The sequence below is a fragment of the Amia ocellicauda genome, unplaced genomic scaffold (genome assembly GCF_036373705.1).
Source record: "Amia ocellicauda isolate fAmiCal2 unplaced genomic scaffold, fAmiCal2.hap1 HAP1_SCAFFOLD_63, whole genome shotgun sequence".
NCBI classification, from domain to species: Eukaryota; Metazoa; Chordata; class Actinopteri; order Amiiformes; family Amiidae; genus Amia; species Amia ocellicauda.
In genome coordinates, this window is record NW_027102993.1 from 423,582 (window position 1) to 495,670 (window position 72,089).

The window sequence follows — 72,089 nt, forward strand, 5'->3', positions numbered from 1 at the left end:
TGAGTCCCCCCGTGATTACTATGAAAAGCTTAGGAAAACCTATTTTGCGGGTCAAGATCGACCCGGGGCCGAGGAAGAGGTGAGCTTTAAAGGGTTGTTTGTTGCTAATTTGTTCCCAACGATTAAGGAAATGATCATATTACATGCAGACGCAACGTATATGAACATAGCTGAAATTCGAAAAAATGGCACAGAAAGCTTGGGAAAGCAAGTACAATAGCACTTCTGATCGTAAAGATTCAAGCACCCAAGTACTGGCAAGGCGCTCTGAGAGCCCTATTTCTCCACTGGAGTTAGAGGGGACAGAGATTCAAAGAAGGAAAGAACCTCCCAAGGATGGAATCCAAGACACCCAGGCTTACAATAAAAAAAAGAAATCTGCTCCTAGCCTAGGTGGGTTAACTCAGTCTCTGAGCAATGTTGCAGTTTCTGAGCTACTGCTACGCTTAGCTCTGCTCCCTTTGCCCCCTCTTCCCAAACTGGAAGTTAGTAGCCAGGGTAAAGGGCCGGACTCGCCACCTAAGGAATGACTAGCTCTGGAACCACCCCCTGTCCCCGCCTCTGTGTTTTTGATTGGATGTGAGGAACAGCAGGGGGGTTTCTCTGACACATCAGCCCACTGGGACCTCCCAGTGGGGGAAGTTGCCTGCAGGCAAGCTGAACCTTTGGTGATGTTACTGGGTGATCTGACACAGAGAGGCAGAGCCAAGCAAGTTTACATAGAAGTGACCATTGAGAATGTGTGGGAGTGAGGAGCCTTGTTGGACACTGGGGCTGAAATTTGTTTAATGTCTGCCACCACAATGGGCAACCTGAAACAAATTATGGAAACCTCAGACCAACGACTGAAAGTGGAAGCTTGTAGTGTGAACATTACAAGTTACACAGAGACTAAGGCACAGCTCACTCAAAAGGCATTGTTAGAGTTCACCTTTGGGAAGATTAAGTTGGTTCATCCAGTTTATATTTCCAAATTTGAAACAGAGAAGTTGATCATTGGTCAGGATCTATTGAACAGGTTGTGGGCTCAAGTTGAATCACCAAAGCCTGTGGAATTGAATGACAGATATGATACAGCCACCAAGGTACAACTTCCCAATGAGACCATTTTTTGTGCATGTCCCTAAAGGGGGCACCGGCTTACCATGTAAGCCAACCATTCGAACCCAGGTCCCTACCAACTATTATAGACATAGTGAAGGTCAGGTGCCTGAATAACACCTGAATTCCCAGTCACCTCCCTCTGTTAATCAACTTCCACCTATTGGTTACCGTCAGTAACCATACTCAATACTGAGTAATACCAATTGTTTTTTTGTTTTAATGTACTTGTGTTTTAATATGTAACCTGTATATGTGCTAGTATAGGATTGTCAATTTGATTGGAATACATTCTGCTTAAATAATGAACTATTAGTTTGTTTTCTTTGATTTCTCGGGGTCATGAATGGTGAAGTCCACTGTTGAATTCTGTTACATAACTTTGAGATAAATGCTTAACGTCTTATTTTGTCTTGAAGGGGATAACGCCCTAGTCGACCTCAGTCCCATTCAAGAAAGGGGGTATGTAGCGTTATGTTGGGTGTATTCTGATAAGAGCATTTTAGCTCTGAGCTGAAGCACTGATCTAAAGAAGACCTCTCCCCCCCAAATTTATCAGATTTCCTTAACTCATCAGCATGTGAACTGGTTTACATCAAAGTGACAGTCTTGGGAGGATGGCACCAAGAATGGGCCAAATAGCTTGGAATCCCTGCTGTGAGATGTCTGGGGAAGGGGGCCTGTAGGAAATAAAAACTCTTTGAAATGGACGAGAGCCGAAATCCCGACACAGAGCTACGAACCCGTGCCAACCGGCATTTCCAAAAGATGGCATGGATTGACATCAGTCATAAATCAAGCCCCCCTCCAATAGGACACTGGGGGCTGAAGCCGAAATCCAATCTCACAAACTAAAGAACCAATCACCTATTGATCTGACAGGCGTATAAAGGGTAACGCACGGCATCTCTCTCTCTCTCTCACCTAAACCAGTAACTCGCTGCCACAGCTCAACTTGTATCTCTGTTGCCAGAACCGGAACCAGAAACCAACTAAGTCTTTACCAGCAACAGAAGGGTTAAACTGGGAGAAGGAGATTGAGCCGTACGAAGAATTCTTTTAAAGGACTTTATTAAATAAAGAACTTTACAGACTGCGCTGCCCGCCTGTGCCCAGCCATCCAGCTGGACAATTGACTAAGTCGACTGAATACGAAAGTCATTTAAATAGCTATTTGAGTCTTAAGAAACTTGACCCTTGGAACGAACAGGGCCCTGCTTTCCTCAAAGACTTTGTCTTCAAGTAACTACGGTGGAACCCTGCTTACAAAGAAGATTTTGTGCACAACCTTGGAGCCTTCAAACCAGTGGAAAATCTGTTTGGAAAAGACTCTACATTCGCGAAACCCCAACTTCCAGGTGCATCGACTGAGTGGAAGTTCTTGGACAAAGCCGAACCGGACTGCCTTTGTTCCAAACCACACGGACCTCGTGCCGTGTGCTGTTATCTGAGCCCGAAGCCAGAGAGGCCTCTCTGCGACGAAGTTCACATAAGTTTAACAGTTTGGAGTTTGTGATTCATGACATTTGAGAAATCAATTAGAAATGTTAATCTGTGATTCATAACTCTAGAATGTGTAATATCATTTAGTTTTCTTAAATATAAATGTGTGTTGCATTCAACTGTTTTGTTGATAATTTTAGAAATAAAATCTGTCAACGCCGAGAAATATCTTCTCATTCCTGTTTAACTGTTTAGTCTGAAATTGACACAAGTTAATAGACACCAGATTATAGGTGGCCCTGCCTATCCTTAATCATTGAATAATAATCAGTTAAGGGAAATTGTGGTAACAAGTAATGATAGGATCTTTCTCTCCACCTAAACGTTAATGAGACTGATATATATATAACGAGAAGTTACCTGACATAAATACTAACCTGCATAGTTATTGAATGTCTGACTAACAATACTAATGAGAGACTCACCTTCGTCTTACTAACCGGTATTGTAGTCAATGTGTTTATAACCTTTTTTGTTTAATGATTTGTGTGTTATCATATGCGATCCCATGGTCTTTGATTTGGTCACGGAAGTGATTTGTCTTTGATTTGTTGATCTAGAGTTGAATTTTAATTAGTTTTTCCCTTTTGTATAATTAGTGTAGTGCTACATTTAGTCTTTGTTTTTGAATAAATTTGACAATTTATATCTTTGGAATTGGTGTCTGCATCCAATTATTACAGAAAATGAGTTCTACAAGATTCCAGGATTCGTGATAAGGTGATACTATAAATTCACTTCTTTAATTGAATTTTATAAGTGTACCTTACGCTACACCTTTGACCACCACGTCTTCCTCCTCCCACTGCTTGACCTCTATTGTGACCTGGATCACCTGCCGGCTCCATGTTATCGCTGTGTTGTTGAGGTGGATAGCACGCATTTCACTCGATACTCGTACCACAATGTGAAATCAATCATCAATAACCTGTTGGCAGTATTGGAAAAGCAATTACAAGGGCCTGCATACATACAGTAATGTCAAATCTGATGTGGAAGAACAATTCCTTTATCCCTCTGTTCTCCACCAGGGTTGTGCTGATCGCCTCGATTGGCAAGTTTGCAGTGTGAGGAGTGGATCCATGTCGTCGTTCCTAGGCACTTCACAGCTGTGTGGGTGGTCAGGAGCACCTGGTAGGGCCCTGTCCACCTGGGCTGTTGGGAGGACTTTCTCTTGTGTGCTTTGATATACACAGTCATCTTGCTGGAAGGGGTGGTAAACCTGCTGGGATGGTTCAGTCTGGGCGGCTTTCATCTGTGAATGGACAGCTTCGAAAGCACGTGTTAGTCCCATACAAAAAGACAACATAGCATCATCCATCAAGTGGATGTCCATTTCCCTTACAGACAATGGAGGAGTGATGGAGAGTCTCATAAGTCATCCCATAATAATCTCACACGGAGAAAGACCTGTTTTTCTCAATTTGCTGACGATTTCATTGTCATTAGGACTATAGGAAGGGGATCTGGACGTTTGAGTCCTGTTTGTTTGCATATATTAGACAGCTTATTCTTTAATATCCCATTTTGTTTCTCCACTGCTCCAGCTGACTGAGCCTGATGGGGCAGTGAAAATGTTGTTTACCTCGCAGGGCTTTGCATAGTTCCTGCACTATTGTCCCAGTGAAGTGAGTGTTCCTATCACTGGAAATTTCCCTGGAATGCGAAATCTACATATAACATCCCTTAACTGTATTTTTGCTACTTTTACTACTTCAGCCTTCCTACGGGATAGGCTTCAACCCATTTAGAACACCTATATATTATTACAAGTATATATTCATATCCACAACATTTAAGCTTTTGAACACAATCTATTTGCATATTGCAGGATTATGAGCTTGACAAATGTGGCAAGTTCTACAAAATTGCTAAGCTGTTACTATAAAACCTGGGGCAAACCAATTTAAAAGACTGATGCACACATCCCCCCTTTGCCCGTGTGGCCAACACCATGCGCCACATGGGCAAACCAGGGAAAGAGTGCCTGTGAGGCAACCAATGCATTAGCAAATGTTTGAGCTCTCTTATGGAAGGTGCAGTGGCCAGTTGCAATTTCCTGGAGCTTTTACAGTGCATCTCAAATTAAATTTCATCCAGCCCCAGGTCATAAAAGTCAAACCCTAGTTACGACATACATAACACATACATTTTGTTGCTTCAAAGAGAATACAAAAGTCAGCAAAACATTCTTTTTTACAAATTCAGTTTGTAAACTGTATTGTACATATATTTGTTGCGTTTTGATTTATAAACATTATACATTGTACAAATCTTAAGTGAAGGGCAATGGACTGATTCTGACTTCATGGCTGTCATTCTATTCATTTGAATAATGTGACATCTCCACTAATAGTACATTATAAATTAAACTATCAATAGAAGAATATGTGCTACTGCGGACGTCATCTGAGCAGTTTCACAATATATTGTAGATTCCTATAATCTGGAAAACCTTTAATTATAGTATTTTAACTTATTTCTCCACTGAGTCAAGCATCACTTCAGCGTAGTGGACCTCAGCATTGGTCTGTTCAAGTTGCTGTGAGGCTGTCTTTAAAGCCGCGCCCTTGGCCTACTGTGTCTCAACAAGAACACCAGCATCTTCTCCATATGGGTCAGACATCGGTTCCTTCAGGACACGATTCATAATATGCATATCTGCCATGTGGAATAAATCAGTCTGAAGACACAATGTGTGGTTCACACAACATCAGAGATCGTCCTTATAAAAGGCATCTCTATCACATTAGTTGACATTCGCACAATCTATAAGGTTTCTAGTAAAGGGACAATTCAAAATAATAATAATCTTGATTCCAATTTATCTCATTTATCAAATTATTTCAGTACAGCACTCAGCTGTCGTCAGCAGCATCATATCTTCTGTGTTTATTGAATCAGCTTTACTTCCTAGTGTAGATACTCTTTTTGTGTGGAGTTTTCAAAGTTTCAAAACAATGTGCTTATCTTTGTCCTTTTATCTAACTTAAATACCTGAGACCATTACAATAACTATTACAGCAGCTCCTTCAACACCATAGTTAATAGTAGTTGGGTAAATGATGGCAGTTATTAATCTTTGTTTCTCAATTCATTTTTTACCAATAAACCATAATTTGAAATTATTTCCATACTCCTATTATTCCTATTTTCATTATTATTAGTTTTATGCGGTTGTCATCTAGTATGTGACGTATTCGTCTGTATCAACATCAATATTATTATCATTATTAATACAAGCAGTGTAAATTACCATTCATTACACTCTTGCTCTGTTTGTAATAAGTTATGAACCCTTACACGTACTTACAGTCTCTGCCTTGTCTCTGACTTCTCTCTCTCTCTCTCTCTCTCTCTCTCTCTCTCTCTCTCTCTCTCTCTCTCTCTCTCATCTCAGGCTGCTTGTCTGCTCAGGCGAACAGGGGGAGCAGAGGAGCACATACGGTCCTTGCCCCCTGCCCCCCTCTTCCTAATTGATAGGGTATTTCTGTTTGTGAAAGGACTATTTCCAAACAGTTTTATAACTTGCCATGACTATGTTTCATTAAATTAGTTATGTTACACCTTTAGTTATACCTGTAGTAACTTCATTATTTTCCCTCATATTCCACTCAATCACCATCAGAGTCTCTCGTGGCAGTACATTTGTCTCACACAGAACAAACTCTCCTTTCTCAACCGCTTTCAATTTTGGATAACATCGCACTGCATCCCAACAGCTGTTCTTTCTCCTATTCCTAATTTCTTACAAGAAAATGCAAGTTATATTTGATCGATTTGTATTATTACTATTTATATACATTTCACTACATTATTGTAGTTAATGAATGTATTTAATCTTTGGAAAATAAGCCTTTTCATTGATCTCAATAATGATGTCCAGGTACTTCAGGAAAGCACATTTTCAAAAAATGTGTCCAGTCAATGATTTCCCCAACTAAGAACCTGCGTGGGCACTAAGACTGTCCTCCTGCGCGGCTCATGTCTTTATTGTGACACTTCCTCCTATTGAAGTCCAATCTACACCAGTACAGGTTCAGAAGAACTGTTCCCGAATCCAGATTGAACTGATCAATAGTTAATTTCTTACCTACACATTGTATTTAGGGATCTATTACTAGGGATTTAAAAACTCTTCATTGTGGAACTCATAGCTTCCAAATGAGCACATCGTTAATTTCCTGGAGTATCTGGTTATCTATTTATCAATATGTAAGAAACCTTCACCGAATGTTTGTGGTTGCCTCGGATTCCTATTTCTAAATTTGGCTCTAATTCCATTTCTAACATGTTACTTTTAACTTCTGTATTCGTAAGACCTATTTAAATAACTTAATTTTGTATTATTATTTCTGTTTGCAATAGCATTCTGTGTACAGTTAAATGCTGACTTTCTTGTAGGTCTGTTATTACAACATATTTAACTGGCGTTTTTTAGCTATCATTCTGTAACTATTTGTGACTTATGACTCTCTTAGTCATATTCTGGACTATACAGTACATGAAAAAGTCAAAATATGGACATTTACCTTGCGCAAACTGAAAACGTACAAACATACAAAGAGACACATATTAATTTGTATCCATAGTAAATTCAGATACCATGGTTTTGGTTGGCATGTTATATTGACCTGCAGTGTCTCAAACTACCCTTATTTATTACTTATCTAGTAATTTTCCTTCAGTATCTTGAGGACTGTCATTTATACTGAAAAACATATATATATATTTTTAATTTGTCTTCGGGGCATTCAGATTGAATTATGCCTGTTGTCTTTTCTTTCTTTTCTCTAACAAATGTTTTAAGATAGCTAGCTTTGGTTTCTCATTTCTTAATGCTTTGTATTCCTATTTTGCAAAACCGTTTTTAGGTGCTCAAGTCTATCTGAATCAAAAGTCCCATCTTCTGGAAACCTTAATTTTCTGTCACCTATTGTCCAGTCAAACGCACCGCTTCACTCCATAGTTATCATACATGTACCTTACATGTGTACCTTTAAGTGGCGGGTCGCCCGTCTTACTAGAGCTGTTCCCACACAGTAACACGTTTTCCCATTTTCTATGTATCGTTTTGTACACAACAACCAAGGCGTGCAAGCCCGCAAAATAACAATAAACGACAGGGGAGAAAACATAGCAAAAAACAAGAAAACACAAATAATACTAAATCCTATATAGGAATAACAACAAACATGCTTTTCAATGTTTGCATTTATAGAAAACTAAACTAAACTATAAACACGTTATTTTATATTATCACCGGCGTATCAGATATTGAACAATTAATTAGCGCTCCTTTTTTTTTTTTTTTCTAATAGTAGGTCAAACCCACTTAAGCCTGCGGGAACCCAGACAGGAAAACACAGTCCTGTTCCTTCACAAACAAGAAGACACAGTCAAGTCTATGGTAACCCTAAGAAACCATGCTCCTCGGTTATTGGTGTCAATGGATCTCATTATCCTGAAACTTTCATGATCGAAACATGGAATACTGTTTGTCAGTTTCCATAAAACTATGCATTAAGAGTAATGCAACAGTCACTTATCATTTTGAGCAGCTGTATCAATTGATAGTTAGATCTTTGTAATGAAATGAATAGACAGTGATCTCAGATGTAATGTGTGAATTGCATTTTGAAATGGTAATACTTTGATGTTAAGTTGTGTCATTTTAGTTCAATGAACAAATGATCTGAGGTTGATGTGTATTGTATCCAAGCAATTGTAAAAAAGTGTTAGAGTTTTGAAAAATGTGCATTTTGATCATCGGGTGTGAGTTTAGTGTCTAGAGTTTTGAAAAATGACATCAAGGTTCTGAAATGAGTGCCAAAGTGATTGTAAAAAAGTGTAATATCAGGGGACAGTGGCTATTAGTGATCTGGCCTTCCGTGGCCTCTGTATTAATGTAACAGGTCACATTGTATGTGTACACTGATACTTGATAGTATAATATAGTACAAGTAAAAAACATACATAGGTATCATAGAAGTATTTTGCAGAAATGATTATGGATAGTTATCAAAATGGAGAGGAAATGCTAAATCCAGTCTCCCCAGGCTGAGCTTCTATTGCTACACCTGCTAAGTGGCTGCTGGCCCCACTATATGGATAGAGCCACACCAAGTACAAGAGTCTCCCCATTGCTATTTATATCTCCCTATCCAATCTTATATACGTGTCAGGGTGGGGTGCCTATTCCCCTGCATGCTTTGAAACCTATAGCACCTGGGACGCACACTTGGGATCCGGTTCCTCTGCCCCTCACATACACATGAGGAATCCCAGGTGCTCAATACGTCATACTGTCTCTTTCATCTCATGTGTAAACTATGGACAAATACATGACTAAACGTGTTTAGTTGCTTTTCCCAGAATGCTTTGCGCCACGATATGCAAATAACGGGGACTATGATTGGCTCCCTGACATTACCCACACTGCGACTGATGCTACCCATTTCACTACCCAACAAAGACCCATAATATGCGTGTGTCTGTCTGTCTGTCTGTCTGTCAAAGTATGTGTCTGTGTCTGTTTGTGTGTGTTTGTGTGTCTGTCTCTGTGTGAAAATGTGCCTGTCTCTGTGTGAAAGTGAGTGTGTCTGTGTCTGTGTCTGTCTGTCTGTGAAAGTGAGTGTGTGAAAGTGTGTGTGAGTGTCTGTCTGTCTGTCTGTCTTTGAAAGTGTGTGTGAGTGTCTGTCTGTCATGTAACTTGCACATCTGTTAGGGCACCATATGCAGAGATGTACACATATTGTTCCTTTTCCATATACACTCACCTAAAGGATTATTAGGAACACCATACTAATACTGTGTTTGACCCCCTTTCGCCTTCAGAACTGCCTTAATTCTACGTGGCATTGATTCAACAAGGTGCTGAAAGCATTCTTTAGAAATGTTGGCCCATATTGATAGGATAGCATCTTGCAGTTGATGGAGATTTGTGGGATGCACATCCAGGGCACGAAGCTCCCGTTCCACCTGTAGCGTAAGGTACACTTATAAATTTCAATTAAAGAAGTGAATTTATAGTATCACCTTATCACGAATCCTGGAATCTTGTAGAACTCAATTTCTGTAATAATTGGACGCAGACACCAATTCCAAAGATATAAATTGTCAAATTTATTCAAAACAAAGACTAAATGTAGCACTACACTAATTATACAAAAGGGAAAAACTAATTAAAATTCAACTCTATATCAACAAATCAAAGACAAATCACTTCCGTGACCAAATCAAAGACCATGGGATCGCATATGATAACACAAATCGTTAAACAAAAGAGGTTATAAACACATTGACTACAATACCAGTTAGTAAGATGAAGGTGAGTCTCTTGTTAGTATTATTAGTCAGACATTAAATAACTACGCAGGTTAGTATTTATGTCAGGTAACTTCTCGTTATATATATGTATCAGTCTCATTAACGTTTAGGTGGAGAGAAAGATCCTATCATTACTTGTTACCACAATTTCCCTTAACTGATTATTATTCAATGATTAAGGATAGGCAGGGCCACCTATAATCTGGTGTCTATTAACTTGTGTCAATTTCAGACTAAACAGTTAAACAGGAATGAGAAGATATTTCTCGGCGTAGACAGATTTTATTTCTAAAATTATCAACAAAACAGTTTAATGCAACACACATTTATATTTAAGAAAACTAAATGATATTACACATTCTAGAGTTATGAATCACAGATTAACATTTCTAATTGATTTCTCAAATGTCATGAATCATGAACTCCAAACTGTTAAACTTATCTGAACTTCGTCGCAGAGAGGCCTCTCTGCCTTCGGGCTCAGATAACAGCACACGGCACGAGGTCCGTGTGGTTTGGAACAAAGGCAGTCCGGTTCGGCTTTGTCCAAGAACTTCCACTCAGTCGATGCACCTGGAAGTTGGGGTTTCGCGAAAGTAGAGTCGTTTCCAAACAGATTTTCCACTGGTTTGAAGGCTCCAAGGTTGTGCACAAAATCTTCTTTGTAAGCAGGTTTCCACCGTAGTTACTTGAAGACAAAGTCTTTGAGGAAAGCAGGGCCCTGTTTGTTCCAAGGGTCAAGTTTCTTAAAACTCAAATAGCTATTTAAATGACTGACACTTTCGTATTCAGTCGACTTAGTCATTTGTCCAGCTGTAAAACTCCACTGATCAGGTGGGCACAGGCGGGCAGCGCAGTCTGTAAAGTTCTTTATTTAATAAAGTCCTTTAAAAGAATTCTTTGTACGGCTCAATCTCCTTCTCCCAGTTTAACTCTTCTGTTGCCGGCAAAGACTTGGTTGGTTTCTGGTTCCGGTTCGGGCAACAGAGCTACAGGTTGAGCTGTGGCAGCGAGTTACTGGTTCAGGTGAGAGAGAGAGAGAAAGAAAGGCCGTGTTTGTCCTTTATAGTCTATCAGATCAATAGGTGATTGGTTCCTGAGTTCTTGAGATTGGATTTCGGTTTCAGCCCCCAGTGTCCTATTGCAGGGGGGCTTGATTTATGACTGATGTCAATCCATGCCATCTTTTGGAAATGCCGGTTGGCACGGGTTCGTAGCTCTGTGTCGGGATTTCGGCTCTCGTCCATTTCAAAGAGTTTTTATTTCCTACAGGCCCCCTTCCCCAGACATCTCACAGCAGGGATTCCAAGCTATTTGGCCCATTCTCGGTGCCATCCTCCCAAGACTGTCACTTTGATGTAAACCAGTTCACATGCTGATGAGTTAAGGAAATCTGATAAATTTGGGGGGGAGAGGTCTTCTTTAGATCAGTGCTTCAGCTCAGAGCTAAAATGCTCTTATCAGAATACACCCAACATAACGCTACACTGGTTAATTCTGTTCTGGGAAAACCACAATCCTGCAGGTTTAATAAGTCTCTCTACACATCAGTCCCTGAGTACCTTCAACCAATGGTCATTTTGACCAATTAAGCCCAAGAATTGAGTCAATTAAGTTGTCATGGACTACCCAGTGAAGACGTGAACTCACGACTAGGTCACACTGTGAGCTCACCAGAGCAGACATTACACTGAGCTCACTGTGAGCTCACTTAGCGCTTTTCCAGCGACATGGTGCCGGTGCTGGAGCCGGAGCTGCTGCTCGGCCTGGGATCCAGCTGATCTTTTTTGAACCGGCCCGCTTTTCCACCGGTTTTGACGTCACTGGATGTGGGCGTTCCCAAGCATGGAGTAGAAGTGGAGAAACACAGCAATAGTAATCAGCACCGAGGCGACTGCGTCTTTAAACCCCATTTAACATCACAATCAAACTCATTCCGCGTCTATGGCAAATCGTAACCCTAATGTTACAAATGTTCCCTAAACACCTATTTTGCAGGATCAATAAAAAATTATTAGGATTTTTTAAACTTTTACTGACACACATAGTTAATAGCAATGTGTTATAACTTTACCGAAAATAATAATCTGTATATCTTTAATTGTTTAGACGTTATTAAGATATAATGCATCTTTCACATAGGGAACATTTGTAACATGTTAGGAAAAACAAACAAATGATTTGAAAATATTCATAATTACAGCATACAATTTGTCAGGCTTCATAAGAATGGTATTTATAACATACTCTGTAAAAATCAAGCAAATAGCATTTGTGGTTCACGAGAAAATATATATATATAATCAAAGCTATCAGACTATAGCAGCCGGTGTATGAAGACACATACGATTATACAGCATTATTTGGCAGCTTCGCAAGACCTAATTTGAAACGTTGTTGGTAAGTTAGATAATTAGTGGGGACCCGCTATTTGCAGTTCTTCCCCTCCATAATTGCTAAAATAAAGTTTTACTGACATTTTATTGACCCTACCACTGCATAGGGCACATCTGTGACATTAACGCTACTGAATGGCACATACATTGAAAACTACGGAGAACTGAGACAAATCCACTTTACACTTCATAAATAATCTTAAAACGTTTCCAACCAAGGCAACACCCACTTGAAATACGTTCATTCTCATTTTTGGTAAACAAAAAGAGAGATTGTTACATATGTTCCCTATGATGCATCTACAGAGAGAGAGAGACAGACAGACACTAACTCTCTCTCTCTCAGCTGGGAGTGTGTGGGAGGGGTCTGCAGTGAGCGGGAGTGCTGCTGAGAGCTCTGTCCTTTGGCTGCGTTTTTTTGTTGCTTTACTTTTTTCAGTTTGTTTATTTTGTCTTCTGTTTTCAGTGCTTTTCTTATTGTGGGGGAACAGGGGAGGGGAGGGGGGAGTACCGGTAGTTCTTCCCGGGTCGGGGGGTCGGACCCCCTGAATGCGTCTTTTGAAAAACTGACCCGACGCCATGGAGTCAAGATCGCTCCGGTGCAGTTCTGCCCCCTAGAGCAGTGTGTGTTAGCGGTTGGGGAGGTAGCAGGGTGTGAAAATATCAAGTCTGCTGCCATTGTTATCTTCTTAAAAACCACTGATCTGCTCAATCAGCTAGTGGCTAATGGCACAGTGTTAGACGACACTTTCACCCCGGTGTTGCCGCTCGCTGCTCCTGCCCGGAAGGTAACGCTGTCTAACGTCCCTCCGTTCATCCGCACCGGCTCGGGCAGCTGATGTCCGGCATTAAGAGGGTCCCGCTGGGCTGCAAAGCCCCGCAACTGAAACACGTCGTGTCCTTCCGAAGGCAGCTGTATATGATCCTCAATAACATCAATGAGGATCTTAATGTCTCCGAAGTTGGATCTCTCTTGCTGCCACCACCACGAAGATTGCTCTTTAGTAATGTTGGAAAGTCAAAGACAGCAACCGTCAGGGTTCTTGCATATGACGTATTCGTGCTGCACCTCTCTGCAAGGATCCAGGACAGTTTGTCAATGTAAACTCCAGTGCCTGGGAATATTTCCACCTAAAAGACAATGGTAAATAAAAAACAAGTTTATCCCCAAACTATTCTTATATTATGTTAAGTGGAATACATTATCAGTAAGGCTGTGATTTTGTTACAGAAATGTGTTATTAAAGACCACAGTATGTCTCAATTCTAAGTTTATTAATTTACAGACATAATAAAGTCAGTGAATCTGTGACACCCATAATTCAATTACATTCTTATTATTAACTTTAACTATGAATATAACTGATAATGTAGCATCATTAGATTGTTTACAACCAATATTTGTTTTCAATATATATATTTTTACCTTGTCTTTGTAATATTGTAGACCAAGAGTGTTATACCTGTTTTGGTGATTCTTTGTCAGATTCAGAACAATTTGCTGTGGGGCTGTCAGAACCACTTGATGGTGACACACTTTTGTCTTCATTGCTGATAAATGTGGCTTTTGTTACAATTTTTTTCAGATTGTCCAAAAGGTCTGGAATCTCTGGAGAAAAAAACCTTAGTATTAAATGATAATCATTTCTAGTAATATATTTAATACAAAGTGAAAACAAAACCATCAATGCCTGCAATTATACTTGAGAGACTTGCTCTATGTTATTGGCAAACTGACCTTTTTGTGGGTCATTAACATTAGCTACGAAAAAAATAAAAAAGATAAAATACAAGAATTACCAGGTCTAATGTAATGCATATAGTCATTAATGTAGGATTATGAAGTTATGTTGAAAAACTTTATTTAATAATCAGTATTATTAAACTATTAGACAGTGCACATTAAGAGTCTGTATTGTGGTTCTAGATTACTTCAGTATGATCAACTATAATACATTACTCTGGAATCTAAATTACTGAAGAATAACATTTATCAAGGTAAGGAATTATTTGCTATAAATAAAAAAACTTACCATCAACCATACGGTTTCGAAGACATTGGTTTTCATTTTTAAGTCTTGTGTTTTCCTTTTCGAGCTGCTTAACTTTTTGCTGTAGCTCAACTTCACTGGACTCTTTAAATGTCTGTAGAATATGACGGGATCTAATTCTTGAAGCTCCATCGGTTTTCTTTCTTATTTTGTGCTGTATTCAGAGAGGAAGAGAGTTTAAAATGAAAAAATATATATATATATGAATATGATTAAAAAAAAACAATCCTGCAATACATTTATTTAATATTTGCAGTAATTATCTCACCGGTAACTGTGGTTCATCAAGGTCACTATCATCTGAAATTTGAAGTTTTTTGTTTGGTTTAGGTACTCTCTTCATTTTAGGACAGGGCATTTTTGTTAGGTCATTAAGTTTTCTTCTTAGTTCGCCTTCTTTTCCTAAAATAAAAATAAAATAAATAAAACCCTGCATTATGTCCACAGATATTTGGGGATTATATTTATTTGTCATAAAAATACTGTGCTTTGACCATACAAATTAAGATGAACAGCCAACACTGAATCAAAACTGAAGTTAAATTATATCTGGTTTAATTTATTTTGTGATTTGGGGGATTTTATTGTAAAGCACAACACACAATAAATCGTTCTTACAAATGCCAGTCAAATATGACGAGTTTTTAGCGCCCTCACCACCACCTACCATGTTATAAGAGTATGTTAGAAGTACAACACATTAATAACTTAAACATTCATTTCAAATATACTGTGATTGTATATATCAAATAGCATGTAAAGACTTTAATGTTTTTTTTTTTTAAATAAACATTGTTACCAGTCATAATGATCTGCGCTTCATGGACAGGCCATCCACCTTTTGGAGGTTTGTTCGTGTCTCTCCACTCTGCTCTGAAGTTTCGAGTCGTCTCTTCGTCATCATCAGCAATGCTGAATAAATCAAAATTGCGAAAGCAAGCAGTGGGAATCACGCTGTAAGAGTCTTTGTCGACCCCGCTTTCCCACTTCACCAACGCGTGCATCACCGCCATACTACCTTCACCTTCTCGTCCGTTTTTTCTGCGCGTTTTTCCCCCGACAAGTCACGGCACAAAAAACAGTCCCGCTCTGCATTCTGGTACTTGGCGTTCTTAATAACACCGGCAGGGTGTAATCGCATAGACCACTCGAGTATAAAGTACTACATATCCCATCTGTTACAGTTTTTTTTCTTCTTCTGAAACTGCAAGCGCACTACATAAAGTTTGGCAAATGAAGAAATTTGGATGATGAGTTTACAATCTTATAAACAGTATTTAAGTAAACCTAGATATGCAATTCCAAAAAGAACAGCATCGAGATGGAGAAACAGGATACAAAAATAATAATACAATGTTTATACTTTTTGTATTTTAATTACAGTATGTAATTATTGCCTTTTGATTTACATTTACAGAAAAAGAACGGCGGCAAACGTGGACTACCCAACAAGAAGCAACAAAGTTACTAAAATATCAGATTCTCAGGTAAGCTTCATGCAGCCATACATGTATAATTATAAAATCAATCCAAAAAATAGACCTTGTTTACCCTACAACTGATTTGAGTGTTAATTCTATTTAAGATATAAAAAAATATTTTGTTTTCTGAACTAATAATCTGTGAACATTCTATTATCTCTATAATTTTAATTAATACATTTATTTTATTATTGGTGGAACATTATATTTTTCAGCTCAGATGATTTCACGTACCATCAATTTTTCTGTTAATAAATGTGCAAAAACAAATCAGATGGATAGGCCCCTACATATGAACATTAAGTTAAAGGCCTAGAGTGAGTGTTCTTCACTTCCAGTCATGGCGGGCCACAATCCAGCTCTTTGTAACTCATCAACAACCAAAGACCTGGGAAAAGGGTTAAATGGCTTCAGTTAAGCCAATTAGGTAATTAAGAGCTCAACTGGAAAAAAAACAGCAGGCATAGGGGTACTTTAGGACCACAGTCACTGATATAACCTACAATGTTGTTGTAATGAAAATCAGCAGACAGTGGGCCTCCTCCAGGACTAAGGTTGAGAAGCACTGGTCTTGAAGACCACAATAACAATCGACCTCAAGGGCTAGGGATATTCGAGGTGATGCTAAACCAGTCCTGAATGTTTAAATATAATGTTATTTTCTTGTAGTGTGCCGTTGCTGTTAATGCAACCAGTTATATTGAGCCATCAAATACAGAAGCTGACGAAAGACATCAACATGTAAATTTAGTTGTAAATTTAAAGTGTGTGTGAAAAGTATTTTGTATATGGAGATTAACCCATAGTTTCACAGATAAATTGTGGACCAGTGATATTCAGGATCTTCAAAACAAGTCCTGAATGCTCAAACTTAACACTTCTTTTTTTAGAGTGTCGTTGCTGTCAATCCAGCCAGTGATGTGGAGCCATCAGATACAGAAGCTGATGAAAAACAACATGTAAATTTCCTAAATTAATATGGTGCATCAAAATACTTATTTAACACTTTCAACTGTTTCTTTGTGATTCCTAAAATTACTTTACAGGCTGGGGCTGGGGGAAGACACTGCGCCCGCCTGGAGAAGCCTGTACAAGCCCCCCTCAATAAGAGAGCTGGCAATCTGCAGTGGAGGGTGTTACACACCATTATTGCTGTCAATTCTTTTATTACTGTTCTTAACCCTGCTGTGTCCGACGCCTGCCCATTCTGTGCTCAGAGAGAGACCGTGTTTCACTGTTTCAGCACTTGTTCTCGGTTGTCACCCATTTTTAGTCTTTTAACTCGTCTTTTTACTGATCTTAACCTGATTTTTAACACAAAGGTTTTTATTTTAGGGGCGCGATACACCAGAAGGACCAAACATGTGGACCAGCTGGTAAACTTCTTGCTGGGCCAGGCTAAAATGGCCGTCTATAAGACTAGGAAGAACAGAGTGTGTGGGGAGGGCAGTGAGGATGCAGTGAGAGTGTTTGCCATGCTGGTCAAGTGCAGAGTCAGACTAGAGTTTAACTATTACAGGCTGATGAATGATTTGGAGAGTTTTGAACAGGTCTGGTGTATTAATGATGCCCTTTGTGAATTGTATGACGGGGAGTTGGTTTTTATTATGTAATTCATTTATAGGGTTTAGTATTTGATGGTTGTTTTGTTGTGTGTATTGGGTTGCTTTCTTTAAAAGTGTACAGATCAGTGGCGGAGTTAATGCTTGTTGGGGGGAGACAAACAAAGGGGAACACTATTTTTTATTTATTTATTTATTTTCTTTTGTATGAATTATTGCGTGTTGCAAACAGGCAATGAAGTCTGATAAAAGTCAAAAAGTCTCTCTCTCTCTCACACACACACACACAGCCAGCAAGACACACAGAGCCAGCCAGCTCAGCGATGACATCACAAACATCTCTCTCAGGTGACTCCTATGACATCACAGAGCACGTACATTCCGTTGCTTGCCGTCTGTCAACCACTCAGTCACTGCCAGCCAGACTGGCTGGCTGACTGGATGGTGGGGCTGCTTGCTGCTGCTGCGTACCTTAGCAAGCTTATTTGCTTGACCGGCCTTCCTCCTCCGCCCACATGCCCACCTATGTCCGATCTGCTGTTCACCTGGATCACAGCTCCGCCCCAACAAGGCAGAGCCTCCCAAGAATGGTACAAACTCACCCACGATCCCCTCCACGGAAAGCTATAGCAAAAGGCAAAAGCATTATACGTAATGAAGAGGAACCCGAGTCCAAGACGCATCCGACCAGCCATACATATTTGTGTGTATTAAAGATCACATTTTATTACATTTAGATTTTCTGTACTTTATTACATCTTTTTGTGATTTTTAAATGTATTGTTTCTTTTCCTTATATATGTATGTATGTATGTATGTATGTGTGTGTGTGTCTGTGTGAAAGTGTATGTGTTTGTGTGTCTCTGTGTGAAAGTGAGTGTGTGTGTGTCTGTCTCTGTGTTTGTGTGTCTGTCTCTGTGTGAAAGTGAGTGTGTGTGCGTGTGTCTGTCTGTGAAAGTGTGTGTGTGTGTGTGGGTGTGACAGTGTGTATGAGTGTCTGTCTGTCATGTAACTCGCACATCTGTGAGGGCACCATTTTTGCAGAAAGAGATGTACACATTTTGGAGCAACATATGCTGCCATCCAGACATCGTCTTTTCCAGGGACATCCCTGCATTTTTCAGCAGGATAACGCCAAACCACATTCTGCCCAGATTTCAAGCGCATGGTTGCATAGGCAGAGAGTGCGGGTGCTAGCATGGCCTGCCTGCAGTCCTGACCTGTCTCCGAATTGAGAATGTGTGGCGCACTATGAAGTGCAAATTAAGACAACGAAGGCCCTGTGCAGTTGCGCAGCTGAGGAAATGCATAATGGATGAATGGGGGGAAATCCCACTTGCTAAACTTAACCAAGTGGTGTCTTCAGTGCCCAAGTGCTTAATAAGTGTTATTAAAAGAAAAGGTGATGTTACATAGTGGTAAACAGTCGACTGTCCCAACTTTCTTGGTTTCTTTTCACTGCTAATGAGATGCTGTAGAGTGAGTTAGTTATATTGCTTTCAGGAGCTCTAATCGTATTGATGAGTTCATGCAGCATTTGTAATTGAATTTCAAAAAGAAATCCTTGCTGTCTGGCCTGTGTGTATGAGATGTACTCTGTCAATCTTTGGCTAACAACTGAAACATTGGTAGAACAGAAATGGCAACATAAAAAAGAAAAGTACATTTTAAAAGAGCACATTAAATAGGATGAATATACAGTTTTTTACAATCACTTTGTCACTAATTTCAGAACCTTGATGTCATTTTTCAAAACTCTAGACACAAAACTCAAAACGGTCATCACTTGTAACACAGGCTGTCCAATGTTCAAAACATTGCATTGTGCATTCATATCTTTAAAGAAACCTTGCACTTGCAGACTTGTTGGTTCAAATAATTCATTTATCATGAAATACCATAGTAACATTTATTTAGATCACCCACACAGAAGATACCGATAGTTTCACTGTGTAGTTGTTCGTACAATCATTAAATATTGTAGTACAAAATATGTGATACATGTTTCATTATGGTACTACATATAAATACATCACTGTAAAAGGACTAGTAGAGAGAATACTACAGACACAGTGGAATCATTGAACAAAATCTGAAATGTATTGATGCAATACAATCAAATCACACCATAGGTTTCTTTGAAGCCATGCAACAATAATTAGCTACAAAAAAGAACAAAACTACAGTAAAATGTCAACTGCAGTGTTCCTCACCTGGCTTAGTGTAAAACAAAGGATTGATTACTGTACTTCTGAATTTCCATCAGCCCTGTGTTCAGGTTCAGGTTCTCACAACCATTTTTCACAAGAGGCATCTTGAAACTGAACATACCTGAACATACTCAGTCATCAGCTGCTTCACTCTGTCTGCATTTCTTTCAAAAGGCACACTATACTCTGTGCTACACATTGGTATGCAGTATACAGTCATTTGACAATTGAGAGTAGCCTAATGTTTAGTGCATGCTGAAGACTTGCCGCTTCTCAGTACGGAAATTTCTGATGATTGAGGCCACAGTTGATCCTGAGTTGATTCTGAGGTTTGATTGAATCATTGTAGCTGCCTCAGTCATGGTCATGCCATGATTTACAACATGCTCTACAACTATTTCTCGGATTTCACTGGACACTATTTGCTGTTGCTGCCGCTGTCTGGTCCGTGGCCTTGTCCTCTACCACGTTCCCCCAACACCTCTCAAATGAGGCCCATGGCTGCCTCTCTGGTGAGGCCTAAGCCCTCCTCTATGACGAGGCCCACGACCACCTCTCAGAAGGGGTGCATGTCCCCTTCCATTCCTTTGACCACCACGTCTTCCTCCTCCCACTGCTTGACCTCTATTGTGACCTGGATGACTTGCCGGCTCCATGTTATCACTGTGTTGCTGGGGTGGATAGCACTCATTTCACTCGATACTCGTACCACAATGTGAAATCAATCATCAATAACCAGTTGGCAGTATTGGAAAAGCAATTACAAGGGCCTGCATACATACAGTAATGTCAAATCTGATGTGGAAGAACAATCATCTTCAACCAGGTTGGAGCGTTAGTTGCAATGCCTTTAATACACGCAGCGTGGAGAGGAACAGTGACTCAAGTAGATCCCAAAGTCGCTCTGCCTTCATTTTAACAGTCAGAGCTTTTATACACAAAAATCAAAGAGCTGGTTATAATCAGAAAGTCATTACTATGTTATCTTAAAAGTTAGCTAAGCAGAATTTATATCATTATAGGACAGAGTTCATAGATCAACACATGGATTAGGGAGCAGGCACTTCAATCATACTGTTTGACATTGTCTCCAAGATTCTCATCGTAAATAACAAACAGAAATCAAACTACCTTCTGGCCTGACCTTCTAGCTTGACCTTATCTTTCTTAAGTATACAAGAGAGAAAAACAGGTATTAGAGAAAAAATTTCTAACTTTCCTTCCACACTGCAAACATGGTGTGGAAAAGTGCTACATGATGATGAATGATGATGAAATATTACATCCATAGATAATGTAGTCCAACTGGTTCATGCTCCTCGTTTATTGATGTCAATGGATCTCATTATCCTGAAACTTTCATGATCGAAACATGGAATATTGTTTGTCAGTTTCCATAAAACTATGCATTAAGAGTAATGCAACAGTCACTTATCATTTTGAGCAGCTGTATCAATTGATAGTTAGATCTTTGTAATGAAATGAATAGACAGTGATCTCAGATGTAATGTGTGAATTGCATTTTGAAATGGTAATACTTTGATGTTAAGTTGTGTCATTTTAGTTCAATGAACAAATGATCTGAGGTTGATGTGTATTGTATCCAAGCAATTGTAAAAAAGTGTTAGAGTTTTGAAAAATGTGCATTTTGATCATCGGGTGTGAGTTTAGTGTCTAGAGTTTTGAAAAATGACATCAAGGTTCTGAAATGAGTGCCAAAGTGATTGTAAAAAAGTGTAATATCAGGGGACAGTGGCTATTAGTGATCTGGCCTTCCGTGGCCTCTGTATTAATGTAACAGGTCACATTGTATGTGTACACTGATACTTGATAGTATAATATAGTACAAGTAAAAAACATACATAGGTATCATAGAAGTATTTTGCAGAAATGATTATGGATAGTTATCAAAATGGAGAGGAAATGCTAAATCCATCTCCCCAGGCTGAGCTTCTATTGCTGCACCTGCTGGCCCCACTATATGGATAGAGCCACACCAAGTACAAGAGTCTCCCCATTGCTATTTATATCTCCCTATCCAGTCTTCTTTGTGTCAGGGTGGGGTGCCTATTCCCCTGCATGCTTTGAAACCTATAGCACCTGGGACGCACACTTGGGATCCGGTTCCTCTGCCCCTCACATACACATGAGGAATCCCAGGTGCTCAATACGTCATACTGTCTCGTTCATCTCATGTGTAAACTATGGACAAATACATGACTAAACGTGTTTAGTTGCTTTTCCCAGAATGCTTTGCGCCACGATATGCAAATAACGGGGACTATGATTGGCTCCCTGACATTACCCACACTGCGACTGATGCTACCCATTTCACTACCCAACAAAGACCCATAATATGCGTGTGTCTGTCTGTCTGTCTGTCAAAGTATGTGTGTGTGTGTCTGTGTGTGTCTGTGTCTGTCTGTCTGTGTGTGAAAGTGTGTGTTTGTCTGTCTGTCTGTCTGTCATGTAACTTGCACATCTGTGAGGGCACCACTAATGCAGAAAGAGATGTACACATATTGTTTATTTTCCATATATATGTATGTATGTATGTATGCATGTCCAATTGCTTTGACAATACAAATGAATTGAATTGAGAGGGAGAGAGAGAGAGTAAGAGAGAGAGAGACAGACAGACAGACAGACAGACAGAGAGACACACACACACACACACACACACACACACAGAGAGCCAGCCAGCCAGCTCAGCGATGACATGACGAGCCTCTCTCAGCTTACTGCTATGACATCACAGAGCACGTACATTCCGTTTAACAAATCGTTAAACAAAAAAGGTTATAAACACATTGACTACAATACCGGTTAGTAAGACGAAGGTGAGTCTCTCGTTAGTATTATTAGTCAGACATTAAATAACTACGCAGGTTAGTATTTATGTCAGGTAACTTCTCGTTATATATATATCAGTCTCATTTACGTTTAGGTGCCGAGAAAGATCCTATTTGTTACCACAATTTCCCTTAACTGATTATTATTCAATGATTAAGGATAGGCAGGGCCACCAATAATCTAATGTCTATTAACTTGTGTCAATTTCAGACTAAACAGTTAAACAGGAATGAGAAGATATTTCTCGGCGTTGACAGATTTTATTTCTAAAATTATCAACAAAACAGTTTAATGCAACTCACATTTATATTTAAGAAAACTAAATGATATTACACATTCTAGAGTTATGAATCACATATTAACATTTCTAATTGATTTCTCAAATGTCATGAATCACAAACTCCAAACTGTTAAACTTATGTGAACTTCGTCGCAGAGAGGCCTCTCTGGCTTCGGGCTCAGATAACAGCACACGGCACGAGGTCCGTGTGGTTTGGAACAAAGGCAGTCCGGTTCGGCTTTGTCCAAGAACTTCCACTCAGTCGATGCACCTGGAAGTTGGGGTTTCGCGAATGTAGAGTCTTTTCCAAACAGATTTTCCATTGGTTTGAAGGCTCCAAGGTTGTGCACAAAATCTTCTTTGTAAGCATGGTTCCACCGTAGTTACTTGAAGACGAAGTCTTTGAGGAAAGCAGGGCCCTGTTTGTTCCAAGGGTCAAGTTTCTTAAGACTCAAATAGCTATTTAAGTGACTGACACTTTCGTATTCAGTCGACTTAGTCAATTGTCCAGCTGTAAAACTCCACTGATCAGGTGGGTCTGTGAAGTTATTTATTTAATAAAGTCCTTTAAAATAATTCTTCGCTCAATCTCCTTCTCCCAGTTTAACTCTTCTGTTGCCGGCAAAGACTTGGTTGGTTTCTGATTCCGGTTCTGGCAACAGAGCTACAGGTTGAGCTGTGGCAGCGAGTTTCTGGTTCAGGTGAGAGAGAGAGAGAGAGAAAGACTGTCCGCTGTTCCTTATAGTCTGTCAGATCAGTAGGTGATTGGTCCCTGAGTTCTTGAGATTGGATTTCGGTTTCAGCCCCTAGTGTCCTATTGGAGGGAGGCTTTATTTATGACTGATGTCAATCCATGCCATCTTTTGGAAATGCCGGTTGGCCTGGGTTCGTAGCTCTATGTCGGGATTTCGTCTCTCATCCACTTCAAAGAGTTTTTATCACCTACAGGCCCCTTTCTCCAGACATCTCATAGCAGAATTCCAAACTATTTGGCCTCTTCTCGGTGCCATCCTCCCCAAAACTGTCACTTTGATGCAAACCAGTTCCAAGCTGATGAGCTAAGGAAATCTGATAACTTTGGGGGGGGAGAGGTCTTCTTTAGATCAGTGCTTCAGCTCAGAGCCCAAATGCTCTTATCCAAATACACCCAACATAACGCTACATATGTATGTATGTATGTATATATGTGTAGAAGGAAAATTAGAAATTATTTTCTTACACCTGTTTTTCTCTCTTGTATACTTAAGAAAGATACGGTCAAGCTAGAAGGTCAGCCCAGAAGATAGTTGGATTTCTGTTTGTTATTTACGATGAGAACCTTGGAGACATTGTCAAACGGTATGACCTACGTGCCTGTTCCCTAAAACCATGTGTTGACCTATGAACTCTGTTCTATAATGATATATGTTCTGCTTAGTTAGCCTTTAAGATAACATTATAATGACTTTCTAGCATGTATGGATGTATGTATGTATGTATATATATATATATATATATATATATATATATGTATGTATGTATGTCCAATTGCTTTGACAATACAAATGAATTGAATTGAGAGGAAGAGAGAGAGAGAGAGAGAGAGAGAAAGAGAGAGAGAGAGACAGACAGACAGACAGACAGACAGCTCAGCGATGACATCACGAGCCTCTCTCAGCTGACTGCTATGACATCACAGAGCACGTACATTCCGTTGCTTGTCGTCTGTCAACCACTCAGTCACTGCTAGCCAGACTGTCCCTAAGACAAAGTGTACAATACTTCAATTATATCTCCTCCAGACAGATAAAGAGTATTAAGAGCTACGATGAAGTTACCCAGGAGACGTAAAAAGCTTGCATCACCTGGTATTTCCTGGAGGTCACCCATCCAAGTACTAACCAGGCCCTGGCCCGTTTAGTTTCCAAGGTCTGACGAGATCGGGCACGTTCAGGACGGTGTGGCCGCAAGCCGAGATGCCTGGCTGCATGATGTCTCTTAAAGGCTGGCTGGTATTGACGGAATTTCCAGCAAAAAATAAAAAATAAAAAAATAAAAAAATGGAGGGAAAAATAACAGTGCAGGAAAGGGTGTTGAAAGTAGCCGGGAACGTGTACAATTCTTCAATTATATCTCCTCCAGACAGAAAGAGAGTATTAAGAGCTACGATGAAGTTACCCAGGAGACGTAAAAAGCTTGCAGCACCTGGTATTTCTAGGAGATCTCCCATCCAAGTACTGACCAGGCCATGCCCCGTTTAGCTTCCGAGATCTGACGAGACGGGGTGCGTCCAGGACGGTGTGGCCGCAAGCCAAAAAGCCTGGCTGCATGATGTCTCTTAAAGGCTGGCGGGTATTGACGGAACTTCCAGCAAAAAAAAGAAAAATGGAGGGAAAAATACCAGTGGAGCAAATGGTGTTGAAAGTAGCCGGGTACGTGGACAAATCCTCAATTATAACACCTCCAGACAGAAAGAGAGTATTAAGAGCTACAATGAAGTTACTCAGGAGACTAAAAAGCTTGCAGCACCAGGTATTTCCAGGAGGTCTCCCATCCAAGTATTGACCAGGCCCTGCCCCGTTTAGCTTCCAAGATCTGACAAGATCGGGCACGTTCAGGTCAGTGTGGCCGCAAGCCTAGAGAGCTGGCTGCATGATGTCTCTTAAAGGCTGGAGGGTATTGACGGAACTTCCGGCAAAAAAAAAAAGAAAAAAGAAAAATGGAGGGAAAAATATCAGTGCAGCAAAGGGTGTTGAAAGTAGCCGGGTACGTGTACAATTCTTCAATTATATCTCCTCCAGACTGAAAGAGAGTATTACGAGCTACGATGAAGTTACCCAAGAGACGTATAAAGCTTGCAGCACCTGGTATTTCCAGGAGGTCACCCATCCAAGTACTGACCAGGACCTGCCCCGTTCAGCTTACGCGATCTGACGAGATCGAGCGCGTTCAGGACGGTGTGGACACAAGCCGAGAGGCCTGGCTGCATGATGTCTCTTAATGGTTGGCGGGTATTGACGGAACTTCCAGCAAAAAAAAAAAAAAAGAAAAACGGAGGGAAAAATATCAGTGCAGCAAAGGATGTTGAAAGTAGCCAGGTACGTGTACAATACTTCAATTATATCTCCTCCAGACAGAAAGAGAGTATTAAGAGCTACGATAAAGTTACACAGGATACGTAAAAAGCTTGCAGAACCAGGTATTTCCAGGAGGTCCCACATTCAAGTACTAACCAGGCCCTGGCCCGTTTAGTTTCCAAGGTCTGACGAGTTCGGGCGCGTTCAGGACGGTGTGGCCGCAAGCCAAGAGGCCTGGCTGCATGATGTCTCTAAATGGCTGGAGGGTATTGACAGAACTTCCAGCAAAAAAAAATGAAAAAAGAAAAATGGAGGGAAAAATATCAGTGCAGCAAAGGGTGTTAAAAGTAGCCGGGTACGTGTACAATACTTCAATTATATCTCCTCCAGACAGAAAGAGAGTATAAAGAGCTACGATGAAGTTACCCAGGAGACGTAAAAGCTTGCAGCACCAGGTTTTTCTAGGAGGTCTCACATTCAAGTACTGACCAGGTCCTGCCCCGTTTAGCTTCCGAGATCTGATGAGTTCGGGCGCGTTCAGGACAATGTGTCCGCATGCCAAGAGGCCTGGCTGCATGATGTCTCTTAAAGGCTGGAGGGTATTGACGGAACTTCCAGCAAAATTAAAAAAGAAAAAAGAAAAATGGAGGGAAAAATACCACTGCAGCAAAGGGTGTTGAAAGTAGCCGGGTACGTGTACAATTCTTCAATTATATCTCCTCCAGACAGAAAAAGAGAATGAAGAGCTATGATAAAGTTACCCAGGAGACGTAAAAAGCTTGCAGCACCAGGTATTTCCACGAGTTCTCACATTCAAGTACTGACCAGGCCCTGCCCCGTTTAGCTTCCGAGATCTGATGAGATCGGGCGCATTCAGGACAATGTGTCCGCATGCCAAGAGGCCTGGCTGCATGATGTCTCTTAAAGGCTGGCGGATATTGACGGAACTTCCAGCAAAATAATGAAGAAAAAAGAAAAATGGAGGGAAAAATATCAGTGCAGCAAAGGGTGTTGAAAGTAACCGGGTACGTGTACAATACTTCAATTATATCTCCTCCAGACTGAAAGAGAGTATCAAGAGCTACGATAAAGTTACCCAGCAGACGTAAAAAGCTGGCAGCACCTGGTATTTCCAGGAGATCTCCCATCCAAGTACTGACCAGGTCCTGCCCCGTTTCGTTTCCGAGATCTGACGAGATCGGGCGCGTTCAGGTCTGTGTGTCCGCAAGCCGAGATGCCTGGTTGCATGATGTCTCTTAAAGGCTGGCGGATATTGATGGAACTTCCAGAAAAAATAAAAAATAAAAATAAAAATGGCGGGAAAAATATCAGTGCAGCAAAGGGTGTTGAAAGTAGCCGGGTACGTGTACAATTCTTCAATTATATCTCCTCCAGACAGAAATAGAGTATTAAGAGCTACGATGAAGTTACCCAGGAGACGAAAAAGCTTGCAGCACCTGGTATTTCCAGGAGGTCACCCATCCAAGTACTGACGAGGCCCTGCACCGTTTAGCTTCCGAGATCTGATGAGATCGACCGCGTTCAGGACGGTGTGGCCGCAAGCCAAGCAGCCTGGCTGCATGATGTCTCGTAAAGGCTGGAGGGTATTGACGGAACTTCCAGCAAAAAAAAAAAAGAAAAAAGAAAAATGGAGGGAAAAATATCTGTGCAGTAAAGGGTGTTGAAAGTAGCCGGGTACGTGTACAATTCTTCAATTAAATCTCCTCCAGACAGAAAGAGAGTATTAAAAGCTACGACGAAGTTCCCCAGGTGACGTAAAAAGCTTGCAGCACCTGGTACTTCCAGGAGGTCTCCCATCCAAGTACTGACCAGGTCCTGCCCCTTTTAGTTTCCGAGATCTGACGAGATCGGGCGCGTTCAGGACGGTGTGGCCACAAGCCGAGACGCCTGGCTGCATGATGTCTCTTAAAGGCTGGCGGGTATTGACGGAATTTCCAGCATTAAAAAAAAAAAAAAAAATAGAAAAATGGAGGGAAAAATATCAGTGCAGGAAAGGGTGTTGAAAGTAGCCGGGTACGTGTACAATTCTTCAATTATATCTCCTCCAGACTGAAAGAGAGTATTAAGAGCTACGATAAAGTTACCCAGGAGAAGTAAAAAGCTTGCAGCACCAGGTTTTTCTAGGAGGTCTCACATTCAAGTACTGACCAGGTCCTGCCCCGTTTAGCTTCCGAGATCTGATGAGTTCGGGCGCGTTCAGGACAATGTGTCCGCATGCCAAGAGGCCTGGCTGCATGATGTCTCTTAAAGGCTGGAGGGTATTGACGGAACTTCCAGCAAAATAAAAAAGAAAAAAGAAAAATGGAGGGAAAAATACCACTGCTGCAAAGGGTGTTGAAAGTAGCCGGGTACGTGTACAATGCTTCAATTATATCTCCTCCAGACAGAAAAAGAGAATGAAGAGCTATGATAAAGTTACCCAGGAGACGTAAAAAGCTTGCAGCACCAGGTATTTCCACGAGTTCTCACATTCAAGTACTGACCAGGCCCTGCCCCGTTTAGCTTCCGAGATCTGATGAGATCGGGCGCATTCAGGACAATGTGTCCGCATGCCAAGAGGCCTGGCTGCATGATGTCTCTTAAAGGCTGGAGGATATTGACGGAACTTCCAGCAAAATAATGAAGAAAAAAGAAAAATGGAGGGAAAAATATCAGTGCAGAAAAGGGTGTTGAAAGTAGCCGGGTACGTGTACAATTCTTCAATTATATCTCCTGGAGACAGAAAGAGAGTATTAAGAGCTACGATGAAGTTTCCCAGGAGACGTAAAAAGCTGGCAGCACCTGGTATTTCCAGGAGGTCTCACATTTAAGTACTGACCAGGTCCTGCCCCATTTAGCTTCCGAGATCTGACGAGATCGGGCGCATTCAGGACGGTGTGGCCACAAGCCGAAAGGCCTGGCTGCATGATGTCTCTTAAAGGTTGGCCGGTATTGACGGAACTTCCAGCAAAAAAAAAAAAAAAAAAAAAAGGAAAATGGAGGGAAAAATATCAGTGCAGCAAAGGCTGTTGAAAGTAGCCGGGTACGTGTACAATACTTCAATTATATCTCCTCCAGACAGATAGAGAGTATTAAGAGCTACGATGAAGTTTCCCAGGAGACGTAAAAGGCTTGCAGCACCAGGTATTTCCAGGAGGTCTCCCATCCAAGTACTGACGAGGCCCTGCCCCGTTTAGCTTCCGAGATCTGATGAGATCGGACGTGTTCAGGACGGTGTGGCCGCAAGCCAAGAGGCCGGGCTGCATGATGTCTCTTAAAGGCTGGCGGGTATTGACGGAACTTCCAGCAAAAAATAAAAAATAAATAAATAGAAAAATGGAGGGAAAAATATCAGTGCAGGACAGGGTGTTGAAAGTAGCCGGGTACATGTACAATTCTTCAATTATATCTCCTGGAGACAGAAAGAGAGTATTAAGAGCTACGATGAAGTTTCCCAGGAGACGTAAAAAGCTGGCAGCACCAGGTATTTCTAGGAGGTCTCCCATCCAAGTACTGACCAGGCCCTGCCCCGTTTAGCTTCCGAGATCTGACGAGATCGGGCGCATTCAGGACGGTGTGGCCACAAGCCGAAAGGCCTGGCTGCATGATGTCTCTTAAAGGTTGGCGGGTATTGACGGAACTTCCAGCAAAAAAAAAAAAAAAAAAATGGATGGAAAAATATCAGTGCAGCAAAGGGTGTTGACAGTAGCTGGGTGCGTGTACAATACTTCAATTAAATCTCCTCCAGACAGATAGAGAGTATTAAGAGCTACGATAAAGTTACCCAGGAGACGTAAAAGCTTGCAGCACAAGGTATTTCCAGGAGGTCTCACATTCATGTACTGACCAGGTCCTGCCCCGTTTAGCTTCCGAGATCTGACGAGATCGGGCGCGTTCAGGATGGTGTGGCCGCAAGCCGAGATGCCTGGCTGCATGATGTCTCTTAAAGGCTGGCGGGTATTGACGGAACTGCCAGCAAAACAAAAAAAGAAAAATAGAGGGAAAAATACCAGTGCAGCAAAGGGTGTTGAAAGTAGACGGGTACGTGTACAATTCTTCAATTATATCTTCTCCAGACAGAAAGAGAGTATTAAGAGCTACGATAAAGTTACCCAGGAGACGTAAAAGCTTGCAGCACTAGGTAATTCCAGGAGGTCTCACTTTCATGTACTGACCAGGTCCTGCCCCGTTTAGCTTCCGAGATCTGACGAGATCGGCCGCGTTCAGGATGGTGTGGCCGCAAGCCAAGATGCCTGGCTGCATGATGTCTCTTAAAGGCTGGCGGGTATTGACGGAAATGCCAGCAAAAAAAAAAAAAAAAATAGAGGGAAATATACCAGTGCAGCAAAGGGTGTTGAAAGTAGCCGGGTACGTGTACAATTCTTCAATTATATCTCCTGGAGACAGAAAGAGAGTATTAAGAGCTACGATGAAATTACCCTGGAGACGTATAAAGCTTGCAGCAACTGGTATTTCTAGGAGGTCTCCCATCCAAGTACTGACCAGGCCCTGCCCCGTTTAGCTTCCGAGATCTGATATGATCGGGCGCGTTCAGGACGGTGTGACTACAAGCCAAGAGGCCTGGCTGCATGATGTCTCTTAAAGGCTGGCGGATATTGACGGAACTTCCAGCAAAAAAATAAAATAAAAAGAAAAATGGAGGGAAAAATATCAGTGCAGCAAAGGGTGTTGAAAGTAGCCTAGTACGTGTACAATTCTTCAATTATATCTCCTCCAGACAGAAAGAGAGTATTAAGAGCTACGATGAAGTTACCCAGGAGACGTAAAAGGCTTGCAGCACCTGGTATTACTAGGAGGTCTCCCATCCAACTACTGACCAGGCCCTGCCCCGTTTAGCTTCCGAGATCTGACGAGATCGGGCGCATTCAGGACGGTGTGGCCGCAAGCCAAGAGGCCTGGCTGCATGATGTCTCTTAAAGGTTGGCGGGTATTGACGGAACTTCCAGCAAAAAAAAAAAAAAAAAAAAAGAAAAATGGATGGAAAAATATCATGCAGCAAAGGGTGTTGAAAGTAGCCGGGTACGTGTACAATTCTTCAATTATATCTCCTGGAGACAGAAAGAGAGTATTAAGAGCTACGATGAAGTTACCCAGGAGACGTAAAAAGCTTGTAGCACCTGGTATTTCTAGGAGGTCTCCCATCCAAGTACTGACCAGGCCCTGCCCCGTTTAGCTTCCGAGATCTGACGAGATCGGGCGCATTCAGGACGGTGTGGCCGCAAGCCGAGATGTCTGGCTGCATGATGTCTCTTAAAGGCTGGCGGGTATTGACGGAATTTCCAGCAAAAAAAAAAAAAAATATATAGAATAATGGAGGAAAAAATATCAGTGCAGGAAAGGGTGTTGACAGTAGCTGGGTGCGTGTACAATACTTCAATTAAATCTCCTCCAGACAGATAGAGAGTATTAAGAGCTACGATGAACTCACCTAAAGGATTATTAGGAACACCATACTAATACTGTGTTTTACCCCCTTTCGCCTTCAGAACTGCTTTAATTCTACGTGGCATTGATTCAACAAGGTGCTGAAAGCATTCTTTAGAAATGTTGGCCCATATTGATAGGATAGCATCTTGCAGTTGATGGAGATTTGTGGGATGCACATCCAGGGCACGAAGCTCCCGTTCCACCACATCCCAAAGATGCTCTATTGGGTTGAGATCTGGTGACGGTGGGGGCCAGTTTAGTACAGTGAACTCATTTTCATGTTCAAGAAACCAATTTGAAATGATTCCACCTTTGTGACATGGTGCATTATCCTGCTGGAAGTAGCCATCAGAGGATGGGTACATGGTGGTCAAAAAGGGATGGACGTGGTCAGAAACAATGCTCAGGTAGGCCGTAGCATTTAAACGATGCCCAATTGGCACTAAGGGGCCTAAAGTGTGCCAAGAAGACATCCCCCACACCATTACACCACCACCACCAGCCTGCACAGTGGTAACAAGACTTGATGGATCCATGTTCTCATTCTGTTTACGCCAAATTCTGACTCTACCATCTGAATGTCTCACCTCTTTTTCCTATTTGTAGTGGAGATGAGTGGTACCCAGTGGGGTCTTCTGCTGTTGTAGCCCATCCGCCTCAAGGTTGTACGTGTTGTGGCATCACAAATGCTTTGCTGCATACCTCGGTTGTAGCGAGTGGTTATTTCAGTCAAAGTTGCTCTTCTATCAGCTTGAATCGAGTCGGCCCATTCTCCTCTGAGCTCTAGCATCAACAAGGCATTTTCGCCCACAGGACTGCCGCATACTGGATGTTTTTCCCTTTTCACACCATTCTTTGTAAACCCTAGAAATGGTTGTGCGTGAAAATCCCAGTAACTGAGCAGATTGTGAAATACTCAGACCGGCCCGTCTGGCACCAACAACCATGCCACGCTCAAAATTGCTTAAATCACCTTTCATTCCCATTCAGACATTCAGTTTGGAGTTCAGGAGATTGTCTTGACCAGGACCACACCCCTAAATGCATTGAAGCAACTGCCATGTGATTGGTTGATTAGATAATTGCATTAATGAGAAATTGAACAGGTGTTCCTAATAATCCTTTAGGTGAGTGTATATGTATGTATGTGTATGTATGTCCAATTGCTTTGACAATACAAATGAAATTAATTGAGAGAGAGAGAGAGAGAGAGAGAGAGAGAGGGAGGAAAATGAGCTCCTAAAAAACATTTGTTTTTATACATAAGCGGATTTAATTTGTCATTTACAAATGAATATATAGCACTATAAACATACACAGAAGACATGGAATAGAAATTCAGAAGAAAAAGTATTCAAAAAATAATAATTTTAAGAGAAACACAAAAAGAAGAAAGCAGAGAGACAGTTCAGGAAGAAAAGTCAGAAAAGAAAAGCTGAAGACAAGAATTGGAGGTAAGAGACAAATAATTACACAAAAAAATATGTATTAATAAAATAAATAAGCATTCTCAGTAGTTGACTCAGCCAATGAAAATGCAGAGCTCCGATTTGAATAGAGTGACAGTAGGAGAGAGCCCAACTGCCACTGAGACTGATAGAAATCTATCAAACAGCAGTCTGACTGCAGAGCTGCCTTTTGAAATCCGATACCCTGAAGACATTCGCTCTGCACAGGCTAAGAAGGACTACAAACAAGCTGTGATGAGAGCATCTCCTGAGACCCTCATCCTAGACTACACCGGTAAAGGAGAAAACAGGGTCAAGAACAATCTACTGTTCTACACCGCCTTTCACAAAACCCTGTGCCAGACATACCCCAATAACAACAAGAGGGGCATTAGCAGAGGCAGGCAGATCTCAGTGCTGGTAGAGAAAGACACAGACAGTGTGATGCTCACTTTTAATGTATACCACAACGGGACCATCATGGTGCAGGGCAGCGAGAGCAGCCTGGACCAATTAGCTCTCGGCTTCCACACCTCAAAGCAGCAGACTGAGGTAGAGAAACAAGAGCCAGAGCCGGCCACCCTGCAGTCTGCCCCCAGCCACACGGAGCCAGACAGTGCCCCATCTCCCACAGACTGCCCCCCTGTCTCCCCAAAACTCTCCAGCAACATTAAAACACTAAAGGAATGCCTATCAGTGCTGGAGCTGGAGTTTGCGGAGTTCAGGGAGCAGACCTTGAGCACCCTGGCCCAGACCTCCTTGTGCGATCAGCTCCGGGATGAGATGCACAGACTAAAGATGCAGCACAAGGCTGAGATCCATGAGCTGAGAGCAGCAGTGAGAGACCTGGAGGAGCAGAGCCAAACCCTGAGGACGGAGCTGCGCAGAGCGAGGGAGGAGCTGACCAGGACACCCCAGCACAGCCAGCTAAGGAGCCTGCAGAGCCAGCTGGAGGAGCTAAGAGAGGAGCTACACATCACTGGAGCACAGAGACTGCACTGCACTGACCCCACAACACCTCCAACCCCTGACGCACCCACTGATCCACCCACACTCCCCACCACTCCTGACACACCCACTATCACCAGACCTGCCACTAATACACAACCCCCTGAAACGCCACTCCCCCAAAACACACCCGCTGCCCCCACCACTCCCGACGCAAACCCGGAGTAGCAGGTCAACGCAGAGGTGGTCATTCTGAGCGAATCCAATGGGAAGTTCCTGGTTGAGAGGCGACTCTTCCCTGGCCGAAAAGTGAAAAAGCTTTGGTGCTCCACAGCACAGAGAGCCCTGGAGCTGCTCTCCAAGAGGAGGCTTTGCCAAGTCAAACACATCCTCATCCACACCGGCACTAACGACCTGAGTGCCCGCAGGGGCGATGTGGCCTCAGCCCTGAGACAGGTAGCAACGAAAGCCACAGAGGAATTCCCAACTGCCAAAATTTCCATCTCCACACTGCTGCCCCGCACAGACGTGCCCCTGCACATCATCCAGGCCATCAACGCAGAAGTGTCCCGAAGATGTGCCCTCCTCCCCAACGTCCACCTGGCACACCACTGAGACATCCAGCCACATCACCTGTATGACCACGTCCACCTCAACAAGACGGGTGTGAGGATCATCTCAAAGGTCCTCAAGGACACAACCCTGGGCCGAAACCCCACACACCCCCACCTCGAGACCAGGAGCAAACCCCCCAGCCCCCGGCCACATCCCCAGCCACCGGCTCCACCCCAGCCCCAGCCCCTGAGACCCCACGGCCCCATTCCCCACCCCCCCATCCCCAGAGGGCCCATCCAGCACAGCAGAGCGGACAGCCGGGGACCAGCACAGCCACACAGCCACGCAGCAGCGGCTTCCAGAGCCTGGAAGCCCGATGCTGCCCAGCTGGCCCAGATAAGGCAACTCCTCAGTGTCATCTGTACCACACTGCTGAGTTAACTGAGCCTCAACACACATATATATGGTTGTGGAGATGGAGAGTAAGAAAAAATGTGATTTAATTATTCTGATATTTTGATGCAAAGATAAAATCTTTGAGTGATTATTATGTATATCCATATATAATTATTAATAGTAATATAATATCAGTTGTAGACCACAAATTAAACTTTCTTATGTAGAAGAGACAAGTATAATAAAATATATTAACATGTCCTTTAAAATAAGCAGTTGGAATATGCAGGGTTTACACTCCTCAACTTTTGGAATGAAGAGCACAGGCCCTGAACTGATCAACACTGTAAATAGTTCAGATGTTTTCATTCTTGTAGAGACTTGGTGCTGTGCAGATATGTCTATACACTGGATGGATACAATGGATACAGGGAGCTGATTGTGCCCTCCTATAAAAAACCCAAAGTCAGGTGTGGCAGGGCCTCGTGGGGGATTATCGTGTGGTACAGGGAGGAGCTCCGAGCAGCCCTATGCCCAGTACAGAGAGGAGACACACACCTGTGGATGAAAATCAGAAAAGACACCCTACAAAATAACACAGATATATACCTATGTGCAATTTATATGCCACCCGCAGACTCCCCCTACTATAATGAGGAAGGCTTTCATGAGCTTCAAAACGAAATCTGCCACTTCCAGACCCTGGGCTCTGTACTGCTGTGTGGCGATCTCAATGCCAGGACTGGCAGAGAGATGGACTACATCAATACAGAGGGGAACACACACCTGTTCGGAGACTCCCCGCTGTGCCACACACACACCTCCACACTGACACAGCCACGACAGCGTGGTAAACAAGAGCAGGAAGCAGGTAGTGCGCCTATGTAAAAGCCTGGGTCTATATATCATCAATGGCAGGACCAGGGGGTACTCTCTGGGGAGATTCACATACTGCTCGGCTCTGGGCAGCAGTGTGGTGGACTACGCCATAACTGACCTGGACCCACAAGCCAACAATGCGTTTATAGTCAGACAACAATCTCCACTATCAGACCACAGCCAAATAACACTTTACCTAAAAAGATCAGCGCAGCCACAAGTCAGAGCCAAACTTCCCACAAAACTGGTCTCCCTGCCACCCAGTTAGAGATGGTCAGAGCCCAGCACAGAGAACTACACAAGAGCCCTGAATAGTGATGAGATTGAAAACATGTTAGACAGATATCAATCCTCACACTATCAAATAAACCAAAACGGAATAAACTCAGCCACCAAAACACTGAATGAAATATTTGAGAGACTGGCTTTAAAATCAAACATTAAAACAATTAAAAACCAAAATATGAAATCGTCTAAAAGAAAAAAAGAACAGTGGTGTGACCAGGAGTGTGAAACTTCTAGGAAACACCTGAGACATCTCTCCAACACTAAACACAGAGAGCCCGACAACCAGGAGGCTCGCCTCAGCTACTGCCAGGCCCTGCGGCACTACAAGCAACTCCTCAGTAAGAAAAAAGACCACTATATGGGCAGAATAAATACCCCAAAAACAAAAAATGAAATACCAATTCAAAATGGAGAAATCTGGAAAACACACTTTGAAAAATTTTACCAAAATGTTGAAAACAATCCAAAGCCAGAACAGGTTAAAATATTAAAAAACCTAAATAAATTGGAAGAAATCATTAAGAATAACCAAAATCCCTTAGATAACCCATTTACAATACAGGAACTAAAACATCAACTCAAAATCCTCAAACCCAGGAAAGCCAGCGGCCCCGACAGCATCAGCCCTGAGATGCTGAAGCACAGCAGCCCGCAGCTGCAGGAGGCTCTGCTCAAACTCTTTAACCTGGTGCTGAGAGCCGGGTGTTTCCCTGAGGTCGGGAATCAAGGATTGATCACCCCGATTTTTAAAAGTGGAGACAAATTAGACCCCAATAACTACTGGGGCAGCTGTGTGAGCAGTAACCTGGGGAAGGTGTTCTGCAGTATCATCAACGCCCAGATACTGGCCTTCCTTACCAAGCACAGTGTCCTGAATAAGAGTCAGATTGGCTTCCTACCAAAACACAGCACAACCGATCATATTTACACTCTACACACCCTCATAAATAAATATACCCAAAACAATAAAGGAAAAATATTTGCCTGTTTTGTAGACTTTAGAAAGGCATTTGACTCAATCTGGCACAAGGGATTATTTTATAAACTTCTACAGAGTGGTGTAGGGGGTAAAGTTTATGACATCATTAAATCAATGTATTCTGAAAACAAATGCGGAGTTCAAATTGGCAACTCAAGAACAGAGTTCTTCACTCAGGGGCGGGGAGTGAGACAGGGCTGCAGTCTGAGTCCAACACTGTTCAACATCTACATCATCGAGTTGGCCACAGTGTTGGAGCAGTCTGACGCCCGCAGCCTAACTCTCCATGACACAGAGATCAAGTTCCTGCTCTATGCAGACGACCTGGTGCTGCTGTCGCCCACAGAGCAGGGGCTTCAGCAGAACCTGGCGCTGCTAGAGCAGTACTGTCAGAAATGGGCCCTGGCAGTCAATCTGGACAAGACCAGAGTTATGGTTTTCCAGAAAAAAGCCCCATCTCAGGGAAACAGGTACCGCTTCACTCTGGGCAGCACTGGATTAGAGCACTGCACCAGATACAACTACCTTGGCCTGACCATCAGTGCGTCAGGGAGCTTCAGCCTGGCTATAAACGCATTAAAAGACAAGGCACGCCGGGCATTTTATGCCATAAAGACACAATTTGGGAAAACAACAATACCAATAACTATTTGGATTAAAATATTAAACTCCATCATCCAACCAATCCTGCTATATGGGAGCGAAGTGTGGGGTCCCCTCATGAACCTCAATAACAGCAATTGGGACAAAAGCCCCATGGAAATATTCCACCTAGAATTTAATAAAAACATCTTACACGTACACAGAAACGCCCCCACGGCTCTGAGGCTCACAGAGCCCGAACACACAATGACCAAAACAACTACAATTGGGAAAATTGACATGTACCTGAAAAGCAAATACACAAAAGATTAGAGACACGAATTAGAATTACAAAACAAATTGGAATGCTACCGGGCCCTGAATAGAAACATTACATTGGCTGAATACTTAAAAATCCAAAATATAAAAGAGAGACAAAATCTAACTAAATACAGGCTCAGTGACCACAGCCTCGCCATTGAAAAAGGCCGCTACAGAAAATTCTGGGTTGCCAGAGAAGAGCGGCTGTGCAGCCAGTGTGACCTAGGGGAGGTCGAAACACAGGCGCATTTCCTGCTGTCCTGCCCTAAATACACAAAAATCAGGGAGACATACTTTAAAATATTAAAAATGCATATCCCTGAGTTCAGCATGATCCCCGATTGCTGCAAACTCCCCGTCCTGCTGGGAGAGGAGGAGCGCACTGCCTTCTTAGCAGCGCAATATGTATCCACCTGCCACAGCCTGCGAGACAGTGTGTAGACACCAGCCTGTGGCACTCCATTTGCAAAACAAAATAAAAACAGTGATTTTTCTGATGTCATGACACAAATTTTGATACAAACAACAAATATGGTTTATATCCTACTTAATTTTATTTCAATGTGTACTATATTTGTTCCACTGAATCTTGTATTGCAATGTTTTGTCTTGATTGATAGAACATTTGTATCTGCTTTGGCAATATTGTGATAGATCATGCCAATAAAGCACCTTTGAATTGAATTGAAATGAATTGACAGACAGACAGACACACGCACACACACACACACACACACACACACACACACACACAGAGCCAGCCAGCCAGACAGCCAGCCAGCTCAGCCATGACATCACGAGCCTCTCTCAGCTGACTGCTATGACATCACAGAGCACGTACATTCCGTTGCTTGCCGTCTGTCAACCACTCAGTCACTGCCAGCCAGACTGGCTGGCTGGCTGGATGGGGGGGCTGCTTGCTGCTGCTGCGTACCTTAGCAAGCTTATTTGCTTGACCGGCCTTCCTACTCCTCTGCCCACATGCCCACCTATGCCCGATCTGCTGTTCACCTGGATCACAGCTCCGCCCCAACAAGGCAGAGCCCCCCAAGAATGGTACAAACTCACCCACGTTCCCCTCCACAGAAAGCTTTAGCCCAAAATAAGGGACACATTCTGCCCAATATGTCAGCGCCAACCACAGCCTGAGGGACACAGTGACACACGAGCACCGGCTGTAAATATAATGTAAATACTCGTTTGTAATGCATGTCATTGTATTTCAAAAAAGGAATCTGGAAATGGTATACCTATTTTCTTTATTTGTATGTATTAAAGATCACATTTTATTACATTTTCTTTTTCTGTACTTCATTACATCTTATTGTGATTCATAATTCTATTATTTATTTTCCGTGTATATGTATGTATGTATGTATTGTGACAAACCAAGGGGCAGGGTCATACATGGCAGATATGTCAGGCCAGGTCTGCTGCAAGGTGTGTACTCTAGGGTAGAATACCGACCCTAGGCAACTACACTCCCCAGAAACCCTCAGGCAGCCATTCTAGCACCTAATGTGGTCACTTGGTGTTACTTCCTCAATTATTCACCAGGTATATAAGGCGGGCCTGAGAGAGAGAGAAGTGAGAGACAATAGGGTGAGTTATCTGGAAAACAGAGGTAGCTCATAAGGAGAAAGCCAAGACTTATTTATTCCAGACTTTGTTTAAAATAGAATGATTATGTAAGATTAGTTACAACTCCAGTGTGAGTTAGGTTTTGTTTTCAGATTTGTTTTGTTTGAAGTAAACATACAGGCACAGCCCTGTATTTGCAACCTCCTCCCTGGGTCATGACTGGTTTTTACTCCTAAGAAGATCACAGAGAAGACCCGCACATGTGTACAGCCAAGGCGTTTTGTCACATTTGGTGTAGAATGCGGGCAGCACCTCATGAAACCCAGACTGGCTGAGTGAATTTTTTTATCCAAAAAAAAAAAACTACAGGCTGTAATAGCCCAACAGGAAGCGACCAGGGTGCAGCAGGTGGCTCACCAGGATGCTATGCGGATGCATCAGGAAGCACAGCAGGTCCAGCATGATACAAATAAAATGTTTAGAGAAGAGCAGGAAAAGGTGACTAAAGAGCTGAAAGAGAGTGTTGAAGCACTTGCAACCAGGATTGGGCCACAGGGGGCTGCAACCCATTCCACTCCCCGCACCAATCACTTTCTGCAGAAAATGACAAAACAGGACGATGTTGAGGCCTTCCTTATGACCTTTGAGAGGACAGCAGAGAGAGGGATGGCCAAAAGATTCCTGGGCAGGGCTTGTGGCACCTTATCTGGCAGGGGATGCACAGAAAGCGTACTTTGATCTGGAGCTGAAGGACGCCCAGGACTATGATAAATTGAAAGCGGAGATAATGACCCGATTGGGCGTGACCACCGCAGTGAGGGCACATCGGTTTCAGCAGTGGGCCTACCAACCAGGACAACCAATCCGAACGCAGATGTTTGATCTGATCCATCTGGCCAGGAAATGGCTACAGCCAGAGGTCCATTCATCAGCCGAGGTGGTGGAGGCCATAGTCCTTGACAACTACCAACGCTGTTTGCCCAAGGACGTTCGACGCTGGGTTGGCCAGAATGAGGTGCTGTCCGCTGACACCTTGGTGGCCATTGTAGAGCGGTTCTATACAGCCGGAGCAGCAGAGCATGTACCGGAGGTTAAAAACTCGTTCCCCAGGCCATGACGAACCAGCGGACCGGGTAAGATGGTTCCAAAGTACTCTGGGAAACATGACGCGCTGGGTTGGAAGAAAAGAGCAAGACTGGGGGGGGCAAAGGTGGGGCCTAAAGCCGAGACTAAGGGTTATAGGGGGTCACCATCACAACCAATTGTCTGCTACAATTGTGACAAAGTAGGACATATTGCGGCCCACTGCCCAGGTAGAGAGGAACCAATGCAATGTAATGTGTGTGATATGGGGAAAGAGAAACCGGTATTTTATGCCTGCCCTGTTGGGACGGATGTTTTCATAGGCGGAGTACCTAATCCAAAACACATGTGTACAGTGATAGTCGATGAGAAAGAAGTGGCTGCTCTACTCGACTCTGGCAGTATGGTTACACTGGTCACAGAAAAATTAGTAGCGACCAACAAGCTGGATAGACATCAGGAGCTCAGTATCACATGCACACATGGTGACACACGCCCCTATCCCACAGCCCTTGTAAACATACAGACAGAGGCCGGGAAACTAGATTACGAAGTCGGTGTGGTACCCAACATGCCATATGATGTGATACTGGGACGATATTTTCCTAATTTTGGAAAACTAGATAGAAAACATAGTAAATTGGAAATGCACACTGAAAACTGTAAGCCAGAAGTTGCCTTGATCCCACAACTAGAGCTAAAAGTAGACCTGGTTCCAGTTGAGTCGACAGTGAAGGTTTTGGTTGGGGAAAATTAAACTGAAAACATAGGGGTGGAATGTAGTGACGTAGATGACCCTATGGAGGGTGAGGAACCCAGCACTAGCAGGGTGGGTGAGAATCCATTCATAGAGACCCCTGAAGCTGACAATGTAGAAGTGTCAGTGTTAGAGGGACTCCCCACTGATTTTGGCAGCGCACAGGTGCGAGATCTCACTCTACACTATGCTAAAGAAAATGTGAAGGTAGTAAATGGGACCCCTATGACTACTGCAGACCCGCCAACAGCTTATCCTTATTTTATGGTAAAAAATGACCTATTGTACCGTGTAAATAAGATAGGGGTGGACATTGTGGAGCAATTGCTAGTTCCCACCCCATTCAGACGAACAGTTCTCAATCTGGCACATGGGCATATCCTGGGGGGACATCTGGGGATGGACAAAACCAAGGATAGACTCCTGAGGAGGTTTTACTGGCCAGGCGTACATGCAGACGTGACAGAACATTGTAGCTCATGTCCTGAATGTCAACTACATGCTCCTAAACCAGCCTTCAGAAGCCCACTGGTCCCTTTGCCCATCATAGAGACCCCCTTTGCTAGGATAGCTATGGATGTGGTGGGACCTCTCCCGAAATCAGCCAGAGGGCATCAGTATATACTGGTTATTTTGGATTATGCCACCAGGTACCCAGAAGCCATTCCACTGCGGACCATGGCTTCAAAAGGTATTGCAAAAGAGCTAATGTTGATGTGTAGTAGGGTGGGGATACCGAGGGAGATATTAACAGATCAGGGCACACCCTTTATGTCTAAGGTTATGACCGATCTGTGTAAATTGTTGCAGGTTAAGCAGTTGAGAACATCAGTCTACCACCCACAAACAGATGGGTTGGTTGAGAGATTTAATAGGACCCTGAAGTCCATGCTAAGAAAGGTAATCGATAAGGATGGGAAAAATTGGGAATTCATGCTGCCCTACTTGATGTCTGCCATTAGGGAAGTCCCACAGGCTTCCCTGGGCTTTTCGCCTTTTGAACTGTTATATGGGAGGCACCCCAGGGGGATATTAGACATAGCCCGTGAAACGTGGGAACACGAGTCCACTCCTTTCCGGAGTGTAGTCGAGCACATCAATGCTATGCAAGAGAGAATAGCCACAGTCACTCCCATTGTGAGAGAGCACCTAAGGCAGGCACAGGAACACCAACAATTCGCCTATAATCGTCAGGCTACACTGAGGGTGTTCCAGCCTGGTGATAGGGTGTTGGTGTTGGTTCCCACTGTAGAATGTAAATTTCTGGCTACGTGGATTGGACCTTATGAGATTATAGAGCGAATACGGGAAGTGAACTATAAGGTTCAGCAACCCGGCCGCCGACCCCCAGAACAAATATATCATGTCAACTTAATAAAAGCCTGGAAGGACAGGGAAGTGTTGATGTTGACTTACCCCCCTCAGCCACTAGGGACACCGAAGGTGAATATTGCAGCTGCCTTGTCACCTGACCAGTTGAAGGAGGTGAACGACTTGATAATACATAATAGGGAAGTTTTCTCAGGCATACCGGGGCGTACCCATTTAGTCTCTCACAACATTGTGTCTCTCCCAGGAAAGAAGGTAAATATGAGGCCTTACAGGGTACCAGAAGCTCGCAGGAACACTATTAGAAATGAGGTTAAGGAAATGCTGGAGGCAGGGGTTATTGAAGAATCCCACAGTGAGTGGTCCAGCCCTATAGTCATGGTTTCCAAACCTGATGGCTCCTGGAGATTCTGTAATGATTTTAGAAAGGTTAATGAAATTTCAAAGTTTGATGCATACCCAATGCCCCGAGTAGATGAATTGTTAGAGAATATTGGGAATGCTCGCTATATTTCAACTATTGACTTAGCCAAGGGCTACTGGCAGATTCCCTTGACCCCGGGTGCCAAAGAAAAAACAGCCTTTGCAACCCCAGATGGTCTGTTTCACTACACAGTGATGCCCTTTGGCCTGCATGGTGCTCCTGCCACCTTTCAAAGGTTGATGGACCACATACTTAGACCACACAGGACGTATGCGGCAGCATATTTAGATGATGTGGTCATTCACAGTCCAGATTGGGAATCACATTTGTCTCAGCTCCAAGCGGTATTGGATTCAATACATGCAGCAGGCCTGATGGCTAATCCAACCAAATGCAATTTGGGGTTGGAAGAGGCCAAATACTTGGGCTATACAGTAGGGAGGGGTATGGTGAAACCCCAAATATCCAAGGTTGAAGCCATAAACTCTTGGCCTAGGCCTGTCAATAAAAAGCAGGTTAGGGCATTTTTAGGGTTAACTGGGTATTACCGGAGGTTTATTCCCAACTATGCTACCTTAGCGGCCCCTCTGACTGATATGACTAAGGCTACAGAACCCAATATGGTTAGATGGGGTGATACAGCAAACCGGGCTTTCCGGAGCCTACAGGAGGCGCTCTGCCGCAACCCCGTTTTAATGGTACCTGACTTTCAGAAAGAATTTATAGTCCGGACGGACGCCTCTGAGGTGGGGATCGGAGTGGTTTTGTCCCAAAGAATGGGTGATCACGAACACCCGGTGTTGTTCCTTAGCAGAAAGTTGGAATCCAATGAAATAAATTATTTGGTAGTTGAAGAAGAATGTTTGGCAGTGAAGTGGGCTTTGGACAGTCTTCGATACTATTTGTTGGGCAGGCACTTCACCCTGATCACTGACCATGCCCCCCTCACTTGGATGCATCGTTCGAAAGACAGGAATGCCCGTGTGATGAGGTGGTTTTTGAGTCTCCAACATTTTCATTTCACCCTGCAGCACAGGCCAGGGAAGGCCATGGGGAATGTTGATGGGCTGTCCCGGGTGCATGCTTTTTTGCGGCTGTCGCTCGACCTATGGGGTCGCAGCTGGGGGGGAGGATGTGGGACAAACCAAGGGGCAGGGTCATACATGGCAGACATGTCAGGCCAGGTCTGCTGCAAGGTCTGCACTCTAGGGAAGAAAACCGACCCTAGACAACTACACTCCCCAGAAACCCTCAGGCAGCCTAATGTGGTCACTTGGTGCTACTTCCTCAATTATTCACCAAGTATATAAGGCGGAAAGATAGAGTCAAGCTAGAAGGTCAGGCCAGAAGCTAGTTTGATTTCTGTTTGTTATTTACGATGAGAACCTTGGAAACAATGTCAAACGGTATGACCTACGTGCCTGTTCCCTAAAACCATGTGTAGACCTATGGACTCTGTTCTATAATGATATATGTTCTGCTTAGTTAGCCTTTAAGATAACATAGTAATGACTTTCTAGCATGTATGCATGTATGTATGTACAATTGCTTTGACAATACAAATGAATTGAATTGAGAGGGAGAGAGAGAGAGAGAGAGAGAGAGAGAGAGAGAGAGACAGACAGACTGAAAAACAGACAAACAGACACACACACACACACACAGACATACACACACACACACAGAGCCAGCCAGCCAGCCAGCTCAGCGATGACATCACGAGCCTCTCTCAGCTGACTGCTATGACATCACAGAGCACGTACATTCCGTTGCTTGCCGTCTGACAACCACTCAGTCACTGCCAGCCAGACTGGCTGGCTGGCTGGATGTGGGGGATGCTTGCTGCTGCTGCGTACCTTAGCAAGCTTATTTGCTTGACCGGCCTTCCAACTCCTCTGCCCACATGCCCACCTATGCCCGATCTGCTGTTCACCTGGTCACAGCTCCGCCCCAACAAGGCAGATTCTCCCAAAAATGGTACAAACTGATCCACGTTCCCCTCCACGGAAAGCTTTAGCCCAAAATAAGGGACAAATTCTGTAACAACATAATGGATGCCCACCCAACCTGTGACAAAACTGAGAAAAAAGAAAAACGCCAGTCCTCCTGGGGGAGGGACACACAGCCACCCTGGCTGCCCAATATGTCAGCGCCTACCACAGCCTGAGGGACACAGTGACACACGAGCACCGGCTGTAAATATAATGTAAATACTTGTTTGTTATGCATGTCATTGTATTTCAAAAAAGGAATCTGGAAATAGTAAACCTATTTTCTTTATTTGTATGTATTAAAGATCACATTTTTTTACATTTTCATTTTCTGTACTTCATTACATCTTATTGTGATTCATAATTCTATTATTTATTTTCCGTGTAGATGTATGTATGTATGTATGTATGTATGTATATGTATGTATGTCCAATTGCTTTGACAATACAAATGAATTGAATTGAGAGGGAGAGAGAGAAAGAGAGAGAGAGAGAGAGAGAGAGAGAGAGAGAGAGAGAGAGGAATATGAGCTCCTAAAAAACATTTGTTTTTATACATAAGCGGATTTAATTTGTCATTTACAAATGAATATATAGCACTATAAACATACACAGAAGACATGGAATAGAAATTCAGAAGAAAAAGTATTCAAAAAATAATAATTTTAAGAGAAACACAAAAAGAAGAAAGCAGAGAGACAGTTCAGGAAGAAAAGTCAGAAAAGAAAAGCTGAAGACAAGAATTGGAGGTAAGACCTTTCACCTATAGAGACAAATAATTAAACAAAAAAATATGTATTAATAAAATAAATAAGCATTCTCAGTAGTTGACTCAGCCAATGAAAATGCAGAGCTCCAATTTGAATAGAGTGACAGTAGGAGAGAGCCCAACTGCCACTGAGACTGATACAAATCTATCGAACAGCAGTCTGACTGCAGAGCTGCCTTTTGAAATCCGATACCCTGAAGACATTCGCTCTGCACAGGCTATAAGGACTACAAACAAGCTGTGATGAGAGCATCTCCTGAGACCCTCATCCTAGACTACACCGGTAAAGGAGAAAACAGGGTCAAGAACAATCTACTGTTCTACACTCAGTACCCCACCGCCTTTCACAAAACCCTGTGCCAGACATACCCCAATAACAACAAGAGGGGCATTAGCAGAGGCAGGCAGATCTCAGTGCTGGTAGAGAAAGACACAGACAGTGTGATGCTCACTTTTAATGTATACCACAACGGGACCATCATGGTGCAGGACAGCGAGAGCAGCCTGGACCAATTATCTCTCGGCTTCCACACCTCAAAGCAGCAGACTGAGGTAGAGAAACACGAGCCAGAGCCGGCCACCCTGCAGTCTGCCCCCAGCCACACGGAGCCAGACAGTGCCCCATCTCCCACAGACTGCCCCCCTGTCTCCCCAAAACTCTCCAGCAACATTAAAACACTAAAGGAATGCCTATCAGTGCTGGAGCTGAAGTTTGCGGAGTTCAGGGACTAAAGATGCACCACAAGGCTGAGATCCATAAGCTGAGAGCAGCAGTGAGAGACCAGGAGGAGCAGAGCCAAACCCTGAGGACGGAGCTGCACAGAGCGAGGGAGGAGCTGACCAGGACACCCCAGCACAGCCAGCTGAGGAGCCTGCAGAGCCAGCTGGAGAAGCTAAGAGAGGAGCACAGAGACTGCACTGCACTGACCCCACAACACCTACAACCCCTGACGCACCCACTGACGCACCCACTGATCCACCCACACTCCCCACCACTCCTGACACCCCCACTATCACCAGACCTGCCACTAATACACAAACCCCTGAAACGCCACTCCCCTAAAACACACCCGCTGCCCCCACCACTCCCGACGCAAAACCCGGAGTGGCAGGTCAACACAGAGGTGGTCATTCTGAGCGACTCCAATGGGAAGTTCCTGGATGAGAGGCGCCTCTTCCCTGGGCGAAAAGTGAAAAAGCTTTGGTGCCCGACAGCACAGAGAGCCCTGGAGCTGCTCTCCAAGAGGAGGCTGTGCCAGGTCAAACACATCCTCATCCACACCGGCACTAACGACCTGAGTGCCCGCAGGGGCGATGTGGCCTCAGCCCTGAGACAGGTGGCAAAGAAAGCCACAGAGGAATTCCAAACTGCCAAAATCACCATCTCCACACTGCTGCCCCGCACAGACGTGCCCCTGCACATCATCCAGGCCATCAACGCAGAAGTATCCCGAAGATGTGCCCTCCTCCCCAACGTCCACCTGGCACACCACTGAGACATCCAGCCACATCACCTGTATGACCACGTCCACCTCAACAAGACGGGTGTGAGGAAGGTCCGTTTTTAGTGTTTCTCTGAACACATCCAAGCTTACCTAGGCGCTACATATTATTTTCAATTACCCGTAATTCTGATCTGTATTTTGGCTTGTTAATAGAAGTTATTGAAGTTGGACTCCTAATTCAAAATAACCAATATGTATCTCAACGTAATTTACTGACAGACATCACTCTTTATCACTTTCACTTTTGAAGGAACTGCTTTGTATTCTGTGTATTGTTTTATTGTAGTGCTGCTTCCTTTCTTGGCCAGGTTTTACTTGCAAAAGTGATTTTATTCTCAATGTAAGCTCAAAGTCAAATAGTTTAAATAAGAAAACAATGTATTGAAATGAGAACATCATGAACCTGTGTAATTGTGCTGAAGGACAAGCACTGAAAGCAGAGAGAATTTTGTGTTTGGCATTGAATAGCCTTAAAGAAAACTATGCCGTTTTTGGAAACTTTCATATTTAAGTTGAATGTAGGCAAAAACATTCCAGTCACTCTGAAGAGAGAATACAGTTTACTGTTCGAATAAGTAGCCCCTGAATTGAAGATAAAAATCAAAAGTGCTGTTCGTAATTAGTTTACACTTTTACATCAGATGTCTTGTTTTTGCGTTCCAAATTGAGGAGTTGTGGCATATAATGTAAATGAAGTTACTTCACTAGTAGTGCGATTTTTACGTTGTGTATGTGTGTTTGTATATATGAACTCATACATTTTTTAAAGATTGTATTTGGAAAACAAATTCAGGTATAGCACGTGTCCCCCTTTTGAATGGGTTCTATATATAACATTTTAAAACGAATGGTTCTGTGTAGAACGCTATGTTTGGGGGTTCTTCATGTAACCCCTTTGAAGGGGTTCTACATAGAACCATAAAGGGATCCACCAGAGCGATTACTCGAGGAACCCTTTATGGTTCTGTGCAGAACAATTTCTTCTAAGAGTGTGGAGTGTCGCCACACAATTTCTCTCAGAGGGCTTTTGACCAATGGCAATCCAATCCTGAATGACGTCACCACTATCCTGTTGTACTTTATGGGAGAGATGTATTAAGTAGTTTATAATGAGAAGAATAACAATAATCGCCTGTTTTTCATAGTTGCCTATAGGTTTTGTATCCATTGTCTCCTTCATATTAGGAAAGGAAGTTGATCCATAGCCTACTCAGAGACAACTGAGAGTTGGTCTCTGAGCAGCAGCACAAAGGGGTCGAGTCTCTCAATGTCCGTGTGTTGGAGATATTCCACCATATTGGTCCCAGCCTTTAAAACAATGTTAAAGAAGATGTTAAAGATATTGTAGAAATATATTGCAGAAGAGCAGAACTACAATCACACTTTTTCAATGCTATTGCTGTTTTCTACCTCCCTGGTGAGGTACCAATGCGGGAAGTTTGAGAGAGTATTTCTAAAATGTGTATGATCCAATACACACAGTTATTTAAAAAGCTGACGTCTTGTACATGCTCACCAGAACCAAGCCTAATTAAATAACACATTTAATATTAAATAAGTACATGTGCAGTAGCCACTTGGACAATTACAGATCCCCAGGTCAAAACACAACAGAAAGACATGGAAGATCGTATTTTCAAATCACATCTGTGGCCCCCATAACTGTAATTTGGTATTAGTGGGTCAAAGGATTTATTTGGTTCAAGTGATAATAAGATCATATTTTGAAAACAAACACTACAGGATGTCATATTTAAAATGACTGTGAGTACCTTTCTTTAGTGACGGTTCTGAGGGGGGCAGGGATTAGTTGAGTGTGCTAATTGGAGCTGTGAAGTGTGCAGAGAAAATACAAATGTTTTCTTTTAATATGAAAACAAAGAACTTTTTTTTAACACCGACCTGGGATTGTGTTTCTTTCCAAGTTTCCTTATTGTTTCTGAGAAGAGACTGTTCACTTGCAAAGTGAACTGGACCTGTGTGACTCGCAGGTAAGGAGAGCCCGTGTTGAACTAAGATGGCTACAGTGAGTTTTCCTGGACAAAGCTCGGGCAAAGGATAGCGCAGAGTGCACCTGCACCTGAGATTGTGTTGAGAAGCTTTGTGATAAGAGCAGGTAAAGAGGGAAAAGAAACACAAGTATTTTCTTTGTTTGAAGAACACATTTTGTTTTAACTGAAACGGGACTACAACTTTTGAAAGGAAATAGTTGCTAGTGCACTGTATTTTTATTGAGTTTATTAGAAGAAAAAAGCTTATATTTTGGACAGAACGAACTCGTTTGGCATGCAACTAGCAGCAAACGATGTGAAGCAAACAAAACAGTTAGCAAGTTAGCAAGTTACAGTCTGTCCTAGGTCCGGGGGTGCTTATGGTTGTTTATGGGTTCCCTTACCTTAGCCAGTGTCATGTACGGGTGTCCGTACCTTACTGGAGTGTTTGTTTTTATTATAATATATATACATAATATAATATATAATAATGTAATATTTCAGATAAATCGTCACAGTGAGTGACACCAGCATTATTGTTTTTTTGAGAAATAAAAAAACAGAATGTAGAGAAGAAAATGTTGGAAGGAAGTTGGGAGAAAGACTGGTCTCCGAAGGAGCACCGGGACTGGTGGAAGCAACAACAACCAGATAAGACAGAGAAAGGAATTGTGATATTGTGTCAGGTTGGTGAGAATCAAGAAAAGAAAATAACAGAAATGGAAGATCATCATAAACAGTAATGTGAATTGAGAGAAGAAGTTGTGAAAAATACGATAGAATTAATAGAACTACAAGGCAAATTAGAAGGGCAAGAAAAGTGGTCAGAAAAGGTGAAGGTGTAGGTGCGCGATGTGCTGCCGTGTTAGGAGCGCGTCGCGACACAGATCACTCCGAGGACGACAGGCCCGATTGGGATGATTTAGATCGCAAAGCATGGGAATATGAAAAAGGAGGTTTTGCTAGCGCTCCTCCCCCATATAATCCGGAATATAAATCAATCACTGATTTTGGTTATAATAATACATTGTATCCAGATATGACCGCTCTGAAAACGGTCCCAGCTGCACCCATGCAAGTCAAAACTAGACAGAGTAAAGAGGAAGGTCAATCAATAGTCTATACGACTAAAACCCATGTCCCCTTCTCCCCAGGAGAAAAAGAAATGATATGGGCGTCCCTCCCAAAATTAAAACCAAACCAGGGTAACACAACTTTTTGGGATATTCTAGATGAAAAGATGGTTATTCACCTCCTTCACCCGCACGATGTACACATCATCGTGAAGGCTAAATGTCCGCCCAACATTTGGATACAGTTACTACGAGAATATCAGACCGGGGAGTGGGCTAATGTAGCCTCTACAGATGAGGAGGAAATAACAGAACTTTTTCACAATGGATCAAGAAAACTGAGATAGTGAAATAATGAAATAATCGAGTGGGATTATTTGACATTTTATTCTAAATAATCATAAGCTTAAATAATAAGTTATAAGGGCTGTTTGAGACACTGCAGGGTCAATAAAACATGCCACAGATCGGATATCTGAATTATCTTTAGATATCAATGTGTATGTGCTTTGTGTGTTTATGTATATGTATAGTTTGAAGGTGATATAAGGTAAATGTCTATGTTTTGGCAATCATTTTAGAATTATATTTAAAAATGTAACAACAGATTTATCATATTCATGAGGATCTTTGGCTCTATACAGAGTGCCTCAAGCATCAGAAATCAGAAAGAAAGACTATTATAAGAAAAGTAATCCAAAATATACATTGAATAAACAGATGGATAATAATAGTAATACATAAATAGTCATGGTGTCTCCACAAGAAGAACCAGAATTTGTTTGTTAAACATCATGTTATGGACAAGCTCTGTCAAAAGTCAAATTCAAGGAAACGAAAGGCTAGAAGAGAGCCTGGTGCAGCCCTGACAGCCTGTGAAAGCAGGAGAATGTAAACAGTCTGGTGACATGTTACAGTCTTTCAGAAAATGTTTGGTTATTGGTGCCTAGCATATAATACCTGAAATGAAAGTCAAAGTAGACCATGGTTTTAAGATGAGTGATGTAGGAAAAGGGTAAGATACCGCAGAAGTATAAGATTACAACTATAGAATAAGTAAGCTCAAGTAATATAAAATGCTTTACAGGAGAAAAGTAAGAATGGAAAGGGAGAGTAAAAGAGAAGGTGTCCTAGGATTATGGGAATCATTATTGAGATCAATGGCCTATTGGCTAATATTTTGTTAGGTACATATATGACTTCAATAAACGAATAATGGAGTGACATCTGTATAAATATAAATAAAACATATTGATAAAAAAACCTGAATACATTTCTTGTAAGAAATTAAGAATAGGAGAAAGAATAGCTGTTAGAATGCAGAGCAATGTTAACCAAAGTTGAAGAGGGTTTGAGTAAGTTGACGAGGGTCTGAGTAAGTTGATAAGGCTTGGGAAGCAGGAAAAGGTGAGTTTGATGTGTGTGAGACAAATGTGCTGCCACTTTTAGCACAGAGAGCTTCTGATGGTGATTGAATGAAACGTGGGAAAATAAATAAACTTGATGTAGGATAAATGAATAAATAATTGAATGAGATATGAGCCGCAGAGACCTCCCACATTGGAAAGTGGACTACAGCAGATAATCCTCTCCTCTCCCAGGGCAGGGTGATTAAGTGGGGATGCGTGTGAAGAGTGCAGGTGGACCCAGGTGAGTTGTGAAAGAAAGAAGAAACAAAAATAATAAGGCACGCGTGCAAACAATCAAAATAATACTAAGTGAATAACAAATTAAACAATAAAGAGAAAGATAATCAACACACATAATAATGGCAATATAGAACCAAACAAAATACACAAGCCATATTGCATAAAGTGAAGTGAAATATAAATATAATAAGTAATGGTGATTAAGGAGCTAATTAACACCGTCCGTGACATTTACATTGGTTGGGTGTGTGTTTTATTGAAATACAAAATAATTCTATTTTTCCGAAGTGCTGAACTTTAATACAGTCTAGAAAGATTAATATTTTTTGTCTTGGGCTATATTATTATTACCATAGTTTTTCTATTGTATAAGTATCTTGGAGTAGAGGCATAGGTGGGCATGTGGGCAGAGGAGTAGGAAGGCCGGTCAAGCAAATAAGCTTGCTAAGGTACGCAGCAGCAGCAAGCAGCCCCCACATCCAGCCAGCCAGCCAGTCTGGCTGGCAGTGACTGAGTGGTTGACAGACGGCAAGCAACGGAATGTACGTGCTCTGTGATGTCATAGCAGTCAGCTGAGAGAGGCTCGTGATGTCATCGCTGAGCTGGCTGGCTGGCTGGCGGGCTGGCTGGCTCTGTGTGTGTGTGTTTTTCTGTTTGTCAGTCTGTCTGTCTGTCTCTCTCTCTCTCTCTCTCCCTCTCAATTCATTTGTATTGTCAAAAGCAATTGGACATACATACATTCATACATATATATATATATATATATATATATATATATATACATACATACATACATGCTAGAAAGTCATTACTATGTTATCTTAAAGGCTAACTAAGCAGAACATATATCATTATCGAACAGAGTTCATAGGTCTATACATGGTATTAGGGAACAGGCACGTAGGTCATTCTGTTTGACATTGTCTCCAAGGTTCTCATTGTAAATAACAAAGACAAATCAAACTACCTTATGGCCTCCTGACCTTCTAGCTTGACCTTATCTTTCTTAAGTATACAAGAGAGAAAAACAGTTGTGAGAAAAGAATTTCTAACTTTCCTTCCACACATACATACATACATACATACATACATACATACAAACCAGAGGCATGCAAAAAAATATAAAGAGGAAGAAAATGTTGTATAGCACATACAAAAGGGATGGTGATGAAACAAAATACATAGAATATGTTGAGCTGCAAAGAGATCTTAAGAAAGGGATCAGGAAAGCAAAGAGGGAAATAGAAAGAAACATAGCTCTTGGAGCTACAACCAATGCAATGAGCTTTTTTCAAAATTACAACAGCAAGCGGTCAATTAAGGAGGAGGTGAAACAGATAAAGGGCAAAAATTGAGGTATCTTGGAAAACGAACAAGATGTGGCAAATATTCTAAATGAGTATTTCACAGAGGTTTTTACAAAAGAAAAAACAGATGACATGCCACAGGTTGACAATCAATCCAGTCAAACCCTAAGAGAGATGAGGATAAATAAGGAGGAGGTACTAAAGGGACTAGCAGAATTAAAATCAAACAAATCACCTGGGCCAGATGGGATATTTCCAACAGTTCTTAAAGAAATGAGGGAAATTATGTATAGGCCGCTAACTCGATTATTCCAAATGACACTTAGAACAGGGGATGTTCCCACTGACTGGAAGACAGCAAATTTCATACCAATCCACAAGAAAGGGGACAAAACTGAGCCAGGAAATTACAGACCAATCAGTCTCACCTGCATCACCAGTAAAATGTTGGAAAAAATGATTAGACAGAAAATAGAGGAGCATCTCAATGAAAACCATATTCTTGGAGATAGTCAACATGGGTTTAGACGAGGCAGATCATGTCTTACTAACTTAATACATTTTTTTGAACATGGAACTGCAGCTGTAGATCACGTGAAAGCATATGATATGATATACTTAGATTTTCAAAAAGCTTTTGATAAGGTTCCACACCAAAGACTGATCCTCAAATTGGAAGCTGTAGGCATTCAGGGTCATGTAAGTAGATGGATTATGAACTGGTTGATGTATAGGAAACAGATTAGAGGAGTCACTTCTAACTGGAGTGAGGTTGTTAGTGGAGTTCCACAGGGATCAGTACTAGGGCCTTTGCTTTTTCTAATCTATATTAATGATCTGGACTCTGGGATACTTAGCAACCTTGTCAAATTTGCAGATGATACTAAAATAGGTGGCTTAGCAGATACAATCTTGGCAGCACATGCTATTCAGAGGAACTTAGATAAATTCAGTTGTGGGCTGACACCTGGCAAATGAAATTCAATGTGGACAAGTGCAAGGTAATACATGCAGTAAAACAAAAATGTCCACTATAATTACACTATGGGAGGTACAGATCTAGATGAAGTAATGCATGAGAAAGACCTAGGAATCTATGTGGATTCACTTTCTCCATCCAAACAATGTGGGGAAGCAATACAAAAGGCATACAGAATGCTAGGGTATATCGTCAAAAGTGTAGAATTTAAGTAATGTTAAGACTGTACAATGCACTAGACCTCATCTGGAATACTGTGTACAGTTCTGGGCACCACACTTCAAGAAGGATATTGCTGCTTTAGAGACAGTTCAGAGGAGAGCAACCAGACTTATTCCAGGTCTGAAGGGAAAGTCCTACTCGGAGAGACTGAGGGAACTGAACCTTTTCACCCTGGAACAGAGGAGATTACGTGGGGACTTGATCCAAGTCTTCAAAATCATGAAAGGTTCCTCAAACCAGAGGAGCTTTTCCAGATCAGCAGGGACACACGCACCAGGGGACAACAAATGGAAATTGGGCTTCAAGGCATTCAAGATGGAAAGTGGTAGAAGCTGAAAGTTTGGGAACATTTAAAAATAGACTGGATAGGATCCATGGATCACTTAGATATTAATGGACACCAAACGAGCATGATGGGTCGAATGGCCTCCTCTCGTTTGTAAACTTTCTTATGTTCTTATGTTCTTATGTTCTTATGAATGTTCCCTAAGCATGTTTCAAATGTTCCCTAATTTATGTTACAAATGTGCCTTAGCACCTCTCTCTCTCTCTCTCTCTCTCTCTCTCTCTGTCTCAATTCAGTGCATTTGTATTGTCAAAGCAATTGGACATGCATACATACATACATACATATATATGGAAAATAAACAATATGTGTACATCTCTGCATTAATGGTGCCCTAACAGATGTGCAAGTTACATGACAGACAGACAGACAGACACTCACACACACTTTCACACACACACACACACACACACTTTCACAGACAGACAGACACACACACACACACACACACACACACACACTTGTATACCTGACACGTATAGAAGACTGGATAGGGAGATATAAATAGCAATGGGGAGACTCTTGTACTTGGTGTGGCTCTATCCATATAGTGGGGCCAGCAGCCACTTAGCAGGTGTAGCAATAGAAGCTCAGCCTGGGGAGACTGGATTTAGCATTTCCTCTCCATTTTGATAAGTATCCATAATCATTTCTGCAAAATACTTCTATGATACCTATGTATGTTTTTTACTTGTACTATATTATACTATCAAGTATCAGTGTACACATACAATGTGACCTGTTACATTAATACAGAGGCCACGGAAGGCCAGATCAGTAATAGCCACTGTCCCCTGATATTACACTTTTTTACAATCACTTTGGCACTCATTTCAGAACCTTGATGTCATTTTTCAAAACTCTAGACACAAAACTCACACCCGATGATCAAAATGCACATTTTTCAATTGCTTGGATACAATACACATCAACCTCAGATCATTTGTTCATTGAACTAAAATGATACAACTTAACGTCAAAGTATTACCATTTCAAAATGCAATTCACACATTACATCTGAGATCACTGTCTATTCATTTCATTACAAAGATCTAACTATCAATTGATACAGCTGCTCAAAATGATAAGTGACTGTTGCATTACTCTTAATTCATAGTTTTATGGAAACTGACGAACAGTATTCCATGTTTCGATCATGAAAGTTTCAGGATAATGAGATCCATTGACACCAATAACCGAGGAGCATGAACCAGTTGGACTACATTATCTATGGATGTAATATTTCATCATCATTCATCATCATGTAGCACTTTTCCACACCATGTTTTCAGTGTGGAAGGAAAGTTAGAAATTCTTTCTCTAATACCTGTTTTTCTCTCTTGTATACTTAAGAAAGATAAGGTCAAGCTAGAAGGTCAGGCCAGAAGGTAGTTTGATTTCTGCTTGTTATTTACGATGAGAATCTTGGAGACAATGTCAAACAGTATGATTGAAGTGCCTGCTCCCTAATCCATGTGTTGATCTATGAACTCTGTCCTATAATGATATAAATTCTGCTTAGCTAACTTTTAAGATAACATAGTAATGACTTTCTGATTATAACCAGCTCTTTGATTTTTGTGTATAAAAGCTCTGACTGTTAAAATGAAGGCAGAGCGACTTTGGGATCTTCTTGAGTCACTGTTCCTCTCCACGCTGCGTGTATTAAAGGCATTGCAACTAACGCTCCAACCTGGTTGAAGATGATTGTTCTTCCACATCAGATTTGACATTACTGTATGTATGCAGGCCCTTGTAATTGCTTTTCCAATACTGCCAACTGGTTATTGATGATTGATTTCACATTGTGGTACGAGTATCGAGTGAAATGAGTGCTATCCAGCCGAGCAACACAGTGATAACATGGAGCCGGCAGGTCATCCAGGTCACAATAGAGGTCAAGCAGTGGGAGGAGGAAGACATGGTGGTCAAAGGAATGGAAGGGGACATGCACCCCTTCTGAGAGGTGGTCGTGGGCCTCGTCATAGAGGAGGGCTTAGGCCTCACCAGAGAGGCAGCCATGGGCCTCATTTGAGAGGTGTTGGGGGAACGTGGTAGAGGACAAGGCCACGGACCAGACAGCGGCAGCAACAGCAAATAGTGTCCAGTGAAATCCGAGAAATAGTTGTAGAACATGTTGTAAATCATGGCATGACCATGACTGAGGCAGCTACAATGATTCAATCAAACCTCAGAATCAACTCAGGATCAACTGTGGCCTCAATCATCAGAAATTTCCGTACTGAGAAGCGGCAAGTCTTCAGCATGCACTAAACATTAGGCTACTCTCAATTGTCAAATGACTGTATACTGCATACCAATGTGTAGCACAGAGTATAGTGTGCCTTTTGAAAGAAATGCAGACAGAGTGAAGCAGCTGATGACTGAGTATGTTCAGGTATGTTCAGTTTCAAGATGCCTCTTGTGAAAAATGGTTGTGAGAACCTGAACCTGAACACAGGGCTGATGGAAATTTAGAAGTACAGTAATCAATCCTTTGTTTTGCTTTTTACACTAAGCCAGGTGAGGAACACTGCAGTTGACATTTTACTGTAGTTTTGTTCGTTTTTGTAGCTAATTATTTTTGCATGGATTCAAAGAAACCTATGGTGTGATTTGATTGTATTGCATCAATACATTTCAGATTTTGTTCAATGATTCCACTGTGTCTGTAGTATTCTCTCTACTAGTCCTTTTACAGTGATGTATTTATGTGTAGTACCATAATGAAACATGTATCACATATTTTGTACTACAATATTTAATGATTGTACGAACAACTACACAGTGAAACTATCGGTATCTTCTGTGTTACTATGTTACTATGGTATTTCATGATAAATGAGTTATTTGAACCAACAAGTCTGCAAGTGCTAGGTTTCTTTAAAGATATGAATGCACAATGCAATGTTTTGAACATTGGACAGCCTGTGTTACAAGTGATGACCGTTTTGAGTTTTGTGTCTAGAGTTTTGAAAAATGACATCAAGGTTCTGAAATGAGTGACAAAGTGATTGTAAAAAACTGTATATTCATCCTATTTAATGTGCTCTTTTAAAATGTACTTTTCTTTTTTATGTTGCCATTTCTGTTCTACCAATGTTTCAGTTGTTAGCCAAAGATTGACAGAGTACATCTCATACACACAGGCCAGACAGCAAGGATTTCTTTTTGAAATTCAATTACAAATGCTGCATGAACTCATCAATACGATTAGAGCTCCTGAAAGCAATATAACTAACTCACTCTACAGCATCTCATTAGCAGTGAAAAGAAACCAAGAAAGTTGGGACAGTCGACTGTTTACCACTATGTAACATCACCTTTTCTTTTAATAACACTTATTAAGCACTTGGGCACTGAAGACACCACTTGGTTAAGTTTAGCAAGCGGGATTTTCCCCCATTCATCCATTATGCATTTCCTCAGCTGCGCAACTGCACAGGGCCTTCGTTGTCTTAATTTGCACTTCATAGTGCGCCACACATTCTCAATTCGGAGACAGGTCAGGACTGCAGGCAGGCCATGCTAGCACCCGCACTCTCTGCCTATGCAACCATGCGCTTGAAATCTGGGCAGAATGTGGTTTGGCGTTATCCTGCTGAAAAATGCAGGTACGTCCCTGGAAAAGACGATGTCTGGATGGCAGCATATGTTGCTCCAAAATGTGTACATCTCTTTCTGCAAAAATGGTGCCCTCACAGATGTGCGAGTTACATGACAGACACTCATACACACTGTCACACCCATACACACACAAACACACACTTTCACAGACAGACACACGCACACACACACACACACACACACTTTCACAGACAGACAGACAGACACACACACTTTCACACACAATCACTTTCACAGACAGACACACACACACACTTTCACACAGAGACAGACACACACACACTTACATACATACATACATACATACATACATACAGTGAGGGAAAAAAGTATTTGATCCCCTGCTGATTTTGTACGTTTGCCCACTGACAAAGAAATGATCAGTCTATAATTTTAATGGTAGGTGTATTTTAGCAGTGAGAGACAGAATAACAACAAGAAAATCCAGAAAAACGCATTTCAAAAAAGTTATAAATTGATTTGCATGTTAATGAGGGAAATAAGTATTTGATCCCCTATCAATCAGCAAGATTTCTGGCTCCCAGGTGTCTTTCATACAGGTAACGAGCTGAGATTAGGAGCACTCTCTTAAAGGGAGTGCTCCTAATCTCAGCTCGTTACCTGTATAAAAGACACTTGTCCACAGAAGCAATCAATCAATCAGATTCCAAACTCTCCACCATGGCCAAAGAGCTGTCCAAGGATGTCAGGGACAAGATTGTAGACCTACACAAGGCTGGAATGGGCTACAAGACCATCACCAAGCAGCTTGGTGAGAAGGTGACAACAGTTGGTGCGATTACTCGCAAATGGAAGAAACACAAAATAACTGTCAGTCTCCCTCAGTCTGGGGCTCCATGCAAGATCTCACCTCGTGGAGTTTCAATGATCATGAGAACGGTGAGGAATCAGCCCAGAACTACATGGGAGGATCTTGTTAATGATCTCAAGGTAGCTGGGACCATAGTCACCAAGAAAACAATTGGTAACACACTATGCCGTGAAGGACTGAAATCCTGCAGCGCCCGCAAGGTCCCCCTGCTCAAGAAAGCACATGTACAAACCCGTCTGAAGTTTGCCAATGAACATCTGAATGATTCAGAGGAGAACTGGGTGAAAGTGGTCTCAGATGAGACCAAAATCAAGCTCTTTGCCATCAACTCAACTTGCCGTGTTTGGAGGAGGAGGAATGACCCCAAGAACACCATTCCCACCATCAAACATGGAGGTGGAAACATTATGCTTTGGGGCTGTTTTTCTGCTAAGGGGACAGGACAACTGCACCGCATCAAAGGGACGATGGACGGGGCCATGTACCGTCAAATCATGGGTGAGAACCTCCTTCCCTAAGCCAGGGCATTGAAAATGGGTCAAATACTTATTTCCCTCATTAACATGCAAATCAATTTATAACTTTTTTGAAATGCATTTTTCTGGATTTTCTTGTTGTTATTCTGTCTCTCACTGCTAAAATACACCTACCATTAAAATTATAGACTGATCATTTCTTTGTCAGTGGGCAAACGTACAAAATCAGCAGGGGATCAATTACTTTTTTCCCCCACTGTACATACATATATATGGAAAAGAAACATTACAAGTATAAATCACAATAAGATGTAATAAAGTACAGATAAACAAAGTGTAATAAAATGTGATCTGTTTGAAAATGCAGGGACGTCACTGGAAAAGATGATGTCTGGATGGCAGCATATGTTGCTCCAAAATGTGTACATCTCTTCTGCAAAAATGGTGCCCTCACAGATGTGCGAGTTACATGACAGACAGACAGACAGACAGACACTCACACACACTGTCACACCCACACACACACTTTCACAGAGAGACATATACACACACACACACACACACACACACTTTCACACAGAGACAGGCACACACACACACACACACACACACACATACATACATACATATGGAAAAGAAACAATACTTTTATAAATCACAATAAGATGTAATAAAGTACAGAAAAACTAAATGTAAGAAAATGTGATCTTTAATACACACAAATATGTATGGCTGGTCGGATGCGTCTTGGACTCGGGTTCCTCTTCATTACGTATAACGCTTTTGCCTTTTGCTAAAGCTTTCCGTGGAGGGGATCGTGGGTGAGTTTGTACCATTCTTGGGGGGCTCTGCCTTGTTGGGGCGGAGCTGTGATCCAGGTGAACAGCAGATCGGGCATAGGTGGGCATGTGGGCAGAGGAGTAGGAAGGCCGGTCAAGCAAATAAGCTTGCTAAGGTACGCAGCAGCAGCAAGCAGCCCCCCCATCCAGCCAGCCAGCCAGTCTGGCTGGCAGTGACTGAGTGGTTGACAGACGGCAAGCAACGGAATGTACGTGCTCTGTGATGTCATAGCAGTCAGCTGAGAGAGGCTCGTGATGTCATCGCTGAGCTGGCTGGCTGGCTGGCTCTGTGTGTGTGTGTGTCTGTGTCTGTCTGTTTTTCTGTTTGTCAGTCTGTCTGTCTGTCTCTCTCTCTCTCTCTCTCTCTCTCTCTCTCCCTCTCAATTCAATTCATTTGTATTGTCAAAGCAATTGGACATACATACATACATACATACATATATGTAGCGTAAGGTACACTTATACATTTCAATTAAAGAAGTGAATTCATAGTATCACCTTATCACGAATCCTGGAGTCTTGTAGAACTCAATTTCTGTAATAATTGGACGCAGACACCAATTCCAAAGATATAAATTGTCAAATTTATTTAAAAACAAAGACTAAATGTAGCACTACACTAATTATACAAAAGGGAAAAACTAATTAAAATTCAACTCTAGATCAACAAATCAAAGACAAATCACTTCCGTGACCAAATCAAAGACCATGGGATCCCATAGGATAACACACAAATCGTTAAACAAAAAAGGTTATAAACACATTGACTACAATACCGGTTAGTAATTCTAGGAATCACTAAGAAACAGTTGAAAGTGCTAAATTGCAGTTTCAGAAGATGAAAAAAAACTGTAACTGATGGGATATGTAGTACTTTATACTCGAGTGGTCTATGCGATTACACCCTGTTGGTGTTATTAAGAACGCCAAGTACCAGAATGCAGAGCGGGACTGTTTTTTGTGCCGTGACTTGTCGGGGGAAAAACGCGCAGAAAAAACGGACGAGAAGGTGAAGGTAGTATGGCGGTGATGCACGCGTTGGTGAAGTGGGAAAGCGGGGTCGACAAAGACTCTTACAGCGTGATTCCCACTGCTTGCTTTCGCAATTTTGATTTATTCAGCATTGCTGATGATGACGAAGAGACGACTCGAAACTTCAGAGCAGAGTGGAGAGACACGAACAAACCTCCAAAAGGTGGATGGCCTGTCCATGAAGCGCAGATCATTATGACTGGTAACAATGTTTATTTAAAAAAAAAACATTAAAGTCTTTACATGCTATTTGATATATACAATCACAGTATATTTGAAATGAATGTTTAAGTTATTAATGTGTTGTACTTCTAACATACTCTTATAACATGGTAGGTGGTGGTGAGGGCGCTAAAAACTCGTCATACTTGACTGGCATTTGTAAGAACGATTTATTGTGTGTTGTGCTTTACAATAAAATCCCCCAAATCACAAAATAAATTAAACCAGATATAATTTAACTTCAGTTTTGATTCAGTGTTGGCTGTTCATCTTAATTTGTATGGTCAAAGCACAGTATTTTTATGACAAATAAATATAATCCCCAAATATCTGTGGACATAATGCAGGGTTTTATTTATTTTATTTTTATTTTAGGAAAAGAAGGCGAACTAAGAAGAAAACTTAATGACCTAACAAAAATGCCCTGTCCTAAAATGAAGAGAGTACCTAAACCAAACAAAAAACTTCAAATTTCAGATGATAGTGACCTTGATGAACCACAGTTACCGGTGAGATAATTACTGCAAATATTAAATAAATGTATTGCAGGATTGTTTTTTTTTAATCATATTCATATATATATATATATATATTTTCATTTTAAACTCTTTTCCTCTCTGAATACAGCACAAAATAAGAAAGAAAACCGATGGAGCTTCAAGAATTAGATCCCGTCATATTCTACAGACATTTAAAGAGTCCAGTGAAGTTGAGCTACAGCAAAACGTTAAGCAGCTCGAAAAGGAAAACACAAGACTTAAAAATGAAAACCAATGTCTTCGAAACCGTATGGTTGATGGTAAGTTTTTTTATTTATAGCAAATAATTCCTTACCTTGATAAATGTTATTCTTCAGTAATTTAGATTCCAGAGTAATGTATTATAGTTGATCATACTGAAGTAATCTAGAACCACAATACAGACTCTTAATGTGCACTGTCTAATAGTTTAATAATACTGATTATTAAATAAAGTTTTTCAACATAACTTCATAATCCTACATTAATGACTATATGCATTACATTAGACCTGGTAATTCTTGTATTTTATCTTTTTTATTTTTTTCGTAGCTAATGTTAATGACCCACAAAAAGGTCAGTTTGCCAATAACATAGAGCAAGTCTCTCAAGTATAATTGCAGGCATTGATGGTTTTGTTTTCACTTTGCATTAAATATATTACTAGAAATGATTATCATTTAATACTAAGGTTTTTTTTCTCCAGAGATTCCAGACCTTTTGGACAATCTGAAAAAAATTGTAACAAAAGCCACATTTATCAGCAATGAAGACAAAAGTGTGTCACCATCAAGTGGTTCTGACAGCCCCACAGCAAATTGTTCTGAATCTGACAAAGAATCACCAAAACAGGTATAACACTCTTGGTCTACAATATTACAAAGACAAGGTAAAAATATATATATTGAAAACAAATATTGGTTGTAAACAATCTAATGATGCTACATTATCAGTTATATTCATAGTTATAGTTGATAATAAGAATGTAATTGAATTATGGGTGTCACAGATTCACTGACTTTATTATGTCTGTAAATTAATAAACTTAGAATTGAGACATACTGTGGTCTTTAATAACACATTTCTGTAACAAAATCACAGCCTTACTGATAATGTATTCCACTTAACATAATATAAGAATAGTTTGGGGATAAACTTGTTTTTTATTTACCATTGTCTTTTAGGTGGAAATATTCCCAGGCACTGGAGTTTACATTGACAAACTGTCCTGGATCCTTGCAGAGAGGTGCAGCACGAATACGTCATATGCAAGAACCCTGACGGTTGCTGTCTTTGACTTTCCAACATTATTAAAGAGCAATCTTCGTGGTGGTGGCAGCAAGAGAGATCCAACTTCGGAGAAAAAGACACCTCTGGATCGCTTAAAGGTGGAAGCCACATATGGTATGTAAATGCTGTTGTACAAAATTTCTAACTCTCCTTTTTAACTGTATAGAACACAAAGGGTTAGCATTTGAAATGTTCCTTTGGCCTTTGTTTTAGTTTCAGAGACTAGAGTTAATTTATTAATAAATAATAATACCTTACATGTAGCAGCTGGAAAGATCCCAAAGTGCTCTACAGACTCACTTCACCCACCACCCAGCCATTTTGTACCAGCAGATTACTACACAGCAGTAAAGGTGGAGTCATAACAAATTTGTTAGACCTGATTGAGGGAAGCCTGACTTAGAATTCAGCCACGTCACTCTTTCAACAACACCTTGTAAATCACCTTGGATTAATGCTTCAGACATATTAATACATAATAATAATGAATAGTGCCATGGGATCCTTGACAATATAAACTTTCATGTCTCATTTAAATTTGACTTTTGAGCAAATACTTCACATTTCAGTCCAGTTGTGCCACATCAATGTAATGCTTAAGCAAGGTATTAATGGAGAAAAGACTGCCTTTGCATAGCTGCTTCGCCAAGTACAGATTTTACTATGAACTAGTGTAAGACAAGTTTAAGAGCATACACCAAAACGTTTAAATACACCCACACACAAAAATGTTGATTTACTGTGGCAATATGTAACTAATGAACCCTTCTCAAAGATATGTGGTATGTTTATTAAAAGATTTTTATATATCTATGTGCAAGTCATTAAATCTATGTGATACATGTTTTTTAGGGGCTACCTCGAAAAAATTGCCCAGTACCCCAAAGAGTGTAATTGGTGGTGCAATTAACAGCAAGATAAATGAACTACGACACAGAATGAAACCAGAGTGAAGATTTGAAGAACCAGATCTGTATTTTTTGTTTTGTTTTCAACAGGGTTGGGGTCAATTCCAATTCAATTTTTAATTCCCTTTTCAATTCAATTCCAATAAAGAATATTCTGTGAATGCAAAAAGTAATTGCAATTTTGAATTGATTTGTAGGAGGAATTGGAATTGAAAAACAGGAATTGACCCCAACCATGGTTTTCAGTGAGTGTTGTACAAATTGATAGGTCAGGGTTTCTGTAAAAACTTAATAGAGGCCAGCAGGCGTGCACGATCTGGGAAAAACTGCTCCACTACAACAGACCTCTTTCCCTTCGTTTTCTCTAAAAACCTCCTGATATCCTTCACTGCAGCTCTGACTCACCGAGGACGAGGAGGCGAGAGAGGAATCCGTGAAGCCGCCCTCACTGTCACTCCGAGCCGCGATGCTCCAGCGTGTAGCCGGACCTTTCCCCACCAAGCCGCTCGCTACCCCAGCTTCACTACTGTGCCACCACTTCTTTTACTGCCACTATTTACCAACACCGTCCGTGCTCCCTCCCAGCACCTTCTTAGTGCGTTTTTTCCACCCGGCGCCTCGGCTTGTACCGCCGAGCCTGGCCCTGCCTCCTCCTCGGCTACACCCTGTGTGTCTGTCCGCCCGTCTGCTGGCTGCTGAGGTTGTTCCTCGTCACTAACCAGCGCCCCGTGCACCGCCTCAACACCATCTCCCCCCGGCGTCTCGGTCGTCACTATCCCCCGCTGCCTCGACCCCGTCCCCCAGCTGTGCGTCATCGCCTCCGGGCAGCTCTTCCCCCGTCACGGCATCAGTGGTACCATCGGTCCGACCGGCGACTGTCTCCTCCGCCGGGGCTCGATCTCTGTCTGCCCGCTGCATCTGTGGCTGCGGGCCGGTGTCTCTATTCCTCCCCGCGTCGCCCCGCTCCTCCTCCCGCTCCCTGTCCTGCTCGGGACAGTTCCTCACGACATGCCCCTCGCTCCCACACCTGAAACACTTCATGGACTCCGAAGTAGCGAACACGACGTAGTCGGTATTGTCGATCTTAAATTTAAAAATGACATTAAGATCCTCATTGATGTTATTGAGGATCATATACAGCTGCCTTCGGAAGGACACGACGTGTTTCAGTTGCGGGGCTTTGCAGCCCAGCGGGACCCTCTTAATGCCGGACATCAGCTGCCCGAGCCGGTGCGGATGAACGGAGGGACGTTAGACAGCGTTACCTTCCGGGCAGGAGCAGCGAGCGGCAACACCGGGGTGAAAGTGTCGTCTAACACTGTGCCATTAGCCACTAGCTGATTGAGCAGATCAGTGGTTTTTAAGAAGATAACAATGGCAGCAGACTTGATATTTTCACACCCTGCTACCTCCCCAACCGCTAACACACACTGCTCTAGGGGGCAGAACTGCACCGGAGCGATCTTGACTCCATGGCGTCGGGTCAGTTTTTCAAAAGACGCATTCAGGGGGTCCGACCCCCCGACCCGGGAAGAACTACCGGTACTCCCCCCTCCCCTCCCCTGTTCCCCCACAATAAGAAAAGCACTGAAAACAGAAGACAAAATAAACAAACTGAAAAAAGTAAAGCAACAAAAAAACGCAGCCAAAGGACAGAGCTCTCAGCAGCACTCCCGCTCACTGCAGACCCCTCCCACACACTCCCAGCTGAGAGAGAGAGAGAGTTAGTGTCTGTCTGTCTCTCTCTCTCTGTAGATGCATCATAGGGAACATATGTAACAATCTCTCTTTTTGTTTACCAAAAATGAGAATGAACGTATTTCAAGTGGGTGTTGCCTTGGTTGGAAACGTTTTAAGATTATTTATGAAGTGTAAAGTGGATTAGTCTCAGTTCTCCGTAGTTTTCAATGTATGTGCCATTCAGTAGCGTTAATGTCACAGATGTGCCCTATGCAGTGGTAGGGTCAATAAAATGTCAGTAAAACTTTATTTTAGCAATTATGGAGGGGAAGAACTGCAAATAGAGGGTCCCCACTAATTATCTAACTTACCAACAACGTTTCAAATTAGGTCTTGTGAAGCTGCCAAATAATGCTGTATAATCGTATGTGTCTTCATACACCGGCTGCTATAGTCTGATAGCTTTGATTATATATATATATTTTCTCGTGAACCACAAATGCTATTTGCTTGATTTTTACAGAGTATGTTATAAATACCATTGTTATGAAGCCTGACAAATTGTATGCTGTAATTATGAATATTTTCAAATCATTTGTTTGTTTTTCCTAACATGTTACAAATGTTCCCTATGTGAAAGATGCATTATATCTTAATAACGTCTAAACAATTAAAGATATACAGATTATTATTTTCGGTAAAGTTATAACACATTGCTATTAACTATGTGTGTCAGTAAAAGTTTAAAAAATCCTAACAATTTTTTATTGATCCTGCAAAATAAGTGTTTAGGGAACATTTGTAACATAGTTAGGGTTAGCCACTGGGTAAGGGTTACATCTTCAGCAGTAAGTTTATTCATGTTAATTATTCTCATCAATGTTAAAGAACAATAAGTTCTATCATGTGTGTCGATAAAATGCTGATATTCCATAACGTTTGCTTGTGTATTCTGCAAAACACATATTTAGGGAACATTTGTAACATTAGGGTTACGATTTGCCATAGACGCGGAATGAGTTTGATTGTGATGTTAAATGGGGTTTAAAGACGCAGTCGCCTCGGTGCTGATTACTATTGCTGTGTTTCTCCACTTCTACTCCATGCTTGGGAACGCCCACATCCAGTGACGTCAAAACCGGTGGAAAAGCGGGCTGGTTCAAAAAAGATCAGCTGGATCCCAGGCCGAGCAGCAGCTCCGGCTCCAGCACCGGCACCATGTCGCTGGAAAAGCGCTAAGTGAGCTCACAGTGAGCTCAGTGTAATGTCTGCTCTGGTGAGCTCACAGTGTGACCTAGTCGTGAGTTCACGTCTTCACTGGGTAGTCCTTGACAACTTAATTGACTCAATTCTTGGGCTTAATTGGTCAAAATGACCATTGGTTGAAGGTACTCAGGGACTGATGTGTAGAGAGACTTATTAAACCTGCAGGATTGTGGTTTTCCCAGAACAGAATTAACCAGTGTAGCGTTATGTTGGGTGTATTCTGATAAGAGCATTTTAGCTCTGAGCTGAAGCACTGATCTAAAGAAGACCTCTCCCCCCCAAATTTATCAGATTTCCTTAACTCATCAGCATGTGAACTGGTTTACATCAAAGTGACAGTCTTGGGAGGATGGCACCGAGAATGGGCCAAATAGCTTGGAATCCCTGCTGTGAGATGTCTGGGGAAGGGGGCCTGTAGGAAATAAAAACTCTTTGAAATGGACGAGAGCCGAAATCCCGACACAGAGCTACGAACCCGTGCCAACCGGCATTTCCAAAAGATGGCATGGATTGACATCAGTCATAAATCAAGCCCCCCTTAATCGTTTGACTTAATGACTTAAATGACTTAATCGTTTCTCCAGATAGGCAGGAATTGTTTCTGTTAACGAGCGATTGACACTAGGTAAATGACGACCGTGGGATCGCATCTTCCTAGTGCACATCAAAGACGGACATCTGCTTTGGATCCATCACCTCTTCACGGGAGGACAGATCATAAAACGGACCCGGACCTGTATCTTCTGATTGGATGAACGGCCATAAGATGTTACGTCATTTTCCTATAAAGCTGCACTCATGTTGGTAAACATTAAGTTCTCACTGAAGGAATTATTCCTGACGTGGGGCTTCCGAGCGGCTCGATTAAAGTTCTATTTGCTTTATCTCCACGATTTCTCCACTTATTTCCCACACGGTTCTACACCATATAATCACAGTTTAAACGATATTAAATCAAATCGCAGCCAATCAGCTTTTCTTCATTTTGAAATCATTTAATGAGAGCATTACATTTATTTTGGTAAGACTAAATTAGAATGCATATTTCCTGTAACCAACTAAACACATTTATACATTTTGCTACAAGTAAGACTTTAAAAATAGATCATGTAGTACTGTATACCCGCTGCTACAGCCATCACTGTGATTCTCTCTCCGTCACAAGAGGCACGTCATCAGGGGCCCAGTTGATAAGGACAGTACAGGAACCTAAAACATGCACTGCAGCAGTCACATGATTCACAGCAAAAAAAATGTTACAATACAGCTTCATGTGAAACCCTCAAAACCCAGCACAGAAGACTGGTGAATAATCATGTACTGGCACTAGGAAACACATGAAAACAAAAAACAATAAGCTCGTACCTTATCCATATTAAGATCTCTTTGTAGTGGCCTTACATAGATCATGGCAGAGCCAATGTGGATTTCTGGGTCCCTTCAATATTTCATGAGTACCCCTCATCAGGGCAAGGAATAACATCCAAGATCCTGAAATCTTCATGAGTTCAAATCCAGCCCCTCACTCAGTTTAGGATACGATTCCAAGAACTGATTTCTGAATCCTTCACAACTGCGCTCACATCCTGACATGAAATACAACTCAAATGTGAATCTAATGAACATCTTACTCACTAATAGACAACCTTGGATTCACAATAGGTTTCTATTCTTTTCATTTGTATAGCATGTGCACGTAGAACAAGCGAATGGATCACAAACGGGCAAATATTCCCGATCTGAATTCCACACATTTCATTAGGAGAGGCATCTGAAAGGATTTGGGGAGCTTTCAAATTGTAATAGTTGATGATATTTCAGTAGCACAGGACAGTGCTTTAATAAAACGTCTAAAATATCCAAGGTACATATAACATTACATGTCACTCATATAGCTGTCTTGTTTTCCCAATGTTTCTTGTGCTGTGCAGTATATGTACAACTAAATAACACTTTATAAGATCTGTCTTCTAGTTGTTTTACGGTGCTGCTCCGGTTGCGCTGCGGGTTAAACGCCCAGAGCATCAGAGCGGCGGCGTCGGAGCAGCACTGGGCCCCCAAACAGCGCGGCTCGAAACCTACATAGAGCCAAACATTTTAACCTTTTGACTTGTCCATTATAACCTCAATTAAATCATTAATATCATATATAACTCTTTTAATAATCATTATTGTAATCATCGCTTCACTGCACCGGCTCTTTTCATGCTGTATTACAGCAGTGCTCTGTTCACACAATCTCTCTCTCTCTCTCTCAATTCAATTCAATTCAATTCAAGGGTGCTTTATTAGCATGACAAACAGTTTCGTAGTGTTGCCAAAGCAGTTAATATTATATACATAAATTGAAAAATAATAAAAGGTAAGAAAAATAATGTATAAATAAAATCTTAATAGACATGTACATTTACTTTATTTATACTTAACAAGTTTACAGCTGGTGCTCCTGTATGTTTTCACAGTGAGCCCCTCAGGCTGTGGCAGGCGGCTACATATTGGGCGGCCAGGGGGGCAGTGTGTCCCTCCCCCAGGAGGATAGCTATTTGTTTTTCATGTATCAATTCAGAAAATGATTTTACAATATTTATGAATTTATTAAAGAATGTGTCCCTTATTTTGGCATATTTATTGCAGTGGAGGAGGAAGTGCATCTCTGTCTGGACCTCTCCTGTCTCGCAGTGACCACAGCGCCGCTCCTCTCTGGGCAGCCAGCTCTGCCTGTGTCGGCCTGTCTCTATGGCCAGGCTGTGGTCACTGAGCCTGTACTTGGTCAGGATGCGTCTCTGCTTCGTATCTCTGACAGTGAAGAGATACTCTGTCAGGGTGTTTTCTCTGTTTAGGGCCCGATAGCAATCCAGTTTACTTTGGGAATTTGGTTTCATTGTTCCAATGTTCCAGATAGGAGGTTTTGATTATCTTTATGATTTGGTTGACTCTAATTGGGGGCAGGTAAGCAGTGCTGACCTGAAGCTGGTCTCTGTTCGCTGTATTAGCGGGGGTCAGTGCCGTGAGCTTCAGGGCCAGCTGACTCAGGGGACTCTTTTCAGGGCTGAACTCTTGGGTTTGGAGGACCTTGTACTGCAGTGAGTCTGACTCACTTTTCTTCAGGTGCACCAGAATTGCAGTGCTCTTTTCTTTATATTAATGAGAGTTGGGTAGCGGCCTTATTCTGCCCTGCATGCGTGGTTTGGTGTGTTCTTCTTCTGATTGTGTAGAAAGCTCTTCTTGTTTTGTCTTTGAGTGCCTTCACTGCCAGGTTAAAGTCAGGGGTGCTGAGGACCATGTTGAACAATTTAAGCTCAGCCTCCTGCAGTTGTGCGCTGCTGTGTTTGAGCATCTCAGTGCTGATGCTGTCCGGGATGCAGGCTTTTCTGGGTGGAAGTGCCTGGAGCTTTTTAGATATTTCCTGTAGGGTGATTGGAGCATCAGTTGGGTTTTGATTATTTTTAATTGATTGTTCGAGTAATTTCAGTTTTTCCCTGGGTTCAATTTGTTTGTGTGTCAGATCATTTTTTTGGATATCTTTATAAAGCTTTTCAAAGTATTTTTTCCAAATGGTTCCATTTTGTATTGCCAATTCTTGTTGTTTTGTTGAATTTAAATTGTTCCACATTTCCCAGAACTGGATGTTTTTGATTGGATAGGTGCCTTAAATTTGTTCGTATTGATTTACACTCATCATCAAACCATGTCTGTGTGTGTGTGTGATTCTGGTTTATCTTTTTCTTTGTCTTTTTAAGATTTGCCATTGTGGCTGCAATTTGAAATATTTGATTGATATCATTTATGGCCAGATTTAGTCCTGAGATGTCAGGCTGATACTGTGAGCTGAGGAAAGAGTTGATGATGTTGGTTATTTCTGTAGAACTGATTGCTTTGTTAAATTCCTCTGTGCTGTTTGGAGCCCATCTGTATGTTTAATTAAGGTTGTACAGCTTACCGGGCTGTGTCTGTGTGTTGCTGGCCTGACTTCTGCTTTTCAGAATCGATTTGCAATGGTCATTTTGACCAATTAAGCCCAAGAATTGAGTCAATTAAGTTGTCAAGGACTACCCAGTGAAGACGTGAACTCACGACTAGGTCATACTGTGAGCTCACCAGAGCAGACATTACACTGAGCTCACTGTGAGCTCACTTAGCGCTTTTCCAGCGACATGGTGCCGGTGCTGGAGCCGGAGCTGCTGCTCAGCCTGGGATCCAGCTGATCTTTTTTGAACCGGCCCGCTTTTCCACCGGTTTTGACGTCACTGGATGTGGGCGTTCCCAAGCATGGAGTAGAAGTGGAGAAACACAGCAATAGTAATCAGCACTGAGGCGACTGCGTCTTTAAACCCCATTTGACATCACAATCAAACTCATTCCGCGTCTATGGCAAATCGTAACCCTAATGTTACAAATGTTCCCTAAATATGTGTTTTGCAGAATACACAAGCAAACGTTATGGAATATCAGCATTTTATCGACACACATAATAGAACTTATTGTTCTTTAACATTGATGAGAATAATTAACATGAATAAACTTACTGCTGAAGATGTAACCCTTACCCAGTGGCTAACCCTAACTATGTTACAAATGTTCCCTAAACACTTATTTTGCAGGATCAATAAAAAATTGTTAGGATTTTTTAAACTTTTACTGACACACATAGTTAATAGCAATGTGTTATAACTTTACCGAAAATAATAATCTGTATATCTTTAATTGTTTAGACGTTATTAAGATAT

General features: G+C 41.9%; 5 non-coding genes and 17 pseudogenes across 5 annotated transcripts; 1 reads left to right on the forward strand and 21 right to left on the reverse strand.

The window, feature by feature from the left end:
• Positions 1 to 17,982: 17,982 nt before the first annotated feature.
• On the reverse strand, positions 17,983 to 18,097 carry LOC136740245 (U5 spliceosomal RNA). Its single transcript, XR_010813083.1, has one exon. It is a non-coding gene; the product is annotated as a U5 spliceosomal RNA (small nuclear RNA).
• Positions 18,098 to 24,598: 6,501 nt separating this feature from the next.
• On the reverse strand, positions 24,599 to 24,717 carry LOC136740032 (uncharacterized; annotated as a pseudogene).
• Positions 24,718 to 24,938: 221 nt separating this feature from the next.
• Positions 24,939 to 25,057, reverse strand: LOC136740124 (uncharacterized; annotated as a pseudogene).
• A 205-nt stretch (positions 25,058 to 25,262) lies between these two features.
• On the reverse strand, positions 25,263 to 25,381 carry LOC136740112 (uncharacterized; annotated as a pseudogene).
• Positions 25,382 to 25,597: 216 nt separating this feature from the next.
• On the reverse strand, positions 25,598 to 25,716 carry LOC136740169 (uncharacterized; annotated as a pseudogene).
• A 213-nt stretch (positions 25,717 to 25,929) lies between these two features.
• Positions 25,930 to 26,048, reverse strand: LOC136740187 (uncharacterized; annotated as a pseudogene).
• A 214-nt stretch (positions 26,049 to 26,262) lies between these two features.
• Positions 26,263 to 26,381, reverse strand: LOC136740214 (uncharacterized; annotated as a pseudogene).
• Positions 26,382 to 26,598: 217 nt separating this feature from the next.
• On the reverse strand, positions 26,599 to 26,717 carry LOC136740089 (uncharacterized; annotated as a pseudogene).
• Positions 26,718 to 26,933: 216 nt separating this feature from the next.
• On the reverse strand, positions 26,934 to 27,052 carry LOC136740206 (uncharacterized; annotated as a pseudogene).
• Positions 27,053 to 27,267: 215 nt separating this feature from the next.
• Positions 27,268 to 27,386, reverse strand: LOC136740071 (uncharacterized; annotated as a pseudogene).
• A 217-nt stretch (positions 27,387 to 27,603) lies between these two features.
• LOC136740053 (uncharacterized) lies at positions 27,604 to 27,722 on the reverse strand (annotated as a pseudogene).
• Positions 27,723 to 27,942: 220 nt separating this feature from the next.
• LOC136740215 (uncharacterized) lies at positions 27,943 to 28,061 on the reverse strand (annotated as a pseudogene).
• A 216-nt stretch (positions 28,062 to 28,277) lies between these two features.
• On the reverse strand, positions 28,278 to 28,396 carry LOC136740090 (uncharacterized; annotated as a pseudogene).
• A 216-nt stretch (positions 28,397 to 28,612) lies between these two features.
• Positions 28,613 to 28,731, reverse strand: LOC136740108 (uncharacterized; annotated as a pseudogene).
• Positions 28,732 to 28,951: 220 nt separating this feature from the next.
• Positions 28,952 to 29,070, reverse strand: LOC136739986 (uncharacterized; annotated as a pseudogene).
• Positions 29,071 to 29,291: 221 nt separating this feature from the next.
• Positions 29,292 to 29,410, reverse strand: LOC136740258 (5S ribosomal RNA). Its single transcript, XR_010813096.1, has one exon. It is a non-coding gene; the product is annotated as a 5S ribosomal RNA (ribosomal RNA).
• Positions 29,411 to 29,620: 210 nt separating this feature from the next.
• LOC136740114 (uncharacterized) lies at positions 29,621 to 29,739 on the reverse strand (annotated as a pseudogene).
• A 209-nt stretch (positions 29,740 to 29,948) lies between these two features.
• Positions 29,949 to 30,067, reverse strand: LOC136740229 (uncharacterized; annotated as a pseudogene).
• A 209-nt stretch (positions 30,068 to 30,276) lies between these two features.
• LOC136740063 (uncharacterized) lies at positions 30,277 to 30,395 on the reverse strand (annotated as a pseudogene).
• A 216-nt stretch (positions 30,396 to 30,611) lies between these two features.
• On the reverse strand, positions 30,612 to 30,730 carry LOC136740204 (5S ribosomal RNA). The gene has a single exon (XR_010813069.1). It is a non-coding gene; the product is annotated as a 5S ribosomal RNA (ribosomal RNA).
• A 218-nt stretch (positions 30,731 to 30,948) lies between these two features.
• Positions 30,949 to 31,067, reverse strand: LOC136740243 (5S ribosomal RNA). Its single transcript, XR_010813081.1, has one exon. It is a non-coding gene; the product is annotated as a 5S ribosomal RNA (ribosomal RNA).
• A 29,289-nt stretch (positions 31,068 to 60,356) lies between these two features.
• LOC136740239 (U5 spliceosomal RNA) lies at positions 60,357 to 60,471 on the forward strand. Its single transcript, XR_010813077.1, has one exon. It is a non-coding gene; the product is annotated as a U5 spliceosomal RNA (small nuclear RNA).
• The last annotated feature ends 11,618 nt before the right edge of the window (positions 60,472 to 72,089 follow it).